General features: G+C 42.1%; 4 protein-coding genes and 1 long non-coding RNA gene across 11 annotated transcripts; all 5 read left to right on the top strand.

Annotated features, from left to right (window-relative positions):
* Positions 1-1,772: 1,772 nt before the first annotated feature.
* LOC106574519 (zinc finger protein 708) lies at positions 1,773-8,831 on the top strand. 2 transcript variants are annotated; one of them, XM_014150445.2, is made up of 5 exons: positions 1,773-2,178; positions 4,294-4,522; positions 4,706-4,812; positions 4,910-4,997; positions 6,750-8,831. In XM_014150445.2, the coding sequence occupies exons 1-5, from the start codon at positions 2,029-2,031 to the stop codon at positions 8,330-8,332; spliced, it is 2,157 nt and encodes a 718-aa protein (XP_014005920.2). In that variant the 5' UTR covers positions 1,773-2,028; the 3' UTR covers positions 8,333-8,831. The 2 variants fall into 2 exon arrangements, with proteins under 2 accessions (XP_014005920.2, XP_014005919.2); XM_014150444.2 differs by having other exon boundaries at positions 4,288-4,522.
* A 13,438-nt stretch (positions 8,832-22,269) lies between these two features.
* Positions 22,270-32,288, top strand: LOC106574521 (obg-like ATPase 1). Of its 2 annotated transcripts, XM_014150447.2 has the most exons (12): positions 22,270-22,423; positions 22,511-22,595; positions 23,287-23,384; positions 27,551-27,694; positions 27,847-27,974; positions 28,232-28,407; positions 28,659-28,739; positions 28,846-28,943; positions 29,276-29,416; positions 29,507-29,603; positions 29,696-29,818; positions 31,423-32,288. In XM_014150447.2, the coding sequence occupies exons 3-12, from the start codon at positions 23,287-23,289 to the stop codon at positions 31,528-31,530; spliced, it is 1,194 nt and encodes a 397-aa protein (XP_014005922.1). In that variant the 5' UTR covers positions 22,270-22,423; positions 22,511-22,595; the 3' UTR covers positions 31,531-32,288. The 2 variants fall into 2 exon arrangements, with proteins under 2 accessions (XP_014005922.1, XP_014005921.1); XM_014150446.2 differs by having other exon boundaries at positions 22,296-22,595.
* Positions 32,289-33,325: 1,037 nt separating this feature from the next.
* LOC106574522 (transcription factor Sp3) lies at positions 33,326-41,114 on the top strand. Of its 3 annotated transcripts, none has more exons than XM_014150451.2 (9): positions 33,326-33,489; positions 33,755-33,852; positions 35,324-35,557; positions 36,783-37,349; positions 37,612-37,773; positions 37,865-38,066; positions 38,229-38,418; positions 38,636-38,832; positions 38,945-41,114. In XM_014150451.2, the coding sequence occupies exons 2-9, from the start codon at positions 33,784-33,786 to the stop codon at positions 39,199-39,201; spliced, it is 1,878 nt and encodes a 625-aa protein (XP_014005926.1). In that variant the 5' UTR covers positions 33,326-33,489; positions 33,755-33,783; the 3' UTR covers positions 39,202-41,114. The 3 variants fall into 3 exon arrangements, with proteins under 3 accessions (XP_014005926.1, XP_014005923.1, XP_045553654.1); XM_014150448.2 differs by having other exon boundaries at positions 37,579-37,773; XM_045697698.1 differs by lacking the exon at positions 33,755-33,852 and having other exon boundaries at positions 37,579-37,773.
* Positions 41,115-41,213: 99 nt separating this feature from the next.
* On the top strand, positions 41,214-59,803 carry LOC106574523 (uncharacterized). Of its 2 annotated transcripts, XR_006759813.1 has the most exons (4): positions 41,214-41,311; positions 57,195-57,463; positions 57,538-57,825; positions 58,969-59,803. It is a non-coding gene; the product is annotated as an uncharacterized lncRNA (long non-coding RNA). The 2 variants fall into 2 exon arrangements; XR_001321560.2 differs by lacking the exon at positions 58,969-59,803 and having other exon boundaries at positions 57,538-58,147.
* A 2,202-nt stretch (positions 59,804-62,005) lies between these two features.
* On the top strand, positions 62,006-69,467 carry tra2b (transformer 2 beta homolog (Drosophila)). Of its 2 annotated transcripts, XM_045696630.1 has the most exons (9): positions 62,006-62,195; positions 65,865-66,174; positions 66,812-66,957; positions 67,455-67,614; positions 67,722-67,910; positions 68,054-68,169; positions 68,272-68,451; positions 68,545-68,618; positions 68,729-69,467. In XM_045696630.1, the coding sequence occupies exons 4-9, from the start codon at positions 67,582-67,584 to the stop codon at positions 68,737-68,739; spliced, it is 603 nt and encodes a 200-aa protein (XP_045552586.1). In that variant the 5' UTR covers positions 62,006-62,195; positions 65,865-66,174; positions 66,812-66,957; positions 67,455-67,581; the 3' UTR covers positions 68,740-69,467.
* The last annotated feature ends 1,299 nt before the right edge of the window (positions 69,468-70,766 follow it).

The following is a 70,766-nucleotide window of genomic DNA, read 5'->3' as shown; positions in this document are numbered from 1 at the left end:
AGCTCTTTGGCCATGCACACCAGCAGTGGGTTTGGCCTTCAAAAGAACAATGCATATGCAGAAAATACTTTATCCCTACTGTAAATATGGTGGTGGATCTTTGATGTTATGGAGCTATTTTTGCCTCCACTGGTCCTGGGGCCCTTGTTAAGGTTACCAAGTACCAGGACATTTTAGCCAAAAACCTGGTTACCTCTGCCAGGAGGCTGAAACCTGCCCGAAAGTGTATCTTCCTTCCAGCAAGACAAAAAAAAACTAGGCAAGTCAGTTAAGAACACATTTTTATTTACAATGACGGCCTACCCCAGCCAAACCCAGACAACACTGGGCCAATTGTGCACCACCCTATGGGACTCCCAATCATGGCTGGATGTGATACAGCCTGGATTTGAACCAGGGACTGTAGTAATGCCTCTTGCACTGAGATGCAGTGCCTTAGACCGCTGCACCACTCGAGAGGCAAAATACAAATACCCCAAGCACACATCAAAATCCACAAAGAAATTGTTAATTGACCACAAAATCTCCGTAATTGAACACCATTGAAAACGTATGGTTTGAATTGAAGAGGGCAGTCCATAAGCTCAGACAAAGGATATGGAAAGATTCTGTATGGAGGAATTTATTAATTTTTATTTTACCTTTATTTAACTAGGCAAGTCAGTTAAGAACCAATTCTTATTTTCAATGACGGCCTAGGAACAGTGGGTTAACTGCCTTGATTTTGATTTGTTCAGGGGCAGAACAACAGATTTGTATCTTGTCAGCTTGGGGATTCAATCTTGCAACCTTTCGGTTACTAGTCCAACGCTCTAACCACTAGGCTAAATTAAACTGCCATTTTCATCCTCATGCTAGGCTAGCTAATGCTAGAGCAGCCCATTCGATTAGAAACAGCTGCAAAATTATTCTACATGACTGAGATTAGCCTATTGCAGGACTTTGACTGTGAAATCCCCTTCCCAGTCGGTCTATTGTGTGTTTTGGACATTCATATTGTACTGCCTAGCTACCTATGGATTGTGCACCCATGACATGGGGTATCAACCTACTCAATGACACCTACAGAACACAACTATGTGGAGTTTACACATGATCTGGATTGGCACTTGTGGTTTTTAGCTAACATTACACAAATCAAAGCAGTGGAGCATGTAGTGAAGCAAAACTTTTGTGGTCAAAACCATTTATCTTGGTTCAACAGGGAAGCGGGTTTGCAAAATGCTATCATATCACGCAATTATACTATTTATAATATATTTTTTATACAGACTAGCTAAAAAATAAGTGAACATTTGAAAATGATCCAATGGATTATGAAACCTTTTTGGTAAAAAAAAAAGTGGAGGTGCAAAAACATACGTTTGCACCCTTTATTTTTATTTGCTTCATGGCTCAGGCGGACAACTGAACACAAGGCTGTTTGGCTAAAGCTACGACGCTAATATTTGTGTAAACGTTACATAGTTGTTTACTCTCGTCAATGAGAGTAGGCTGGTACCCCATTTCATGTGTATACAATCCATAGGCTAGGCTGTACAGTGCATATAAGTATGCCCCCAATGCAATTCTGAATTAAAATACACCCACAGTGCGATTTAAATTTATTAAAATGAATCAATAATAGTCTTTCGATGAATTTATATGACAACATTCCAACCTTGTTAAGCATTATCTAGTCCAATTGTGGCATGTTTTCACAATTTCTTATCATTTTCAATGGAGGGCTTTTATTTTGAAGGCGAACCGCCGATTCCATTATTGTTGCTCACGCTAATGTTGTTCACAACACACACGTTGTTATCATGGCCACGTCAGAGAGCAGTCCTACAAAACGCTAAAGCTTAAACAACTTTACACAGGACAAATTATACCGTGTTTATCCGTTGAATCCACACAGAAGACGGTTATTTGTTAAGGCTTAACGACAAAAGGTCGCGCGACGATTGTGTACGATTATAGCTAGTAGCTAACGTTAGCTAGGTTACGAAGCCAAATATCTGCATAAAGTTACTTAACAGGGACAACATGTCTAGTCTTAACAGTCGCAATATTTTTGAGACAGAAACGACATCGATTATGGCTTTTATCGTTGAGACGGCAGTAGCAGAAATTAGCCAACTGTTTTTGGACAACGACTCAATCGTGGCGCCAATACAAAGTAACCTGGGAAAAAAGGTGAGCAACAATGTTACAAAGATTGTCATTGTTTAATAAGCAAGCGTTAGTTTGGATCTTGTGGGTCATTAGACCAAGACCATGGCAAAATATCATCATCCTTTTTATAACCGGGGTTACAATTTCTCCAAACGTAAAACGTTTTGCGACTGAAACTAGTTTTATTGGACAAATTCAGGTTAGTCCCGCCCAATAATATATTATAGTGTGTGCTGTTTTGACGTCACCGTCCGCCATTATGATACAGTATTTCAATGTAATGTTTCAAGGACAAATATACATTAATTGAACTATTTACTTAGTGGGGAGTGCAACATAATAACTATTTTAAAAAACGAATGTTTTATATTTTCAATTTTTATTGAGAAATGATTGGCTTCTCTTCAGAAGTATGTATTACAGTGTCTGTAATGAAGAGAAAAAAACGTATTTGAAAACATGTACATCACCTCTCAACAGGACAAAGCAACACGGTGTTGATGACTATAATGTAAAGCTGGAGAAGTTAATGCATGATCCCATAATGTTTTCAATATTACTAACCAATTTAAGTTAAATCTGATGTAAAGTTACTCCCCCATTAAGCCAGTACAAAGAAATTGCAATAGTCAAGATTAATAAATGTATCTTAGTACAATAAACATAGGAGTGGGTTCACTCAGACTGTTAAAAATTCTGGGTTCAGTGGTGGCCTTTTTGTATATGTCATGTAGTACTAGGTGGCTGCTAATGTAAACTACATTCATTGTCAATGCACAATATTTGCTCAACAGTTGTGAAAGGACTATTACAAAATCCATAAGAACAGCAGTTAAATTGTACACATGTATCACCACTTCATCCATGCTTAATAACATCAAAACAATGGGTTATCATTTTGTAAGCCAGCTAGCATAAGTAGACATTTGCGTACATGCGTTGCTGTGGTTGCACAGTACCACAAGCTGTCAAAATAGACCAAAAAGTACATTTTCTACACAAATAATTTAGATACTACTTATGAAATGTCTTCCCACATCCCTTGAATTGGTGCTGGCTATATCCATATCCACACATCGTGGCATTGTTGACAAATTGGATATTTTAATGTGGGGATATTGTTTTTCCCTGATTCACTTCAAACGCTCTTATTGGCCAAGACATAGCATCAGCTATCCAGGGTTTAAATACGTAATTGGTCGCGTTTCGTACTATTTCCTTCTGTTGGCTGCCAATTAGTTTGTTTGATCTCTAGTAAATACACCCTAGGGAGGTATTCATTGGTCGCAGACCATAGCAAAACATTTGGCCTGTTGCAAACGGAAACCGTTTACTCTAGGAGCCAAACCGAAGCAAATATAACCAAACGGGGATGGACCTACCCAAATTTGATCAATCGAAACTGTTGTTTTCGTTCCAAGACTGTTGGTGGTAAACCATTTCCATTGCAAACCGTTTGTTGCTACGGTCTGCGACTAATGAATACCCCCCTTGGCATTACCTGGCCAGACCAATGGGTCAGCCATCAACCTAGCCATAACATTACGTTTAGAAGGAATTCTCTCCTAGTTGTAACGAACATACAGTACCAGTCAAACGTTTGGACACACCTACTCATTCCAGGGTTTATCTTTATTTGTACTATTTTATACATTGTAGGATAATAGTAAATAAATCAAAACTATGAAATAACACATTTTTTAATTAACCATTATTTAACTAGGCCAGTCAGTTAAGAACAAATTCTTATTTACAATGATGGCCTACCCCGGTCAAACCCTAACCCGGACGACGCTGGGCCGATTGTGCGCCACCCTATGGGACTCCCAATCATGGTCGGTTGTGATACAGCCCAGGATCGAACCAGGGTCTGTAGTGACGAACAGTGCACAATAAAGTATTAAATCCAGTTGTTAGTTGCTAACCCCTCCCAAAATAAAAAATGTATTACATGTTATGTTCTCGCTTTGCACATGCACCTGTCTGTTTCACACATGTTTGTCGTATTTAAAGTCTAGTATCTGGGCCAGTGAAGTATAACTGGCTAAGGAAAGTAGCAAAATAAAAATAAAATACAAATTGGGAGTAACTTTGTTAGCTTCATTCTAATATACTTCAATCTCTCTCTAGAAACAGGTTGGCACCATTATGCACCTGATGACAAAGGAGGCTGTTCGTAAAATCTGTAGACTATTTCTAGAGGTCTCTGCGGCTTTACAAAATGAAAATGAGAAACTGAAGATGAAGGTGGAGCAGATGGATAAAGATCTGAAGGTGATGGTTGAGAAGGGTGAGAAGCGAGAAGAACCGAAAAGACCAACCCATATTCTGCACAATGGAAAGATCTTTAAAATTAAGCCAGTTGGTGAGTGTGGGCCCAGCAACTCATCGCTGTCTATTGAATTTAGCAAAGGAAAGCTGTTTGTATGGTTTGCTTGTACTGATAGTTTGTCTTCCACCTGTTTGTAAAGAGATGTGATGCACAACTAGCACAATGTTGTTCAACGCAAAGGAAATGTTGTCAAGTTTTATCTGCTTGTTATTTAAGATCTCCCAATGATGCCTGTTAACAATGTGAAGACGAACACAGTGGCCTCAGCATTGCTCAGCATTGGAGATGTCAGTCAAGTAAACACTGTCATCATACGGGAAGAGGTATGTTCTTGTAACTTATGTTCATCGTCTGTGTATGATTTTAGCAAATCTGACAAATGTTTGTTTATATTAAAATAATGACTTTCCTCCATTCCAGACTACTGCGAGAAATACAGGCTCTAGCACTGACACTGTGAAGGAGAGGAGTGAGGTGAAATCAGGAACTAAAACGTCAGTCATTGAAGGTAATATCCCAAAGAAACATGGGTTCAGTCCTAAATGGCACCCCAGGGCTTGACATTCAGGTATTTGTCAGTGCCAACTGAAAGCTAATGGCCCGGGTCAAGATCTTACAGGAAAGCAGATGATGCACGCATAATTTAAATAGCAGGTGATTTTATTTTTCATTTGCGGGCTGAGCTTATTATAACCTACCCTCCATACCCAAACAATTACATTTGAACTTGACAATGTCATATTTACATTGATCGTTTGAAGGGGAAAAATAAAACCTTGGCACAATCTAAATTTAAAAAAAGGGGTGTTATTCTTAATTATATTTAACAGTCAGCAGGCTACAGTTGTAGGGCCCTGTAAAATCCTACATTTTTGTCATTCAGTTTTCCAGGTTTTGTTTTCAGGTTTCTGAGGGGTTTTTTCTTCATGTTTTCACTCTCAAAATCACACTTTGTTTGGGGGGGGGACAACAACCAAATTGGGTGTTCCAAGTACACAACTATGCTTAAACCACAACAATAGACCACTTTTGAGGTCTGGGATTTATTTTTTATTTGATCTTTTATTGTGGGAGGGTGTAGTTTCCCTTTAATTCAATTGTGCACCCTGGCAAGAGACCTTTGTGTTTGGCTAGCGGTGTTTCTGTAGCCTACTGTATAATGTATAGTGTGCATCACAGGAGGTTGGTGGCACCTTAATTGGGGAGGACTGGCTTGTGGTAATGGCTGGAGTGGAATGATATCAAATACATGGTTTTCATGTGTTTGATGCCATTTCATTCACTCCTTTCTGGCCATGATTATGAGCCGTTCCTCTGCTCACCAGCCTCCTGCGGTGTGCATGTGATTGCAAAGTTTGCTAAACAAATGCCCACCTGATTGATACAAATCATCATGATATCATTCTGCCATGTAGCCCTACTTTGTAGTCAACATTTAATTGGGAAGGTATTTTGGGAAAGCCTTTAAAAGACAGTTTCGGCATGCTAACTGGCAAAAGAACATACAGGCATTACTTCTTCAGAAAGTTCCAGGAAATACAAATAGCTGATGCATTCTTTTCTATTCATGAATTATGAGAAACTAGTGCAATTAAACACATTTTTGAATAAATTCAATACAATAAAAAAAATAAAAATAATAATTCTGTCCACTTCGGACCATTCAATCAAGACTTCAGACCAAACTTTTTTTAAATACCAGGTTTGCATATCCACTGATTCTTGCCTTCACATTCACTGGTAAGCTAGACATCATAACTTGAAATGTATTTTCTACTGCTTTCCTGTGCCTACCGCTCTTCTGTGAGCTGCTTCGCACTGCTCCACAACCAGTTGTTTGAAAGCTGCACGCTCTCGCTGCCCGGTGATATTCCGCTCAAAGTAGGCAGTGTGTGGCACAGTGTGCTAAATAATCTACATGATGAACTAACAGCTTCAGGAATTTGACTCTTTTTCATATTTTTGTATTTATTATCAATTAGCCTAGATTGAAAATTATTGGCATTATATCATATTTTTTCCACTGGCCCAAGCGGGCAAGTGACATAGATAATTGACTGGCCCGGAGGGTTTCCAAAACCTCCCGGGACCAGTGGGCAGCCCTGTAAGTCGAGCCCTTCACCCTATTTACTATATAGGGGTGCCATTTGGGACACAGCCATACAGTTGTTGCTGGTACAATTTTGTGTTGTATTGAAAGATGGCTGTCAAACCAGTCATTTACTGTAGCATAATGCCTGTATATTCCTTTCATCTGTAGGTGCTGCAGAGGCTTACAGTAAACCGACAGAGACTTCTTCTCTTCTCTCTGTGGGAGACTCACGTGAACTGAATACAAAGCCCTCATTTAGAGTCACTGAATCCAAGGGTGAACCTATGAGAGCTGTTGTTCCAGACGAAACAGGCAGCGGGAGAGGCAGTCATGCAAAAGAAACAAGCAGCTGTACTGCTAATGGCACAGAATCCACAGAAAACAGCCACGGAATACAGCAGAGCATTTCCAAGCTGAGGAAACCCTTCAAGTGTGACATATGTGAGAAGACCTTCCACGCGAACTGTCTGTTGAAACGCCATATAGCAGTTCACAATAAACCGAAGGGGCCCTTTAAGTGTGACATTTGTGCGAAAACCTTCCGTCTGAACTGTATGCTGACTCAACACATGCAAACTCACTCAAAAGAGAAACCTTTCAGTTGCAAAGTTTGCGGAAAGAAATTCCGTAGTAAGACAAATCTGAAATCACATGAGTTTGTTCATGCAGAGGTGAAACCGTTCACTTGCCTCACTTGTGGACGAGGTTTCGCATCAAAGTACATGCTTGACGTACACCAGCGAGTTCACACAGGTGAAAAACCATACAGCTGTACTACGTGTGGAAAGAATTTCAGTATATCTCAAAACCTGAAAACGCATATTAGATCTGTACATACAGAACGTACAGAACGCCCACACCCATGCTCCCAGTGTGACAAGACCTTTTGGCGTCCTGTCGAATTGCAGGAGCACCAGGTAGTTCACACAGGGGAGAAGCCATTTAGATGTGAAATATGTGAATCTACTTTCAGCTTTAAGGAGAACCTTACGAGACACCATCGAATTCACACGAAGAAGAGGCCGCACACATGTGAGGCGTGTGGAAAGACATTCATTCAGTCCACCAACTTAAAAGCTCACATGCTAGTTCATGGGGCATTAAAGCCATTTATGTGTGACGTTTGTGGAAAGACTTACCTTTACAATTATCAACTGAGAATTCACAAGCTATCACACGTGGCTGATGGAGAGGGGCACTCAAGAACCAGAAAGAACAAGGCCAACCAACAAAAACAAACTGACCAACCAAAACCCTTCAGCTGTGAGATATGTTTGAAGGGCTTCAGCTCCATTGGTTCTCTGAAAACTCATGGAAGAATTCACACAGGAGAAAACATATACACTTGTTCCACATGCGGAAAGACTTTTCTCCATAAAGTTACTTTTGACTATCACCAGAAATTACACACTGGAGAGAAGCCCAACGCTTGTGGTTGTTGTGGAAAGAGATTTATTACAAAACAATCTCTTAAGATACATGAGTTGATCCATACAGGTGAAAAACCACACAAGTGCAGTGATTGTGGGAAGACTTTCGGATTTATCGGTAATCTCAAAAGGCATGAGCGAGTCCACACGGGAGAGAAGCCTTTCAGCTGTGATGTCTGTGGGACACAATTCAGACAAGCCAATCATGTCAAAACCCACATGCAAGTGCACACAGGAGTCAGGCCATACTCCTGCAAGAAATGTGGAAAAGGCTTTTCTGATTCAAGACACTTCAAAAAGCACAACTGCGTCAGTAGCTAACGCAAATCTTCTGATTGCACTTTCAGAAGTAAGAAATGAGGATTACATGCCATGATGTTGCGATCTCAATAACTTGGATATCTAATAACTTGAGTCAAATGTGTATGAGTCTGAATACTGAAAGACATTGGGTTTTGTTGTGTGGATTTCCCAAAAGATTCCATAATCTTGGCATGTAAATGATTTCTTTACTGTGATGAACACATCCCTAATATTAATTGTCCAGTGAGACTTTTATTCTAATAGACAAGTCCATATATTAACTACACTTTTTGTTCTTTGAAATAGCCTTAACTATTAGGTTGGATGGCCTTATGGGATTCTTTAGGTGCAGGGGAGGATTAACAAATACCATTTATGCAGGGTAGAAACTAGGAGGGTGATGAGATGACAACAAAGAAAACTGCAGTCATTTGAAATAAACTTTACTGTTGATACAAGATATTTCAAGGATTTGACAAAAATAAACCTAGAATAAAGACAATATTACAATATTGTATTTTGTTGTAGTCCTTTCTTATTGAGTGTGACTGTGCCTTCCATACTGTAGTACAGAGGTCAAGTCTCCTCTCCAGAGTGTTGCTTCTTCTGGTGGCGTTTCTGTCCTTCATTTGGGAGAAGCTTTGTCCACATTCTGATCAGTGGTACGGTTTCTCTCCAGTGTGCATTCTCATGTGTATTATGAGAGTTCTTTTGGAAAAATATTTTTCCACAGCAGGACCACTGGAAAGGTCTCTCTTTATTATGCACCCTTCTCAAATGACTCATCACATGAACGAGAAAAAGTATTTCCACATTCCGAGCAAGGATAGGCTGCTCTTTCACCAGAGAGTTTGAACTTGTGTGCTTGCTTGTGACACTTAAATGTTTTTTCAAGAGCAAAACTCTTCCCGCAATCAATGCAGTAGTACGGTTTCTCTACAGTGTGTATTCGCTGGTGCTCTTCCAACTGTCGCAAATTTGTAAAACCCTCCCCACAGTCAGTGCAGAGGAATGGTATTTTTCCACTTCCAGTGTGTATTTTTTGGTGTCTTTCAAACTTTGCCTTTTTTAAGAAACACTTTCCACAGTCAGAACAGTGGAGTGCCAGTTCTATGGAATGTACTGGAAGGTGTGATCTTAGTTTTGCCATGTCCGGAAATCTTATCACACCTTGAACAGCTGTAACGTTTCTTTTCCTTGTGTGTTAGTTGATGTTGTTTAAGCCTCTTCTTTCCTGCAAAGCTTTTGTCACAATTAGAGCAGTTGTAAGGCTTTTCTCCTGTGTGTGTTTCCTGATGTCTTTTAAGATGATATCCGTGAGTAAAACTCTTATTGCAGTCGGAACAGTGGTGACACTTTTCCCTTGGTGAGATCTTCTGTGTGTTTTTGCTGGTGCTTTTTCAAAGACCATAACAGTTTGAATCTCTTCCCACAGTCGGGGCAAAGGTATGGCCTTTCTTGACTATGTACTTCCATGTATATTTTTAGTTCTTCCGGTTCAGAAAAACTTTCATCACAGTAAGGACAGTCACCCTCTTTCTTATGTGTCCTCTAGTGACTTTTCAGAAGATCCGAGCGGGTAAAACTTTTCCCACAATCAGGGCAGCGAAAATGTTTCTCTCCCGTATGTGTTCGCTGGTTTATCCGCTTTAGAAAAACTTTTACCACTATAAGAGTACTCAAGAACCCCCAAAGTATGTTTTTGTTGGTGCATTTCAAATGCCTTTAACAACTGGAATCTCTTCCCACAATCTGGACAAAGGTATGGCTTTTCTCCAGCATGTACATACATGTGTGTGTTCAGATCCTCTGGTTTGGAGAAATGTTCTTCACAATGATTGCAGTGAAAGTATTTCCCTTTCATATGCTTTCGCTGGTGGTGTATTTTCAGATCATACAACTGAGAATAACTTTTGCCACAATCAGAGCAGCGATGAGGCTTCTCTCCCATATGTGTTCATTGGTGTCTTTTAAGATGAAAAACTTGTGTAAAGCTCTTCCCAAAGTTGGAGCAGGGATGACGCCCCTCACCTCCATTAGAACTCACAATAGGGTCATCGGAAGTATCATGATGAGGCTTCTCTCTGTTCTCCTGAGTTGTTTGGGGCAGTTGTCTTTCTGGGTGCTGATTTTTCCCAAGTTCAGGCACACTGTCTACATTTGCTGCACTGCTGGTAGCTTTGAAGGTATTCTCCAGCTGGTGTTTTTCAAGCTTCTCCAATATGACAAAGTTGTCCACACATTTAGTGGAGTGAAAATTATGTTTGTCTTTCATGTATATTTTTTGGTGTGACTTGAGATAATCTAATCGAGCAAAACTTCTGTTGCAATCAGAGCAGTTGTGAGGCTTCTCTCCACTATGTGTTCGCTGGTGTCTTGTAAGATCCCTCACTTTTTGAAAACTCCTACCACAGTAGGTGCAGTATTGAGGCTTCTCTCCTCCAGGACTGAAATCCTCAATGAAGTCATCAGTATCTAGGGGCTCCTCTTCATTCTCCTGCGTTGTTGTGGTCTTTCTGAGTTTTGATTCTTCTTCTCTGATAGGCACTGAGAAATTACTTTTTGCTATGTGACAGGACACTGTTTATATTTGCAGTGTTGCTGGAAACTTTGAAGGAATGCTCTGGCAGGTCCTGTTGCTTTTTCACAAGTTTAATTTGACGAATGCGTGTGACAGCTTTATCCAGTGTTAGTTCTGGGTCCGTTTGTAATTGCTTGGACAGTCTTCTGTCACGTAAGCCCATGACTAGTCTGTCTCTTATCATCTCACTGAGCAGTGCTCCATAACCGCAATGTTGTGACAAACAATGAAGTGCAGTGATTAAAAATCATCAGCTGTCTCTCCTGCTTCCTGTTGGCTTTGGTTGAATTTAGTTCGGTCTAATATTACATTCCTCCTAACTGCCAAATGTCCATCTTGCTGCTCATTATTAGAACTGTGGAAGTGTTCCCGCTCGATCAGGTTGTCATCTTGCAGGTCTTCTAGGGTGTCCATCTTCTCTGCCTGGAAATACATTTAAAATAGCATAATTACTAGTAGGCCTATAGTCTCTGTTCTCTAAAACAATTTTGCAATAGATAATATAGCCTACTTTTCATTACGGTTCAAGTCCAAATTAGAATAGATAGCATATACAATAAATAGCTAAACAAATAACTTAAATACTACTGTAAAGATGTGAAGACCCTAAGTCTAATAATTTGAAATACCTAGCAGTATCAACATGATAATGATGATTTGTCATTAGGTCTAAAGATCACCATGATATACAGTGAGGCAAAAAAGTATTTAGTCAGCCACCAATTGTGCAAGTTCTCCCACTTAAAAAGATGAGAGAGGCCTGTAATTTTCATCATAGGTACACTTCAACTATGACAGACAAAATGAGAAATAAAAATCCAGAAAATCACATTGTAGGATTTTTAATGAATTTATTTGCAAACTATGGTGGAAAATAAGTATTTGGTCAATAACAAAAGTTTCTCAATACTTTGTTATATACCCTTTGTTGGCAATGACACAGGTCAAACGTTTTCTGTAAGTCTTCACAAGGTTTTCACATACTGTTGCTGGTATTTTGGCCCATTCCTCCATGCAGATCTCCTCTAGAGCAGTGATGTTTTGGGGCTGTCGCTGGGCAACACGGACTTTCAACTCCCTCCAAAGATCTTCTATGGGGTTGAGATCTGGAGACTGGCTAGGCCACTCCAGGACCTTGAAATGCTTCTTACGAAGCCACTCCTTCGTTGCCCGGGCGGTGTGTTTGGGATCATTGTCATGCTGAAAGACCCAGCCACATTTCATCTTTAATGCCCTTGCTGATGGAAGGAGGTTTTCACTCAATCTCACGATACATGGCCCCATTCATTCTTTCCTTTACACGGATCAGTCGTCCTGGTCCCTTTGCAGAAAAACAGCCCCAAAGCATGATGTTTCCACCCCCATGCTTCACAGTAGGTATGGTGTTCTTTGGATGCAACTCAGCATTCTTTGTCCTCCAAACACGACGAGTTGAGTTTTTACCAAAAAGTTATATTTTGGTTTCATCTGACCATATGACATTCTCCCAATCCTCTTCTGGATCATCCAAATGCTCTCTAGCAAACTTCAGACAGGCCTGGACATGTACTGGCTTAAGCAGGGGGACACGTCTGGCACTGCAGGATTTGAGTCCCTGGCGGCGTAGTGTGTTACTGATGGTAGGCTTTGTTACTTTGGTCCCAGCTCTCTGCAGGTCATTCACTAGGTCCCCCGTGTGCTTCTGGGATTTTTGCTCACCGTTCTTGTGATCATTTTGACCCCACGGGGTGAGATCTTGCGTGGAGCCCCAGATCGAGGGAGATTATCAGTGGTCTTGTATGTCTTCCATTTCCTAATAATTGCTCCCACAGTTGATTTTCTTCAAACCAAGCAGCTTACCTATTGCAGATTCAGTCTTCCCAGCCTGGTGCAGGTCTACAATTTTGTTTCTGGTGTCCTTTGACAGCTCTTTGGTCTTGGCCATAGTGGAGTTTGGAGTGTGACTGTTTGAGGTTGTGGACAGGTGTCTTTTATACTGATAACAAGTTCAAACAGGTGCCATTAATACAGGTAACGAGTGGAGGACAGAGGTGCCTCTTAAAGAAGTTGTTACAGGTCCGTAAGAGCCAGAAATCTTGCTTGTTTGTAGGTGACCAAATACTTATTTTCCACCATAATTTGCAAATAAATTCATAAAAAATCCTACAATGTGATTTTCTGGATTTTTATTTCTCATTTTGTGTGTCATAGTTGACGTGTACCTATGATATAAATTACAGGCCTCTCTCAACTTTTTAAGTGGGAGAACTTGCACAATTGGTGGCTGACTAAATACTTTTTTGCCCCACTGTAGCATATTGATTGCATAGGCTAGTGATCTAGGCTAGAGAAGGTTCATTGACAGTAGTGGACATTTTCATGTAAAAAGCCCCATGATCACTAGCACGTGAAAATCATGGGAGCACATCAAATTTGGTGCCAATGAACGATGTTTTTTTTTAGTTAGGCTATATATACATTTTTTGACCATTTCTCCATCCTAAAATTTGGAATAAGCCAAGGCTTTGATTTCTGGTCAAACAGAAGAAAAAGGGGTCTTTAGAAAACAACATCTAGGCGAACAAGTCTTAAAAGGTATTAGAAATACAGTACCAGTCAAAAGTTTGGACACACTCATTCAAGGGTTTTTCTTTATTTTTACTATTGTCTACATTGTAGAATAATAGTGAAGACATAAAAACTATGAAATAACACATGGAATCATGTCGTAACAAAAATAGTGTAAAACAAATCAAAATATATTTGAGATTCTTCAAAGTAGCCACCCTTTGCCTTGATGACAGCTTTGCACACTCTTGGCATTCTCTCAATCAGCTTCACCTGGAATGCTTTTCCAACAGTCTTGAAGGAGTTCCCACAAATGCTGAGCACTTGTTGGCTGCTTTTCCTTCACTCTGCAGTCCAACTCATCCCAAACCATCTCAATTGGTTGAGGTCGGGTGATTGTAGAGGCCAAGTCATCTGATGCAGCCCTCCATCATTCTCCTTCTTGGTCAAATAGCCCTTACACAGCCTGGGGTCATTGTCCTGTTGAAAAACAAATGATAGTCCCACTATGCACAAACCAGATGGGATGGGGTATTGCTGTTGTAGCCATGCTGGTTAAGTGTGCCTTGAATTCTAAATAAATCACACAGTGTAACTAGCAAAGTACCATCACACCACCTCCTCCATGCTTTACGGTTGGAACCACACATGCTGAGATCATCCGTTCACCTACTCTGCATCTCACAAAGACACGGCAGTTGGAACCAAAACTTTCCAATTTGGACTCATCAGACCAAAGGACAGATTTCCACCAATCTAATGTCCATTGCTTGTGTTTCTTGGCCCAAACAAGTGTCTTCTTATTGGTGTCCTTTTAGTAGTGGTTTCTTTGCAGCAATTCAACCATGAAGGCCTGATTTCATGCAGTCTCCTATGAAAAGTTGTTGAGATGTGTCTGTTACTTGAACTCTGAAGCATTTATTTGGGCTGCAATTTCTGAGGCTGTTAACTCTAATGAACTTGTCCTCTGCAGCAGAGGTAAATCTGGATCTTCCTTTCCTGTGGTGGTCCTCATGAGAGCCAGTTTCATCATAATGCTTGATGGTTTTTGTGACTGCCCCTGAAGAAGCTTTCAAAGTTTTTGACATTTTCCGGATATACTGACCGTCATATTTTTAAAGTAATGATGGACTATCGTTTCTCTTTGCTTATTTGAGCTGTTCTTGCCATAATATGGACATGGTCTTTTAACAAATAGGGCTATCTTCTGTATAACACCCCTACCTTGTCACAACACAACTGATTGACACAGGTGTGGTACTGTACATCCAAACAATAATGTTAAAGTAAAGACCCCTGCCAACTAATATCAACATTTAGACTTGCAGAAACTATTTCCCTTCTGTAAGTTTAAGAAATATTGCCTAGTGTCTTGGCATTCTGTTACCAAAAACCCACCTTTTTAAAAATTTTTTTTTTTTACAATTTATTAAGTAATTTAAAGTGCATCATTCTGTTGCCAAATCGGTAAAAGAATGACCAAAAAAATCTGTAACAGAATGACTGCAACTGAAATAGCTACAATGGGAATTCATAGTAGTCACAAACTGTCCTCTCTTCTGCTGGCATACTGTTATGTTCAGCTCATAACTGTTTACTTTCTCTTTCTGTCACCTGGTGGTCAAAGCAAGAGTGTCAGAATCTGGACAACCCCTCCCTCTCTCTTCTCTCTCCAGTTAATGTCACCGCTCCCAGTTCTTAATGACACCTACTCATGAGCCCCCTCTTTCAATTGACTGTAACCAGCCCTCTCACCCACTGAGCACCTACCAACACCGGACATCCATGGACATTTGAAAAGTAGTTGAAATTTGGTCAGTCTAAATCTGAACCAATCATAGACTTCTGTTTCACAAGTTTGGACAGCACAGTACAGTAAATAAAAGTAGAGTATAGGACAGTACAGTATGGTGCTCTACAATAATTAAGTACAGTAGCGTACACTAGAGTAGAGTACATTTAAAATGTACTGTATTTTACTCTTCTGTGCTATACTTTGATGTACAAACTTGTGAAACATAGATGTCTATGATTGGTACAGATTTTTCTTAAAGCACTTTATAAAATACAATTGATTGATTTGGTTTGGACCTACCAAATGTCCTTTTGTTTGCGAGCTCATTAGAATAATAGCCAGTCTGTAAAATAATACCCAAACATGCAAAGGAGGATATTACATTTGTCTACCTTTGTGTCTATTCAGCATTTCTGTATAGTACAGATCAGGGACAGGGAGCCATGATATCATTATGTTACTGGGTGTTAATCCACTTCACTTACTGTTGTTCAAATACCAAAATAGATTTTTTTCAAACTCAAGGTGTTATATCATTGCTGACACGTATTCTTTCTGCAGACATCTTTGAATCTTTGGAGTAGATATTTCAGTTTTTGGAAAATGTTGTTACATAAGAAAAACGCTGGGAGATTTTACCATTTTGTTACCAACATTTACATCTGCACTGTTCTTCGAGTAAATGTGCTTTTGTACATTTTTTGTGTAAATTATTTAAAGTAGGCCTTGTGCATAGAGCTGTGTGGTTTGTTTAACTTTGCAGTCAACAGTTATTGTTTGGTATACTTTTAAAGTGAAAAATAGGATCTCCGCGTCACAGTCTGTTACCATAGAATTGACAGACTACTCTTCATCTCGGTTCTCCTGCATTGGTTGGGGTAGTCCTGTGTCTTTTTCAAGTTCCGCCATTTTCTCTGACGTATTTTGAATGACAACAGAAGGGGTTCGGGTAAAACCAGAGGCTGCAAACCACCGAAGTCTGCTATGCTAATCTATACAAAATAGTTTTTGCTGGTAGTCATTTAAGCTTTTGGTTAGATTTGCATTCAAAGTGAAATAAAATAAAAAAAACATATCTCACAAGATCATTGCTGCTGCACGTGTATCCACTGTCGTGTTAGCTAATCCTTTCTCCACGTGTGTGTCGTGAACAACATTAGCGTCATCTGCGGTTCGCTGTCAAAATATCAGTCCCTCATTGAAACCGATGCAAACTGATAAACATTTTGAAAACATGCCACAATTGGACTACATAATGCTAAACAAGGTTGAAATGTTATATAAATTCTCTAAACACATTTAATTGGTAATTAAAATGAGGTGAAATTGCTGTATTCGATGTATTTGAATTCAGAATTGCTTTGGGGGCATACATATATGCACTGTGCCCCCTAAGGTATGTAATGGGCACCCATGAAATGGGGTATCAGCCAACTCAGTGATCACCCCACAGTCAAAGCTTTGCAATAAAAGATAAGAGGCTAATATTTGTGTAAACTCATAGTTATGGCCGTAACGGGAGTAAATGTAAGAGTTTCGCTGAGCAAATCCAAATTTTGTCAGTAACAAATGTATTTTGATAACGCTTTCAGAGCTGTCTATGGGAGTGAACGTTATTTATAATTAGAATTTCATGGAAAATGGCTGGCTCTCCCTTCGGAAAAATATATTTTACCTAAACCCTCCCCATACCCCAAATAATAATTAAAAACGAAGTGGATAGCAGAGAACATGTCTACCGTTTACCCTCACTTCTTGGACAGACCAGAGCCTTAGTTAGATATGCAGTTTTAGAAACTGTTCTTCATCCTGTAAGCATTATATGGCAACGCAGGAATACTGAAGGTTGTGTGTTTGCAGACTAACGTGGACGAGAGTAGGTGTGGAATTAATCTATCGTCGTATTTGCTGGGCCGAGTAAAAACAATGCCTTTTATAAACATTTCATGCAATTGTACTTCATTTTACATATTATCAGAATCCTATTTTAATACCACACAAATTGCAGAAATGTCAAGGTAAGAATGGACAGAAAGATGGACATATGTATTCATCGTATCATGTTTTTCCAATGCCGAATCAGTATGTGTTTGCAATTAAACTGTCCCTGTTTGCAAATAATTCAATCTGAGACGTCATTAGGAATCTGAGCATGGTACTTTCAAAAGTTAGGTCTACTCTGTCCAGGGTGGAAAGGTAGTCCTATCTACGCAGAAAAATGTAAACTTTGACTGCTGGCTACTCTTCTTCCGTGGCTTAACCCAACGAGATAAGGGCCCAAGTGTTTCATTAAAGCTCTCTGGGTTCAAACATCTTCTATTGTACAGAAAGCGAATAGCTTAATCAATTGATTACTCCCCAAGCAAAGTATTTTTTTGTGACTATAGAAGGCTGTAACTCAGCCTCTGAATGTCTCTGATACACAACAGATGCATCGGAGTCACGTCTTTCCTGTGTAAACTTGATTCTAGCATAAAGCATTAAGGACCAAAGTGCTCTTACAGATCACTGTATATAATCGGATCCGTTGTATTTTCTTAAATCTTAAGCGAACAAGGGGTAGGCCTGTGCTTTATGATATTTTTATTAATACAAGGTAGGCCAATGGTATACCCCCTCAATTCGAGTCTTGGTTTTAATTTAGCCTACCTCTGTGTCAGTGGGCTGTTATTTAAAGGGAGCATGGTGGGTGGAGGAATTGACCTACAAGTCTATGGATATAGCAGCCTATAGCCTAATTTCGTCTGTCAAACAGGTAAGCCTACCTCTTATTTCTTAAAGCCCTCTTGTTATTAGTAAAGTCTAATTAAAATTAAGACTGTTAAGGATCCTCCCCTTTTATTTTCAATTTTCGCCTGAAATGACATACCCAAATCTAGCTCTAGACCTGAAGCAAGGATATATTCTTGATACCATTTGAAAGGAAACACTTTGAAGTTTGTGGAAATGTGAAATTAATGTAGTAGAATAACACATTAGATCAGGTAAAAGATAATACAAAGAAAAAAAACATGCCTTTTTTTTGGTTTATACCATCATCTTTGAAATGCAAGAGAAAGGCCATAATGTATTATTCCAGCCCAAGCGCAATTTCGATTTTGGCCACTAGAAGGCAGCAGGGTATGTGCAAAGTTTTTTAGTCTGATCCAATGAACCATTGTATTTCTGTTCAAAATGTTGTATCAAGACTGCCCAAATGTGCATAATTGTTTTATTAATACATTGTCAAGTTCATAAGTGTGCGCTCTCCTCAAACAATAGCATGGTATTCTTTCACTGTAATAGCTACTGTAAATTGGACAGTGCAGTAAGATTAACAATAATTTAAGCTTTCTGCCAATATCAGATATGTATATGTCCTGGGAAATGTTCTTGTTACTTACAACCTCATGCTAATCACATTAGCCTACGTTAGCTCAACCGTCCCGCGGGGATCCCACCGATCCTGTAGAGGTTAAATTAATTATGCCCACTTGAATTTGCCTACTTTCAGCACCATGAACTGTCCATTTCCAATTGATTGTGCTGTGGCTGCTGCTTCAAATTTCAGCACCACAATGCAAGTTAATCAAATCTGGCTTATTGTGAGGTCAATAACTCTGAAATACAAGATGAGCAAGAAACACAGTTTTTAATAAAATAAAATAAATTATAGTAAATTCATGCTATCAACCTCCGGTCCTCCTGATCTTTGCTCTCTCCTTCTCAAACTGAACAGAACTTAGGCTTATTTTCGGGAAGAAGCCTTTGACTCTCCTCCTAAACTGCCACCGTAGGCCTACACAACACAGCTATTGTCTAGGCAGCACCCAAAAAGTTTTTGATCAGCAAGAGCTGAGCAGGCCGGGGCTCAGGGTTGGAATATCCATTTCAGTGTGTAATGCAGCCTAGTTTTTTATTTACACCATCAATACATAGCCTAATAGGCAACTCATTCCAAAACACTGAGAAATATGAAAATGTCATCCATTACAAATTACATGACCATCCCCTGGACTAGATTTAAAAAATAAATATATGCTAAACCTTCCCCTTGACTGAAGAAAAGCATGACCCTTCCCATTTTCCTCCAGGTACCAATTATGTACATTTCGATCCATCCCAAATGTGAGTTTGAATCAGAGCTTCCTGGGCCTTGGATAGGAGACAAGTCATACTCGGTCGCCATCTCAGATACTGATTCAGCTGTACTGGCTAATTTTGCAATTTTAAAGTTTAAAACAAGCTTCCTTATATTTGTGTTTATTTTTATTTAAACAGTGCATGGATGTTAACTTTTATCTCATCTGAGGTTAAGATAAAATACTGAGAAGGTTTAAATACAAGGTATTGTATTAGCTAGTATGAATATTTGAAATACAGAGGATGTATTTTCAGTACTTTCTGGTCTTTTACAGCATCTGGCTGTATTTTTCAGGTTTTGAAGATTTTAAATTCACCCAGGCTCAAATGTTATGGTCCCAAAGAACGTCTGGAAGGCGGCCATGCAATCAGGCAAACAGTTTCTCTGCGATTGCAAGAATGCTGCAGTTGGGTGCTTTTGATGTTGAATCATTGTTGCTTTTCAACAATTGTTGCTTTTTAACAATGTGAAAGGTATGTACAGATATTGCATAGACCGTTGAATTACAATTACTGGAAGGGACCTAGGCCCTTAACTATGGCTATAAAAGGGGCACAGCTTAGGGGGTGAGGGGAGAGATTTCTCAGGCTCAATATAATTTTGTCTCCAAGTTCGAAGAAAATCATTGAGCCATTTTTGGGGTTGTCTTCATCTCAAAATGCACATTCAAGGATAACAGGTGTTGTGAAAAGAGAATACTTGCTGTTCACCCAAACCAACACTGTTTCGAATGGGAATGTCTGTTTTACTAATTTGAATTATACTGAAAAAATATATAAATGCAACATGTAAAGTGTTGGTCCCATGCTTCATGAGCTGAAATAAAATATCCCAAAAATGTTCCATATGGAAAAAAAAGGGTTTCTCTCATTTTGTTCACAAATTTGTTTACATCCCTGTTAGTGAGCATTTCTCCTTTGCCAAAAGAATCCATCCACCTGACATGTGTGGCATATAAATAAGCTGATTTTAATCAGCATGATCATTACACAGGTGCACCTTGTGCTGGGGGCAATAAAAGGCCACTCTAAAATGTGCAGTTTTGTCACACAACACAATGCCACAGATGTCTCAAGTTTTGAGGGAACGTGTAATTGTCATGCTGACTGCAGAAATGTCCACCAGAGCTGTTGCCAGATAATTGAATGTTAATTTCTCTATCATAAGCTGCCTCCAATGTTGTTTTAGAGAATTTGGCAGAACCTCCAACAGGCCTCACAAACGTAGACCATGTGTATGGCGTTGTGTGGGTGAGCGGTTTGCTGATGTCAAAGTTGTGAATAGAGTGCACCATGGTGGCGGTGGGGTTATGGTATGAGCAGGCATAAGCTATGGACAACAAACACAATTTCACTTTATCAATGGCAATTTGAATACACAGAGATATCCTGACGGGATTCTGAGGCCCATTGTCGTGCCATTCATCACCATCACCTCATGTTTCAGCATGATAATGCACGGCCCCTTGTCCCAAGGATCTATCTGTACACAATTCCTGGAAGCTGAAAATGTCCCAGTTCTTCCATGGTCTGCATACTCAGCAGACATGTCACCAAGTGTGCATGTTTGGGATGCTCTGGATCTACGTGTACAACAGCATGTTCAAGTTCCCGCCAATATCCAGCAACTTCGCAAAGAAATTGAAGTGGAGTGGGACAACATTCCACAGGCCACAATCAACAGCCAGATCAAATCTATGCAAAGGAAATGTGTCACACTGCATGAGCGTGACACCAGTCACACCAGACTGGTTTTCTGATCCCCCACCCCTGCCTTTTTTTTTTAAGGTATCTGTGACCAACATATGCATATCTGTATTCCCAGTCGTGAAGTCAATAGATTAGGGCACAATTCATTTATTTCAATTGACTGATTTTCTTATATGAACTGTAACTCAGTAGAATATTTGAAATTGTTGCATGTTGCATTTATATTTTTGTTCAGTATAGTAAACTTGAAGACAAAAAGGGAAACATTATGTAAAATGCGAACCTGGTATTCCAACTGTTTTTAGGCTACTAAAGCCCAGAATTTACCGTGCGCAACGGAGTTTTGATAAAACAGTGGAGATCGAAAATGTCGATCTGATAGTCACACGCTGCTATTTATCGTTGACCAGCAGATGTCCCTGATGTTCATTGTGAACAGATAATGAAGCTCCGATGAATGAACCGTTTTTAGGCGCCGAAACCTTCAGAAAGCCTTGTCAGAGAGAAGTTTATTTTCCCTTTTGTAATGTAACTATTTGCACATCGTTACAACACTGAACACAGCCATAATATGACATTTGAAAGGTCTATATTCCTTTTAAACTTTTGTGACTGTTTTTACTGTTCATTTTGTATTGTTTATTTCACTTTTGTTTATCTATTTCACTTGCTTTGGCAATGTAAACATATGTTTCCTATGCCAATAAGCCATTAGAATTTAATTGAAAATGATATTAGAGAAAGGAAGATATAGGAATGCCATTGGTCAATGCATGAGGGAACGTGTAACGCCCCACCCAGCAGACTGTTGACCAATCGCGTTCACGTTGTCATGCTACGTCACCCAATGTTGGGTTTCTGAGCTAGCGTCATTCACTCCCATTTCCCCATCTCCTCAAAGGGATCAACTCAATTCAAAGGGCTTTATTGGCATGGGAACATGTTTACGATGCCAAAGCAAGTGTAACAGGTTAGGTATATCTGGCCTCGTTTAGGTGTCAATGAAGGAAACCGCTCGGGCTGATCTTCTTCGTTGGGGTTTAACGGCTGTTGGCATCCAATATTATATTGCATTACCGCCACCGCGCGGGCTGATCGATGTTGAATCAATTACGTCATACTGCAAACGTGTTGACGTTTCTCTCCGTTTTTCGCTTGACGTGTTATTGGTTTTCGTCCATTGAGAATGCGGAGACGCAAAACACTTCCGATATGCTGTCTATTTTCTAGGGTTTCCACTATATAGCACAGCCACAAAGTCAAAATTGTCCATATCGTAAAAAAATTGTGAAAACAAAAAATATATTTTGGGTTTTAATTTAAGTTTATGCATAAGGTTAATCACACTGCTGAGGTTAGTTTGAAAATCACATTTTAATTAAGTTAAATTAATGGGTTTTTAACTTTGTGGCTGTTTTAACTAGTGACGACCCTTTTCTAGTTTCGCTAGCTGTGGAGCAGTGTGAACAAATTTCCGAACAGATCTATTTTCGTAGATAGCCGCCCAAAAAGAGACCGAAATCAAGGTAATATAAACATATAGCTCGTTAAATACATGCTTGTTTGGTTATATATTCGACCTTGCGAAAATGGTTCGTTGTATTTTAATAAACAGCAACGTTACTTGACATAGCTAGCTAGTTGGCTAGGTAAGTTAGCATGCTGACAAGCAGAATGAATGGGACTTAGGGCCATTCCGTACTAGCAAGCTAGCTTCTCCACATGTGTTTTAGCCTGTTTGCTAGTTAGCTATCTATGCAGTTGGTTAGCTGCGCCAACTGGCACGTCTGTCTTTTCAAATTAGGTTGTCGTTTGTGTCAACTTGAGTAGCTAGTTAGGTGTTGAGCCAGCGATATGAAACCGGGAAGTTATCCAAGATAAATGACTATTAACTAGGTAGCTATGTGACATGTCATCGCAGGGTATAGATTGCTGTCTGTATTATTTGCCAGCAGTATTCCAGACGCAACTACACAGGTTGGGGTCTAGTTCAAGGCAATGTGTGTCATTGCGAACCCAGCCTTGAATGTTATGCGAACCCAGCCTTGCTAATGTGCTAAGCCATTGTAATAAGTACAAAAACTAGTGACAGGTCGATGTCAGAGTAAAAGAGAACAGTAGCTAGTTAATATTAAGCATGCCCCATAATTTAGTTGTTTGGTTCAAGAGTTGTGAATTGTTTAATTTCTGTTGCTAAATGTTTTGTTGCTGTTGCAGATGCCTCCAAAGAAGGGAGAAGGACCAAAACAACCACCACTGATTGGACGTTTCGGGACTTCTTTGAAGATTGGGATTGTGGGATTGCCGAATGTTGGGTATGGACATGACGACAATTTAGTAGTTGCCCATGGTTGTAAACTAGGGTTTGGAGAATCATTAGCATGATTGACACTATAGGGCCAACTAGGGTTGCATATTTTGGGGAATATTCAGAGGAGGAAACTACGTGGGAACATATGGGAATTAATGGAAATATATGCAAATTAATATTAATACCATTTAAATGTAGATGTTTTTTGCATTGGATATATTTACCATATCATATGGAGACAGAAACATAAATATTTTACCTTCTCATAAGTAGATATCGTCACTTAATGCCTAGGTTTACCTCCACTGTACTCACATCCTACCATACCTTTGTCTGTACATTATGCCTTGAATCTATTCTTCCACGCCCAGAAATCTGCTCCTTTTACTCTCTGTTCCGAACGCACTAGACGACCAGTTCTTATAGCCTTTAGCCGTACCCTCATCCTACTCCTCCTCTGTTCCCCTTTTGATGTAGAGGTTAATTCAGTCCCTGCAGCTCCCAGCACCAATCCCATTCCCCAGGCGCTCTCATTTGTTGACTTGTGTAACCGTAAAAGCCTTGGTTTCATGCATGTTAACATCAGAAGCCACCTCCCTAAGTTTGTTTTATTCACTGCTTTAGCACACTCCGCCAACCATGATGTCCTAGCCGTGTCTGAATCCTGGTTTAGGAAGGCTACCAAAAATTCTGAAATTTCCATCCCCAACTACAACATTTTCTGACAAGATAGACCTGCCAAAGGGGGCGGAGTTGCAATCTACTGCAGAGATTGCCTTCAGAGTTCTGTCATACTATCCAGGTCTGTGCCCAAACAATTCGAGCTTCTACTTTTAAAAATCCACCTTTCCAGAAATAAGTTTCTCACCGTTGTCGCTTGTTATAGACCCCCCTCAGCCCCCAGCTGTGCCCTGGACACCAAATGTGAATTGATTCGGAGTTCATACTGTTAGGTGACCTAAACTGGGATATGCTTAACACCCTGGCCATCCTACAATCTAAGTTAGATGCCCTTAATCTCACACAAATTATCAAGGAACCTACCAGGTACAACCCTAAATCCGTAACCATGGGCACCCTCATAGATATCATCCTGACCAACTTCCACATCTGACCACATCTATCATATGGTGTCCAGGGCACAGCTGGGGGCTGAAGGGGGTCTACTTGCACATCATCATCTGCACATCTATCACTCCATTGTTAATGCTAAATTGTAATTATGTCGCCTCTAGGGCAATAAATAGGCCATAATCGTCTACATTTGCACACACTGTACATATATTTTTCTATTGTGTTATTGACTGTATGTTTGTTTGTTTTTGTGGTTTTTGTCGCACTGCTTTGCTTTCTTGGCCAGGTCGCAGTTGTAAATGAGAACTTGTTCTCAACCGGCCTACATGGTTAAATAAAGGTAAAATTTAAAAAAAATACTTAATTGCAAATGATTAAATCCTTCCAATAGAAATAAAAACAAAAAACTATTTAGTTACGAATTGAACTTTAATTAAATGAGGTGACTCTTCACATGGGACGATTTCGCTGAACAACAAAAGGAAGGGAATATTGAATGATCCCCAATGGTTCGTCGCATCTCCCAAAAACATTTTCAACATGTGATAGTCTAGAAACTAAAGCTTTGGTTGTCTTCCTCCCAGGCTTCCCTGGACCTCCTCAATGTCCACCTCTTGAACATTAGACTCTGAGTCCTCATCTTCACTGTCACTTTCCAACCTTGTTGAGGATGGCTTGTTGTCAGGCTCAAAAAGCCTCAAATTTGCCTGGATGGCCACCAATTTTTCAACCCTTGTATCGGTCAGCCTGTTGCGTGCTTTGGTGTGTGTGTTCCCAAACAAGGACCAGTTGCACTCTGAGGCGGCTGATGTTGGTGGGATTGAGGATGATGATGATAGAGGCAACAGGGGAAAGAGCCTCTACAAAGTCCCTTCCACCAGGTGGCTGATGAGATATGTTGGCACGACTGCCATATTACATTTTCATCCCAAAGCCCTTGCTTGGAAGTGTACTTCGCCAGACTGCCAAGAACCTTGCTCTCATCCAGACCAAGGTGGCAAGGCACGGTAGTGATGACACCATAGGCCTCGTTTATCTCTGCACCAGACAGGATGCTCTTGCCAGCATACTTGGCAGAAGTCTTCACACTTTTTGATGTATTTCAGAACTGCAGTTTCCTCTGCTTGGAGCAACAGTGAAGTGGGCAGGGCAGTACAGATTTATTCTCTTACATCTGCATGCAGAGTCTGAACATCAGACAGGATGGCATTGTCTCCTTCAATCTGTGCAATGGCTACTGCTATAGGTTTCAGGCTGCTTACCACTCTCTCCCAAAATACATCATCCAGGAGGATCCTCTTGATGGGGCTGTCCATATCGGCAGACTGATATTGACATTTCTTGGAGAGACTCCTTCCCCTCTAGGAGACTGTCAAACATGATGACGACACCACCTCAACGGGTGTTGCTGGGCAGCTTCAATGTGGTGCTCTTATTCTCACTTTGCTTGGTGAGGTAGATTGCTGCTATAACTTCATGACCCTTCACATACCTAACCATTTCCTTGGCTCTCTTGTAGAGTCTATCCATTGTTTTCAGTGCCATGATGTTCTTGAGGAGCAGATTCAATGCATGAGCAGCACAGCCAAAGGGTGTGATGTGAGGGTAGGACTCCTCCACTTTAGACCAAGCAGCCTTCATGTTCGTAGCATTGTCTGTCACCAGTGCAAATACCTTCTGTGGTCCAAGGTCATTGATGACTGCCTTCATCTCATCTGCAATGTAGAGACCGGTGTGGCTGTTGTCCCTTGTGTCTGTACTCTTGTAGAATACTGGTTGAGGGGTGGAAATGATGTTAATTATTCCTTGCCCACGAACATTCGACCACCCATCAGAGATGATTGCAATACAGTCTGCTTTCTCTATGATTTGCTTGACCTTCACTTGAACTCTGTTGAACTCTGCATCTAGCAAGTGAGTAGATAAAGCATGTCTGGTTGGAGGGGTGTATGCTGGGCGAAGAACATTCAGAAATCTCTCAGATGTGAACCAGTTGCATACACAGCTCGAGCAAGACATTCATCAGCATTTCTCTGACTACGTACCTCCATTGAGTCAAAAACACTTCTGATTCCAGGAGGACCATGAGCTCTTGCTATTAATAAGGTGTCTGATTCATCATTTTCACCTCGAATAGAAGTAGAGGGACTTTTGTCAGAGGTTGCTTGTTGTGAGCGCTGAGGGAACTTTATGCACTTGGCATCTTTGTTGCATTCTTCTTAACATATGATTTAGCACAGTGTTTGCAAATGTACACAGCTTTTCCTTCTACGTTAGCTGCAGTGAAATGTCTCCACACATCAGATAGTGTCCGTGGCATTTTGCTGTAAAGATTAGAAAATAAATAGTTTAAAAAAACATACAGTTCCATGTACAGATAAATAGTTAAGCAGTTAGATTAAGCAACTCCTTTGTAAGATAAATGTTTTAAAGTTAAACATGTATGGAAACTGGTGAATTAACACTCCTCAGTTAGCAGGCTCAAACAAGCTAAAACCCACATGGTAGCAAAAACGAACTAGCAGAAATTGTTAGAAATGATTTAAACACACTTTGCTGTAGGCTACTATTTACTAGTTAACAAAAAATCATGTATGTCATATAAAACATATTCACCCCACACAGTATTGTAATCAAAACTTACCAAAAAGCATGTAGTCCTTGGCTCAGACAGTGTAGTAGTGTGGGCTCAATAGCATCTCATAAGTGTGCAAGATCTTGAGAATCAGCTGTACATGTGATGGAAGAATGCACTGTGCATGCAGAGGGTTGGAATTCCATTGAATTTGCGATAGTTTAACCAAAATATGCCACAAGACCTATAATTGCCCTATGTGTATCCCACAAAAAGGGTTCACTGTTATAAGCTAACTTTGTTTGATGAATTTAAGCAAAATTCCCGGGCTTAAGTTTCCATGGAAAGTTTCTGACCCTTTGCAACCCTAGGGCCAACCCAACCTGTACTGTGCTGGCTGCATGTCAGTACAGTGCAAATCAGACAACAGTATCTGCTTTGGTTGTTCAGAAGACCTTACCATGCAGATGTCTTGGGCTGTAGAATAGTGACAAACTTTGTCTTGTCATTTTTGTCTACAGGAAGTCAACATTCTTCAATGTGCTGACCAAGAGCCAGGCCGCAGCAGAGAATTTTCCCTTCTGCACTATCGACCCCAACGAGAGCAGAGTACCCATCCCTGACGAACGCTATGACTACCTCTGTACCTTCCACAAGCCCCTCAGGTAGGGTTGTGTTTGTGAGCAGAGTGCACATTCATGTAGAACGTTACAACTACTTCTGCACCTTCCACAAGCCTTGGCAATGTGTGTATGAGTAAACGCTCTGTACATCAAGTTTGTGTGTGTGTGTGTAACTTCTCTTTCTCATTGGACAGTAAAGTCCCAGCATTTCTGAATGTGGTGGACATAGCTGGGCTGGTGAAAGGAGCTCACGCTGGACAAGGACTGGGCAACGCCTTCCTTTCTCACATTAGTGCCTGCGACGGCATCTTTCACATGACACGTGAGTTTAACACACACTCGCAGAAACACACACTTAAACGCTCACTGTAATCCTGGTGTACATTTGTAATGCCAAATCCGCATTAAAACCGCAAGCATGTGGAGTTTCCATTCTAATCAATGGGGCACTCACACCTACTCGATGCTAGCACAGTTCAGATGTGCATGAACAATATACTCAATTCCTATTTTAGCAGCTTTGTGACATCTAGCACCATTGCATAACCTGGACATAATTGTGTGTTTCTGTGTGTGTAGGTGCGTTTGAGGATGAGGACATCATCCATGTGGAGGGTAATGTGGACCCAGTGAGGGACATTGAGATAATCCATGAGGAGCTACGGCTGAAGGATGAGGAGTCTCTTGGACCAATCATAGATAAGTTGGAGAAGACCGCCGTCAGAGGAGGAGACAAGAAACTCAAACCTGAATACGTGAGTAGTGTGTGTGTGTGTGGGGTGGTTAATGAGTGCCCTATTGGGTCTGAGACTGAGGTCCGAAGCTGTGTGTGTGTGATTCAAGCGCTTGAAACACTTTTCCATGTCCTCTCATAGATTGTTTGAGACCCACAGGCGTGCCTAGGGAGAAGGGGCCACGGATAAAATCAGAATTCAGCATTTGTTTACTCATGTTCTCTCCTTTCATTCCCTTCTCTCGTTCCCTTCTTCCCTCATCCCTTGCTCAGGACATCATGTTGAAGGTAAAGAACTGGATTTCGGAGGAGAAGAAACATGTCCGCTTCTACAATGACTGGAATGAGAAGGAGGTACGACTATGTGTGTGTGCTCACAAAAGAGAGGGAGCAGAGTACCATTAGTTGCAAGGGCCTGTATACCAGCACACACATATAACCCAGTGTGTTGTGTATGCAGATCGATGTGCTGAACAAATACCTGTTCCTCACGTCCAAACCCATGATCTACCTGGTCAACCTCTCAGAGAAGGACTACATCAGGAAAAAGAACAAGTGGTCAGTGGGTTCTCTTTCTTAATTCCTTATTTCCTGTCTTTCTGAATCTTATGTTATTTGGGTTGTGATGCCTGGCAACCATTATCTGAGGAGCTGAAATGCTACTTGTTGAGGGTCTGAACTTTGCTTGCAGTAGGGGTTTATTTTGTGATTGTGGCATTTTGTGCAAAATAAACACAGACAGTTTTGTATGCTCCAAAAACCCTGATCATGTTTGGTTTATTAAAGAGCAACTTCAATCAAAAATCAACTTTGTTATTCTAATATAGAGGATTTTTTTCTCTATGTATATACATAGGATTGTTTTCTCTTAAATATACATTCTTTCCCAGGCTGATTAAGATTAAGGAGTGGGTCGATGCCCATGACCCAGGAGCTATGGTCATACCAGTGAGTGGAGGACTTGAGGCCAAACTACAGGACATGACCGACGAGGAGAAGGACAAATACTGTGAGGAGGCAAAGACTCAGAGGTACACACACGGACAGATCAAACACGCAATGAACACATTTTATGATATTGCAAACAGTTACCTTAATAACTGTGCGTGTGTGTATTGCAGTGTACTAACTAAGATCATTAAGACGGGTTATGCAGCTCTGCAGTTGGAATATTTCTTCACAGCAGGACCAGACGAGGTTAGAGCGTGGACTGTCAGGGTAAGAGACACACCGTTTGGTTATCTCTCTCTCCCACAATGAGGTGCGGGTGTGACTATCAAAGCGTTATGTATTACTCCTCTGTACTACAGAAAGGCAGCAAGGCGCCCCAGGCGGCAGGGAAGATCCACACTGACTTTGAGAAAGGATTCATCATGGCAGAGGTCATGAAGTTCCAGGACTTCAAAGAAGAGGGCACTGAGAATGCTGTCAAGGTGTGTGTGTACTTGTGTGAGGCTGAGAGAAAGATTTACTGTGTCATAGGTGTAGATGGCATGCCATAAGTACTTGTCAAAAGTATTTTGTCTGATCTTATCTGGATAAGACCATCTGATAAAGATGGCTCTGTACTGGATGATCTCTGTTTTGCGAGCTCTGACCCAACTTTGCTACTTTGTGACTATTGGCGTTTATTTTTCCTTTATTTTCACAGTGTATCCATTATCATTTCTTATAACCAACAATAACATCATATCAGCAGTTACTTATCCTAATCCAGCTTCAACTTTGACTCATCTGCCGTGGGCTCTTTCTGTAATTCCACCCCAATTTTCCGGGTACCCAAGGGGAAACGTTGGCTTTACAGAGGGGGAATCCTGGTGAGATTAAGGCGAAGGGAAAACCGGCCACCATTTCCCTCCATTCTCTTTGCCAGTAATAAAATGAATGAGATTTTGATTGTGGATTTGCTACCAACGAGTCTCTTGTAACTGCAATATTCTCTACTTTTCTGAAACATTGCTTTTGGACATGGCTATCCAACTCAATGAATTCTCCATTCATCGAGTAGATAGGACAGTAGATTCATGGAAATTGAGAGGGTGAGGAGTGTGCCTCTATATCAACAACAACATGGTATTCTGACTCGAGCGCAAGCACGCCCCCATCCACATCGACAGGGCTGCAGTGTAGTGGGTCGAGCTTCAAGTTCCAAATTACTAAGGACTTAATGGTCCACACACGCGCAGTCATGAAGAAGCCCCCCCCCCCAGGAGGTTGGACAAGTTTGGCATGGGCCCTCAAATCCTCAAAGATTTACAGCTGCACCATTGATAGCATCTTAACTGGCTGTATCACTGGTAGGTATGGCAACAACACCACCCTCGATCCTATGGCTCTACGGGGGTGCGGACAGCCCAGTACATCACTGGGGCTGAGCTCCCTGCCATCCAGGACCTCTATATCAGATGGTGTGAAAGGAAGGCCCGGTAAATCTTTTGACTCCAACCACCCAAGCCATAGACTGTTCTCTCTGCTTCCGCATGGCAAGTGGTACCGGTGCATCAAGTCTGACACCTACAGGCTCCTGAACAGCTTCTATCCCCAAGCCATAAGACTGCTAAATAGCTAACAAAATGGCTACACAGACTGAGTTGACCCTTGTATTTTTTTCTATACACACTCACGCACACTGACACTCCAACACACACAACATTTATACTGACTACACACACACACACTCACATACAATCTTAATTTATGCTGCTGCTACTCTGTTTATCATATATCCTGATGCCTAGTCACCTTACCCATATACATATCTACCTCTATCGCTCCAGTATCCCTGCACATTGTAAATATGGTATTGGAACTGATCCTGTATATAGCTTCTTACTTTTTTGTGTTCTTCTTATTTTTATTTGTGTGTGTTTGTTCTACCTTGTTATTTTTTAGTACTACATTGATATTGATCACTGCATTGTTGGGTTTAGAGTTTGCAAGAAAGGCATTTCACTGTACTTGTGCACGTGACATTAACTTGAAACTTGCTAAATGACTTTGTATAGTCAAAGTTTTTCTGGTTTGATTTGTCCCATAGGCTGCTGGGAAGTACAGGCAGCTGGGCAGGAACTACATCGTGGAGGATGGAGACATTATATTTTTCAAATTCAACACACCCAATGCACCCAAGGCAGCGAAGAAGTGATGGGACCAACGCGACCAGTACAATAACACAGGGTTCTTGTGTTATTCCTGTCTCATTTTGTCCTCGAGGGCAGCAGTGTCTGCTGATTTTCTCCCCTCTCCCTGATATTATGAATGTGAGGATAGAATTAGGATGATTGATTAATTCTATGTATGGTAGGATGAAAATCAAGTGCACACTGCAACCATTGAGGTCAGTACCAGGTCCTGAAGTGTTTCCTGGTCAGTTTATTTGGTCAGGAAAAACTCCTAGCCCTAGTCAGGACTGATTGGAACAAGGAGGGACCATTATTATTATTTTAAGTAAAGTAGGCATCTCTGACCGTGCCTGACCAGAAACCACTGACGTGACTTCCGTATTTGCCCCACAATACAAAATCTGCCCTGGTGCCTTTTTTTTGTTTTGGCTTGGGACCCTGATTATCACACCTACCCATACACTATTATATGAAATGTATATCTTTGCCCACCTCACAAGACATTGCTGCAACATTGTGAATAAGAGGAAGATATAAATCAGTCTTCTGACACCCCTGGCCATGTTCATATTTGTGGAGGTGAATGTTGCTTTCATTTGTTCTGGTTCCGAAAGGAAAACATCAACAAGCTAGCTAGCTACTAAGCTAAACAATGGAAGGTGCACAATCCATGGCTACAAAGCTAGCTGGCTAACTAGCTACCTACTCTGTAAGTTAGCTTGATGTGCTAGAAATGAATAGAAACAAGTTACTAAAATAAATGTTTTATCTTCTGAATCAATTTGTTTATCCTGTCTTGAATGTAGAAGTTTTAGCATTTTTGGGAGGGAGATCACACACTATCTCAGACTTTGTCAGTGGATCAGGTTGTCTCCATGGTAACCAGACACTTTCTGCCATACAGTACATGCCTTCAAGCTACCATAAAACCCCTTTAAGTATACCCTTACCTAAGGAAAACGTTTGAGGGACTCTATGCAACACTCCAATTCCCTTAGGTAAGGGGAAATTATAAGATGTTTTGTGCAACTGGGCCCGGGCCTGACACAAGCATTTTCATGGAAACGCATGTACTGCAACCACAATATGGGTCAACAATACACTCAATAAAACAAGACAACAGATTCAGTTTGTGTTCAAATGTGTCTTAATTGATGGGTGTTCAGGTGCGTGTTGAACCAGGGTGTGTGTTGTACTTTGAAGTGGATGGGGATGCTTGTAACAGGCTGGGGGAACATGTTGATACTGCAAAATAGATGACATGCACAGTGACAGGTTCTGTGCATACGAGTCTGCGTCTTGGTTCATGCAAAAAATATTCCTTGTTGCAATGACTATTTCCCAGCACATACTCTTGGACATTTTCAGCAAAACTGAAGCAGTTCCTTACAAAAAGCAGAGGCAATGAGCAACATCTGGCTGGCAGCCTCACAGAATGTAGCCAAGATGTTCACGATCACGGCACTTAAAAATAACGGCGCTTAGTTGCAATGTTAGCCAGCTAACCTAGTAGTGTAACAAGGTGAATATGCGGATAGATTAATACGAAAAATATTGTAACTTAAACGGTGTTGCAATTACATTTTGGCCATTTTCCCAACACTTCCTGCTCTAATTTCAACCATAGATTCCAGATATTTGAGGTTCTTTAAAAACAAACAGGAAACCGATATCCCATGAAATTCACGGACATATCGCTTGGCCATAGAAGTCTCACCAAACCCCAGCGCTAACCAATCAATTTTGAGAAGAACGGCGGGACTTCCTGTTACGTTCTTGTTAGCGCCCCCCCTTTTTGTGTTTCCCTCACTTGTCAATCAAAATAGAAAAAAATCGACCCGAATTCAACGATCAACACAAGCCCGCCTTTGATAAAAGATAATCATGTTCGGAGTTTAGTTGATCAGATAATCTTTCGATTATTACCATTCACGACATGACTGGTACATAACATTTAACCCATCGAAGCATACAACCAACCGGTGAGTTTGTACGTTACAACCGATAGCAAAGCAGGCTAGCTACGGCTTTTAATCTTTTGCAGGAGACCTATGCTAGGTAGTTAGCTAGTTAACAAAAGTAAACATTCAATCTGTGTCGAAATCCGCCTTGAAACATTGTCGCAAAGTTAGGGTTTGCCGTTTATTCTTCATCGACTGAAGTTTGTTGTCTCTTTGCAGCATTTTAGGAGCGGCAAGCTGTGAGAAATGTAGTGTTTTGCTCAATTTTCCTATCTCTCCATGCTAGCGCCAGAGCAACGTTTGAAACAAGAGGAAATGGCTACCGCGGACGTGGAAGGCAGTCAAAGCGAATTCCTACAGCACGGCGGAGCCTCGGAAAACCGGGTACCCCAACATTTTCTATCTCGTATTTCGACTCATCCGAGCTACTACTGTGTGATGTTATTAGCTAGCTAGAAGTTCACACGTTTTAAATGTTGCAGGGGGTGTAAAGCTAGTATACTTCCGCCGCTGTGTTCCCCGCTATAACGGCCACCCACTTTACCCCTCTAGAACCCGCCCATAGTGGGTAGGACACAGCCCGTCACTTGGTCAGGTCGCCGATATTTAGCTCGTCTACCTGGGGCTAAAGGGGTACAGTGGGGAAAGGAGGGGTGAGTGGGGAAACCGAACAGGGAACGTGGGAATCTGTGCACCGGACTACAAAATATCTCCCCCACGCCCATGTTGTAGCGATTACGTATTTTGTCTAGCCACTCTAGCTCTATTCGTTGGATGGTAGAAGGGACTCTTAGATGTTTTTTGTCTAGTTGTGGTGACTAGCTCTCGAAAACCCTTCTCCCTATGTAGACTGTTTGGCTCCATGTGAATTACAATTCCGAAGCTGTGTTTTAACATTTAGAAACGCCAATCATTGCTTTCAAAGTGGTTTTCAAAACATATGCTAATATCCGCCTTATCTTTAATATCAGCGGGAAATTGTCTTTCAAATAAAAAATATAGTAACTGTAGCAGTTTTGCACAGATCGACAAGCTGTGTGCCTCCAGTTGATGAACTACACTTCATCTCCAGTCATGCATACACACGTGTTCGTGGCCGCCAATGTCTCTTCTGTCTTTGTAAACAAGCGATGTAACATGGAGATATGGCCGTGTGAGAACACAAATCCTATAAAAGGTGTGTAGTAATTTAACCTTTTGTTTTTTTTAAATAAATAAAAAAGTATTCCTGATATGAAAAAACGTACCGCAAGCGATGCGTGTTAATGTTTAGACTATCGTCGGAGCTCTTATTAACAAAACTTTCCTGTCGGAATATACTGTACTCGTCAATAGGCGCTGAATTGGGTAGGTGCGTTACATGCTTGACGAAGTTTGGATCCTTTCTTATCAAACCACTTAGCTAAGCCATATAGCGGATTCAGAAATATTTAGGTTCATGGTTGATTTCTAATTTTTCCCTTATTAAGTGAAATGTCTTGATACTACTGTATTATTACTAGTCCAATGTTGCAGATACCTATAATATAGGATTGGATATCTATTTTAACAAGATCCACAATAATTGTCTTGTCTGCTGACACTCTATTGTGATATCAAACCATACTGCATGTCATTTTGCCCTATTCACAGCATGGAGTCTACACCCTGATATCTGTCTCGGTACCTCTAGCTCTCCTCAGATAGTACAGAAATGTCATTTCCAAATCAATATTTTTGCTTCATGTTCTTTGTGAACTACAATGCAACAGCATAAGACTTATGACCAATGCCGTCTGTAACTAGATCAACTTTTTGCATTCCACAACAGTGAATCTGAGTAATAATTTATGAATGTGTGTCTTCTCTCTATCAGACCACAGACATGACCGCCATCCAGCTAACAGGTTCAGACCGTTGGGAGTTGTTAACCCCGGTCTCTACTGGGAAGGATGCGCAGCAGGGAGTCGTCCACATTCCTAACTCTGGCATGATGACCTCTAACGGCCAGTATGTTCTCCCTATCGGGAACATGGACAGTCAGCCCATCTACGTCACAGCATCTGGAAACGACGGCTCAGCCAACGGAGTATCCAGCATACAATACCAGGTAGTGTACTGTACACACACATGCATATACACTACATGGCCAAAAGTATGTGGTCATACCTTCAAATTAGTGAATTTGGCTATTTCAGCCACACCCGTTGCTGACAGGTGTATAAAATCGAGCACACAGCCATGTAATCTCCATAGACAAACATTGGCAGTAGAATGGCCCGTACTGATGAGCTCAGTGACTTTCAACGTGGCACCGTCATAGCATCCTATCTTTCCAACAAGTCAGTTCGTCAAATTTCTGCCCTGCTAGAGTTGCCCCAGTCAACTGTAAAAATCGTCTGTCCTCGGTTGCAACACTCACTACCGAGTTCCAAACTACCTTTGGAAGCAACGTCGGCACCGAGCAGCCGCACACATGCATAAGATCACCATGCGCAATGCCAAGCGTCTGCTGGAGTGGTGTAAAGCTCGCCGCCGTTGGACCTTGGAGCAATGGAAACGGGTTCTCTGGAGTGATGAATCACGCTTCACCATCTGGCAGTCCGACGGACGAATCGGGGTTTGACTGATGCCAGGAGAGCGCTACCTGCCGAATACATAGTGCCAACTGTAAAGTTTGGAGGAGGAATAATGGTCTGGGGCTGTTTTTCATGGTTCGGACTAGGCCCCTTAGTTCCAGTGAAGGGAAATCAACGCTGCAGCATATGATGACATTCTAGACAATTCTGTGCTTCCAGCTTTGTGGTAAGTTTGGGGAAGGCCCTTTCCTGTTTCAGCATGACAAAGCCCCCGTGCACAAAGCGAGGTCCATACAGAAATGGTTTGTCGAGATTGGTGTGGAAGAACTTGACTGGCCTGCACAGAGCTCTGACCTCAACCGCCCACGAAAATCTTTGGGATGAATTGGAACGCCGACTGCGAGCCAGGCCTAATCGCCTAACATCAGTGCCCGAACTCACTAATGCTCTTATGGCTGAAACTGCAGCAAAGTTACAACATCTAGTAGAAAGCCTTCCCAGAAGAGTGGAGGCTGTTGTAGCAGCAAGGGGGAACCCACTCCATATTAATGCCCATGATTTTGGAATGAGATGTTTGACGAGCAGGTATCCACATACCTTTGGCCATATAGTGTGTGTATCTACACACACACGCACTTGCACACACGCACCTCTGTTAGCGGAATGTCCAGTACCAGGTCGATTATCATGTTAGCCCTTACACACACTATTCTCTACACACAAATGCTGAACTCTCTCTTCCATGTCATCCCTCAGATCCACAACTCAGATGGAACTCTGGCAGGCTTCTCTGCGCAGGGATTGGACGATGGCTCGGGCCAAATCCAGCTCATCCAGGACGGTAGCCACGGCAATATCGGAATCAGCATCGCCACGACGACAACCTCTGACCTCCTAACACAGGCTGGGCATATGCAGCAGATTCAGGGCGTGTCATTGGCCGGGGGCACAACCTATAGCGGCGCGGTTCCCATGGGGCTGTCGGGGGGTAACATAACTTTCCTCCCTATCAACAGCATAGACCTCGAATCACTAGGGCTTGCTGGCGCTCAGACGGTTCCCATAGCAACAACAACCGACGGTCAGCTGATCATGGGCTCCCAAGCGCTGGAGGGGCAGGAAGGTGCAGCCAAACAGCTAGCGACCCTAGTTAGTGAAGCTAACGGTAACCCAGACCTCTATGTGCCAACAACCTCATCATCCCAGCTGCCCGAGACCATCGACGGGACGGGGGTTCTGACCCAAGCTACTGCGGTGTCTGCCGGGGTTTCAGACCCATCCTCAGAGAACTACAACTCCCACAACCACCTGCAGCAAATACAGGTCAGTCATATGACATAGAATTCCCTAGGCTTTATTCCCAGCGCCCTATACCACATATAACAGTCATATTACAGTGAGCCATGATCCAGGAAAAAAGTTCCTAGTCTTGTTTAACTTGTCTTCAGCAGATCATATTGCTATGTACGTTGCTGTAGGTCCTCCTCGGGACACTGTCCTAAGAGCATGGCTGAAGAAAATACCATGACTGAATTAAGTCTGTTTCATCCAGGTGTCCACCTCTAATGCCTCGTCCCTCTCCCAGCCCATCCTACAGCTGTCGGGAGACAACCAGGGTGCCCAGGGACAGGATCTATCCCAGTCTGGGCAGACGCTCCAGAGTGTCCAGCTAGTCAACCCAGGAACCTTCCTCATCCAGGCCCAGACAGTCACTGCTTCAGGACAGATACAGTGGCAGACCTTCCAGGTAGGTTGTGTGGGTGTGTTTATCTGTTTGACTACCGTACGTAGGTGTGTGGGATCATACATGTGTAACTCTTTCTAACGCTCTCTCTCAGGTCCAAGGGGTCCAGTCTCTGCAGGGCCTCCAGCTCCCTCAGGCCCAGGGGGGCCAGCAACTGACTCTAGCCCCAGTCCAGGGCCTCTCTATGGGTCAGGGAGGATCCATCACCCTGCCTAACCTCCAGACTGTTACAGTCAACTCTATAGGACAGCCAGGGATTCAATACACACAGGGAGAGGAGGCTGGCAGTCCTGCCGGTAAGAACATGCATATGTATACACACACACACACACACACACACACACACACACACACACACACACATACAAACTCTCCATCTTTCTATTTCTTTCTTACTTTGACTCTCTCTCTCTCACACACACACACACACATACACACACAACTATCTCTCCCCACAGACATCCAGATAAAGGAGGAGCCAGACTCTGAAGAGTGGCAGCTGAGTGGTGACTCCACCCTCAACCCTAGTGACCTCAACAACCTGCGTGTCCAGATGGATGACGAAGACATGGACATGTCCACCGGGGACGGCAAGAGGTTGAGGAGAGTCGCCTGCACCTGTCCCAACTGTAAAGAGGCTGGAGGGAGGTGGGTTGGAAAGACACACACACACACACACAATATATTAACACAAATGTATATAAAAAGGGTGGATCCTAGCTTTTAGCTGTGGGTTAATGTGGTCGAACCGCATTCTATACTCAGTAGGGTCAGTTTCTACCACGACAATTGAAATTCAAATGACTGCAAGAAGTTGACTTTGTGTGTGACCCCCAACCCTCTCTCTTGTCACCCCTTCCCCCAGAGGGTCGAGTCTTGGTAAGAAGAAGCAGCATATCTGTCACATCGTGGGCTGTGGGAAGGTGTACGGTAAGACTTCTCACCTCAGGGCTCACCTCAGATGGCACAGCGGAGAACGGCCCTTCGTCTGCAACTGGATGTTCTGTGGCAAGCGGTTTACCAGGAGTGACGAGCTACAGAGACACAGACGGACACACACGGGTAGGAATACACACTAACGCCATCTTCACTACATAACACAACCTTAACCCTCACCACACTTATTCTTTCATCACTCTCTACCTCTTTTTCTCCCTTTCATTTCTCTTTCCAGGAGAGAAGAAGTTTGTGTGCGCACAGTGTTCAAAGAGGTTCATGCGTAGCGACCATCTGGCCAAACATATAAAGACTCACCAGAACAAAAAAGGTGTGGCTTCCTCCTCATTGTCCCCACCCCCCAGCGACACCATCATCACCGCAGACGGAACCACCCTCATCCTTCAATCAGCTGCTGGTGCCCATGACCTCCTAGGCAATCAGGAGATCCCGCTGCAGCTGGTCACCGTGGCGCCCGGTGAGGTCATGGAATGAGGGCGTGGCTTATAGACTGGCCAATAAACAGGGACCGTATGGGCTTTTCTCCCCCCTTTTTTTTTTTTATATATGAATATATATATACGTAAATATATATGACAAATATATATATATATTTTAAGTAAGAGTTATCATGACTTTATGTTTTTTATTTGCAGTCTTTTTATAGGCAGGCAAACCAATGACATTCAATGTTGTCACTATGTACACACAAACAATGACGCACACACACTCTCGCAAACATGAATACTCACTACGAAATGCCTTATTTTGTATCATACTGTTGTATAAAATGCTGGAGATGCATGTGTTTTTTTAAGCTTTTGCAGATCATGTAATTGTGTTAGGATGCAAGGAATAGGAAAGGTGTAGTAGCCCTCTCTCTAGAGCGATTGATTGATTAATTGACTATATTGAATCATCAATCGCTTTCTCTAGAGAGTGTGGGTGTCTATTGAGAGACTACATGTGGCTTCATTAACTCTTCACCTGAAGCGACAAGAATAACACCCTTTTAAGACCTTGTGAACGCTGTCATAGCCATGATATAACACTTTCTTCTTTTTTTTATTATAAAACACTATGACAGTTTATAACAACCAATATCTGCATAATGTCAGACCTTTGTAATGTAGAGTTGGGCTTGCACACTGATTCTCCAACACACCTTTTATTTGTTAACAATGTTCTGATCAATTAATGTTTGGATTGATTGAAACTTTGCTAACCGATAAAGTTATGTCTGTGTGTGGACACTGTTTTTTTCTTCTCCATGTAGATTTTTTTCCCCAGCCCTGTACCCAATGAAAGTGATGTGACCTCATGCTATTAAAGCTTGTGACATGCCCTGTAGTTTCAGGTGAAGTGTTATTAGTGGTTGGATTGATTTGATGATAAAAGTTGGCCTTACATGCTGATCTAGGGTCAGTTTAGCATTTACCCCCCCCCCTTAATGTTTGAGGTTAGGATTTGGAGAGGGTAAGCTGATCCTAGATCTGTGCCTGAAGGAAACTTTGACCCACAACAGAATGTTTGAGTCATCAGTCTAGCCAACACGAGCACACTTGCAGTGCTTGCTCAAGTCAAATGTGTCTTCAGTTAATTCGTTTTTTTAAAGTTATTTTTTTCTCACTTGTGTTGTATAGTCACATTTTATATTCTTTTTCTATGACTAGCTTAGTCTGGGACTTGTCAGAAGGAAGCATCTCAGATTGTTTTTTACCCATGGAATTAAAATGAGTTCAAGGACACAGGTCTGAAAATCAACTTGATTTCTCAATTACCCACCCAAAATGGTGGCAACATTTTGAACTTGCCATTTTTGCATTTCTGGAACAGTTGAGGTTCACTGACCAGTGCATTGAACATTTCAAATGGTACATCAAATATGGCCGCCGGAGCACGCACCCACTGCAAGACATTTAGTGGAGTCCAATTTTCTACCTTTCTCCCAAAGTGTGTACTCGTTCACTCACCCTCATGGATTTACATGGAATTTATTGGGAGTGGATTATGGTGGAAACTTCCTCCAGACATTTTTCTACCAATCCAATCTGGGTGAAGGGTTGAATCTAAATTGCAATATTCAGTTCTACTCATTCTAATTCTGTAATGTTCCCACTGCTCTCTTGCTAGTTGTTACTCATTGTAAAGGAAACAATCATGCCATTATTATTTCTAAATGTTATTGTAATCTTTCCTGTCCGTATGTGCATGTCTTAGCGTCCACTTACCTGTATATTATCTTCTATTCACATTGTTTATAGAAGCCATTTTCTTTAGATAAATCATTTTGTTGTATCAAAAGCTTTTTAATTTTATTTTTTATTTTTGTGTCAAATTTGAATGTTACTTTTTGTAAAACCTTTTTTCAAATGGATCGTAATTAAAGTCTGAATCCTTCCAACGTGCGTGCCTGTGTGTCATACTAGTTATTGTATGATAACAGCAAAGATTATTCCTCTGGTTACAGCAATCTTTGGTTGCAGTACTTCTGAAAACAGTAGGTGGCAGCAAAGCCATATGCGTGGCAGGATTACATCAATTGACATCCACGAAGAAGAACGGTTTGTTTTCAACAATGGTTTTTACGAGGAAGAAACTGCAGGTTTGTTGTAATAATTATGTTCTGGTGTCTTTAGCTGTTGGTTGCATTATGTTCTTGATAGGAAATTTAAATAAGAGGCAAAGACGGTGAATTTAGAAAACTGAAACATCTGTCACTTCATCTCAATAGTAAGAATCCTAGCCATGTATACGACTAAACAACATTTTTTATGACTAACCCAAGATAGACCAGAGCCTGTCGTTTCCAATGGTAGCAAATTAATCATAGTGGGCAGAACAAGCAAGAAGGGGGCAGAGCCAAGAACGAGCTAGTATGCTAAATGTTGTCGCATATATTTGCATATTTCCGTTAGAGAACGCCTACTCTGAAGTGCGCGTGTGCAATAACTCAATTTGCCTTTGTTCTAAACAACGCCATTTGTTTTTAAGTAGGCAAAGGGCAAAGTCTACAAAAACTCCACTCTGTTAGAGATTATAGTTTTGGAAACAGAAAACTGTATTGAGATCAATTACATAATTGGCAGAATGTCGGTCAAAATCCGTTTTGCTCCATCTGCTGCCACTGCTGGCATTTGGGCTTCACTTTTATACATCCGGTGAAATATCTGTCTCATTGTTCTGTCTGTGACTCAACAACAGATGGAAGGGGTTTAGTTATCATAATATTTGACTAAAGTAAAAAAAAAAAAAAAATTGCTAGCTAGTAGTAGTGTAGTCATATTTTTTACCCGAGTTGGTGAAAACTGGGCTGAAAATCGCTCAGTTCGCATTTCGATAGTCTAGGTAGACGATAGTTCAGATCTAGCACCCATGCACTATCGGTCTCTCGACTCCGACTTTTGCTCGACTCTCAAAACACTGAAACAGATTGTATTTATTTTATTTAACCTTTATTTAACTCGGCAAGTCAGTTAAGAACAAATTATTATTTACAATGACAGCCTACCGTTAGATACGTACATACCGCTCCATTATTAGAGTCCTACTAGAAAGACAACGTTTGCGTTCTAGAGGACTGACATGAGTATGATGCTGATCAACTAAACCTATAAAAGGCTTATTTTGTTTGAAAATAGGTGATGTGTGCTGTGTTCAGATTTGACGGATCCCATGTGATGATGCGGCGCACTCTACAGATGTTTTAAACGTGTTTATTTTAACTATGCAAGTTATTATTTACAATGACGGCCAAACCCTGACAACGTTGCGCAGCTCTATGGGACTCCCAATCACGGTCGGTTGTGATACAGCCTGGATCCGAACCAGGGTGTCTGTAGCACTGAGATGCAGTGGATTAGACCGCTGCGCCACTCGAGAGCCTCACGCCTATTATTTGCCATGTTATAGTCCTATTTGGATGGGTATTACTAGAACCGTTGGTTTTGTCATCATTATCCAAACATGTGCTTTGTTCCAGTGGTCAATTCACACATGATTAGTTTCTCCAAACTGCTCCATGTAATTCTAATTTATTTATATATTTTTAGTTAAATTGGTTTATGATCGAAGCCTGGATGTTTTTATCGTGGTCGTGGATATAATTCAACGCCACGTCTAGACGATAATAGGCTACACTGATAACTCGTGCTCGGTTGCCAGATGTATGCCTATAGGTGTCCCCATAGTGTGTTATGTAGCACTATACAGGATCGCTCCAATAATGTTATCTTTCCACGCGGCAGGATACATTCCGTAGCTGCCGCCGCACTACTTCCACCTCTTCCCTTTATCGGCTCAATCCAGAGCGGATTCGCTTTCTAAAACCTCTGAGTGTATACACGCAAGTTTGAAGCAGCAAACTAACCTCTCCATCAGGGTGCTCTGTTGTCACCCCATTCGGTTTGGTTTGTGCCATCTCGTTTGGGGTTCTTGTTTTTATTACTTGTGACAATGTACCAACCTGGGCGATACTCTGGTCTACCAGTATTGCGGCGTTGAGGGTTTGTCTTAATTGTTTGTTACTTATCTGTACACCGGAACCCTCACGGTTTTAGCCTTCGGGTTCGGGGACCGCGTCTACCACGCCAGATCGGGAGACTGTATGTTTCACTACTGTGGGCTTGCAGTTCTCCCTGAGAGTGAGCTAGGTGTTGCGAGGCGCACCACCTTTCGTCAAAGATTTTTATAACTAAACCAAGATGGACCACAGCCTGTCGTTTCAAATGGCAACATATGAGCCACGGTGGGCAGATCCAAGCACGAGCTAGCGAAATCCTATTGGCACGTTCTACCCTAATTTGCATATATTCCCTTAGGGAACGACTATGAAGTGTGCGTGTGTAATAACTAATTTCGCCTTTACACTCCTGAACAACGCGATTTTTAGAAACTTTTGCAAAGGGTAAAGTGTACAAATCTTAGTCCACTCTGTTCATAACATTGTCTACTTTTGGGGACAGAAAACTGTATTGAGATCAAATGTTTCATCGATGAGAAATTTTGCAGAATGTTGGCCAAAATCCATATTCTCCCACTGCACGCCAATGGACTTCCTCTCACAACCATATCAAGCGGATGCTTCACATTTATACAATTCAATTGAAATCTCATTGTTCTGTGGTTTCATCTCTCACAGGGCGCAGCCATCTTGCCTAAACTCTTGTGTGTTCAACGGGGAACGAGCTATGCAAAGTAGCTAGTTTAACGAGAGGGGACCATTGCATGACAAAGCATATTCCCTTAAATCCTGCCAATTTGAACTCCCACGCATATAACGAGATAAGCTATAAACATGACGTGAGTTAGATTCGACCCACACGTATAAAGCAATAAATAAGTTATATACGTGTGTGAGGTAGAATGCCCTTCACCGTCAGGCAGTTAACACTTGGCTTAATAATACTGAACAAAAATATAAACGCGACATGTACAGTGTTGGTCCCATGTTTCATGTGCTGAAATAAAATATACCAGGAATTTTCCATATGCACAAAAAGCTAATTTCTCCCAAATGTTGTGTCCCTGTTAGTGAACATTTCTTCTGGGATCTTTTATATCAGCTCATAAAACATGGGACCAACACTTTACTTGTGTTTATATTTTTGTCCAATGTAGTTTCCCATGGAAACACATCTCAGCTCTATTACACTGAGGGGTTCAGTTTGTAGCTGTGTTTACTATAGTTCTGTTGCACTACTTTACAGTACATACAGTAACTATCCCTTAATTTGACACTGACAGCTCTATTACACTACTGTGTAGCTGGGTTTACTATAGTTTTTATGTTGCACTACTTACAGTAGGCTACATACAGTAACTATGCTAGTTTCCAGTGACTATCCTAGTTTCCCTTGGAAACTCATTTTTCAGCTATTACACTGCGGTCTTGCACAGTGTGTAGCTGAGGTTACTCGTTTTCTGTTGTACTTACAGTTAAGACAGTAACTATCCTAGTCTCCCCTTGAAACTCACATTACAGCTATATTACACTGCTTTTTTCACACAGTGCATAGCTGGTTTGGTGAATGATAGTTTCTGTTACTCTACTTTACAGTACATACAGTAACTATCCTAGCTAGTTTCACTTGGAAACTCAACTCAATTACACTGAGGGTTTCAGTATATATATGGGTTTCATATATTACACTGAGGGTTTCAGTATATAACTGGGTTTCAGTATATAGCTGCGTTTCCTATATTACACTGAGGGTTTCAGTATATAGCTAGGTTTCCTATATTACACTGAGGGTTTCAGTATATAACTGGGTTTCCTATATTACACTGATGGTTTCAGTATATAGATGGTTTTCCTATATTACACTGATGGTTTCAGTATATAACTGGGTTTCCTATATTACACTGATGGTTTCAGTATATAGATGGTTTTCCTATATTACACTGAGGGTTTCAGTATATAGCTGGGTTTCCTATATTACACTGATGGTTTCAGTATATAGCTGGGTTTCCTATATTACACTGAGGGTTAAGTATATAGCTGGGTTTCCTATAGTTCCTATCCTAGTTTCCCTTAGAAACTCCCATAACAGCTACATTACACTGCTGGTCTTACGCAGTGTGTAGCTGGGGTTGCCATATTCTATTGTTACACTGCAGGGGTAAACTCTACCCATCTCTTCTTCCCACAGAGAGAAACTACCATTTCCAGTATGGCTTTTTGCCTTGTGAAATGCGAGGTGTCCCTGCCCACAGGCAGCGGACTGCATCTAAGAAGGGTGGCACTCTGCAGTCATCCTGAGGTGCTTGCCGCTGGCATTTGCAGCTTCTCACAGGCCCAAAGGCCAAACTGAGAGAGGCAAGTGGAGTCCCCATGGGCACTGAATACAGTGATGGAAAGCTACGAACCCCAATTCCGATGCTGGCCACCGCTATTGTTCTGGCGCCTCAAATGTCTCAGGGTCTAGTGTTGACGCCCTGGTTGACTGATTGTTTCTGAATGAGTTCAGATGAAGGAGCATCAACCTACATCCTAACCCCTCATTCTGGCCAAGGGTTCTGTCTGACAGACACGTTAACCGGCCATTATAGTTGTCCACATACGCCCCTCTCGCTGTTGCGGATGAACTAGGGGCTTTCCCCAGTGTGTTGTGCCCGGCTAGGACAATGGACTCTTTTCACAGTCGCAGGCAATAAGAAAGCTTTATCAGTTTTTGTTTACTATGGTGAAAGTTCTGTGTTGGGGTCTATATGACTGGACTCTCACATTGGATGGTGGACACTGTTCCTGCAGCATTTCAGCTGGCCTTTGCCTTTTGCTGTGGTGGCACATTCTACTGGAGGAGTAACTGCCTGGACGATTGGATAGTCTGCCCCATCCAACGGACACAAGGACCCTCTTGAAGCACATTTGAGTTCTGGGAATTACCCTAAACAAGGAGAAGATTCACCTGACCCCCTCACGGAAGGTGATCTACCTCGGGATGTCCATAGACTCGACTCTCATGAGGGCACGTCTCCCTCTGGTGAGAGTAACAAAATCCTATCATACCTCAACCATTTCCAGGTTGGATGAGCCATGTCGGTGTTAGAGTGCCAACAGTTACTCGGCCTACTGACGGTGGCTTCACTGTTGGTTTTGCTGGGCATTCTCCACATTTAGGCCTAATTAAATTGAAACATTTGGTGATGTTCAACTTCAATTCACTGGCACTATGGAGAATAGCTTAACCATACTCATTGATATATATATATAATATATACGTTTGGTAAATTAACGAGGCATTGTGAGGTACAGATAACCAAGATTTAGCCTATGCGCACGGTTCTGACTGTCTGTCTGTCTGCCCCGATCCTCTCTGTCCGCCAGTGGCTCGCCAGCTCTTTCTCTTCACTATGAAAAACGCTAGTGTGTGTTTGGTCTCGGTCTGTTGCATGTAGAATAGCTCAGCCTACTCATTGATAGCCCCTACTTTAGTGAATTTACACAAGACATTGCCTACATGTTTTGATTACCGATGCACGGTTCTGACTCTCTGCCTGGTGGCCAACATGTCTAGTGCCTGGCTGGGCCCTTCCCATTTCTCTCTCTCTCTCTCCCTCGCTAGCTCACTCGTTATTTGTTGTGAAAGATGCGATAGTTTCTGTTCAAAAAGTAGACTGCGACAACTAGCTTCCTCCATTGGAAAAATAATGATTTTTAGGAGTTGAGGAGTCGATTCCAGCTGGAGTCAAAGCCTCACACCAGGAGTCTACGGGCAAGGAGTCGAGGAATCTATTATTTTGGAGTCGATTCCCCACCACTACCTAGGCTACCATTTCAGAGTGGAGCATGAAAATAGTATTTATTCTGTCAAACCATGCCCTGTGTGTTTTTGAACAAATATTATATTTCATATTAAGAAGTTGTGACCCCATGGAGTAGCTAGGGGTGTTGGGTTGACACTGACAGTCACAAAGTGTAGGGTCCTCAAATTCGAATCTGGACCTCAAAGCCAGTTCCACTGCTTCCCTCTAATCCGGACATCATAGGGTAAGATTTGAATACCCCTGGTCTAGAGGTTCAAGCCCTGTTCAACTCAAATCAATTTGTTTGTCACATGTGCCGAATACAACAGGTGTAGACCTAACAGTGAAACGCTTACTTACAAGCCCTTAACCAACAATGCAGTTCAAGAAATAGAGCTAAGACAATATTTACTAAATAAACTAAAGCGAGAATTTTTTTTCTAAAAGTAACACAATAAAATGACATAACACTAACGAGGCTATATACAGGGGGTACCGGTACCGAGTCAATATGGTTAGTCGAGGTAATTTGTAAAGTGACTAGCAGCGAGTAGCAGCAGTGTAAAAACAAAGGGGGGTCAATGTAAATAGTGGCCACCCTCTGTAGTGCCTTACGGTCAGATGTCGAGCAGTTGCCATACCAGGTGGTGATACAACCGCTCAGGATGCGTCTCGATGTTGCAGCTATAGAACTTTTTGAGGATCTTTTCAGTCTCCTGTGGGGGAAAAGGTGTTGTCATGCCCTCTTCACAACTGTCTTTGTGTGTTTGGACCATGATAGTTCGTTGGTGATGTGGAATCCAAGGAACTTGAAACTCTCGACACGCTCCACTTCAGCCACGTCGATGTTAATGGGGGCCTATTCTGCCTTCCTTTTCCTATAGTCCAAGATCAGCTCCTTTGTCTTGTTCACATTGAGGGATAGGTTGTTGTCCTGAGACCGAATGTGTTATTCAGGGACGCAAACACAAGCTGGAGTTTGAGATTGTGAAAACTAGTCAACATCCTCTCCTCTCAGGCTCTACATGCGCATGCCTGGGACTGATGCAGTTCATCTTACCAAATGACCTGCACATTGTGGAGCATGTCCAGCATGGACCCCTGTCCAAAGAACAACTACTCAGCAGATATGACGATGTATTCAACAGGCCCATTGAATCAGTGCCTGGGGAGGTACACTTTGAATTGGATGAGAGCGTCACTCCAGTCCAGTGTGCTCCTTGCAATGTGCCCATTGCAATGAAGTGGCTGTGAAGGCCCAGCTGGGCAAGTATGAGGCCGATGGCCACATGACATCTGTGACTGAACCAACTGACTGGATCAGCAATATGGTCATAGTGAAAAAAAACAGAGTAGCTGAGGGTCTGCATCGACCCAAATCATCTGAACCAAGTACTGAAACGATCCCACTACATAATGCCAACACTAGAGGATGTCCTCTACAAGCTTCCCAAGGCCAGGATTTTCACCTTGGTGGATGCCCGAGATGCATTCCTTCAATGCAAGCTGGACGAAGAAAGCAGCTTCATGACTACCTTCTGGACCCCATGGGGTCGGAAACGCTGGCTCAAGCTCCCGTTTGGTGTCTCAGTGGCGCCTGAGGTATACCAACGCAAGCAGCCCGAGTTACTGGCTGGGCTCAAGGGCATTGAACCCTTCGCCAATGATGTCCTGATTGTAGGCTGTGGTGACACAGACGAAGAAGCAGAACGCTCATGGCACTGATGGAGCGCTGCCGATCAGTTAAGCTTCGTCTTGGCCTGAAGAAGCTGCAGTTCAAGGTGAAAGACGTCCACTTCCATGGCCACATTCTCTCAGCCAAAGGTCTGAAGTCGGAACCAGACACGGTCACAACGATCCTCGACATGCCAAACCCGTCTGATGCAAAAGGAGTACAGCGTCTCATCGTCTTTGCAAACTATTTTGCAAAGTTCATGCCACACCTATCAGCAGTCTGTGAGCCTCTGCACCGGTTGCTGGACAAAGACACTCCATGGCACTGGCTACCCAAACACGAGGCCGCAGTGGAGATGAAATCTCTGGCTTCGTCCATGCCAGTGTTGTGCTACTACGACGTCACGAAGCCTGTCACAATCCAGAACGACTCCAGCCAAAGGGGACTTGGATGCTGCCTTATGCAGCCCATTGCGTTTGCTTCGAGAGCGCTCACCCCCACCGAACAAAACTATGCACAAATTGAGAAAGAGTGCCTCAGCATCGTCTTCTCCTGCCAGCGCTTACATCACTACTTATATGGTCGAGAGCTGGTCACCGCTGAAACTGACCACAAACCACCCATTGCCATATTCAGTAAACCTCTCCTCAACGCACCCTTGTGGCTTCAAAGCATGCTCCTGACTCTGCAAATCTACTGCCTGAAGGTCATCTACAAGCCAGGACCAGAGATATAAATCAGCGACACACTGAGCAGGGCAACAGCACAATGTACAGGCAGAGGCACTGCCTATCAGCGGCATGCCATCTGTTCGCTACAGCAGGAACAACAAGATGTTCAACAGATCAATCAGGCAGACTACTTAAACGTCACAGATCAATGCCTAGCCCAGATCAGGCAACACACTGACAAGGACGAACACTTACAGTCACTAAAGTCCATGGCTCTCGCAGGTTGGCCGTACCTGAAAGAGGAGACACCTTTCACAGTGAGAGAATACTGGACCTTTAGAGATGAGATCAGTGTGCAGAATTGTGTCTTGTTCAGAGGTCAGAAGGTCATTATTCCCAAATCACTACATCCAGAGATGCTTACACTCCAGTCACGTTGGAGGTGACGCATGCTACCGCCAGGCTCGTGAAACATTATACTGGCCAAACATGCAAGCAGAAATTAAAGACTTTGTCAGCAGCTGTACCACATGCAACTAGTACGCTCATGAACAGCAAAAATAAACCATGATGTCACACAAACTGCCCACAAGGGCCTGGCAAATCATCAGCATGGACTTATTCAGCCACAAATAAAAGGACTATCTTCTAATTGTTGATCACTACTCTGACTTTTGGGAAATTGAATTGCTCCCTGACTTGTCTGCAGACACGGTTATAAAGCACTCCAAGGCGTAGTTTGCAAGGCAAGGTCAGCCTGACAAGGTCATCACGGACAATGGCCCCCAATTCACTGCACAGTTCAAGCGTTTCGCCTCAGAATGGGAGTTTGATCACGTGACCTCCTCTCCAAGACACCCAAAAGCAAATGGCAAGGCAGAGTCAGCTGTCTAGATTGCAAAAATACTGTTAAGCAGGGCCTTACGTGACAGCAACGACCCACGGAAAGCGATCTTACAGTGGTGGAACACACCCACCGAATACATGGACAGCAGCCCAGCACAACGCCTTCTGTCCAGACGTCTGAAGACTACCATCCCCGTAGCTAACAAGCTACTTGAGCCCTGCATCATGGTTGGGGTCACGGACAAACTGCGTCACAGAAAGCAGCTCGTTAAGTGCTTCTACGACCGGACTGCTTGAGACCTACCAGAGCTGGAGGTGGGTGAAACGATAAGGATGAAACCGCTGCCGGGAGACCACACAGAACTTTGGAGGCTGGGCACGTGCCTACAGAGTTGCACCACGTTCTTACTTGGTGGATGTTGGTGGCTCCCTCTATCGCAATCGGGTGGATCTGCACGTGGCAGAGCAGACAAACCAGAACACACCATACACTCACCTAGATGAGCTGGATCACAGTCCAGGCCTAACGGTAAGGGGGCGCAGAATTGAGACATGAGCCAACTGAAGGTGAGGCTTCTACCCCACCAAGCTCTTCAGCTCATGGCCCTAATCCCACCCCTGTCAGAGCCAATACTTACTCACGGGTGGGTCGGCTGTGCAAGCCACCGGACAGGCTTACTCTGTAAGCAAAAGACTGTTAACTTGAAATTAAATTAAAAAATAGGAAGATGACAACTGAGGTAAAAAATTAAATGTCATGCTTTTTCAATTGTTATGACTTGACTGTTAAGAACTTAATGTTATGTCGTTATGTTTGCACTTTCTATTGAAAAGGATGATGTTACGGAGTCTAGTTGATAGATAATCGACTAGCCGGACTGTTCCCCGGACTCCACATGTAGGGATTTGTACAATGCTTCAACAAGGTTATTGAACTTGACAATGGTGTCTGTCTTTATTCCTTTATCCAACATATCATACTGAAACAATGTCTGGTGAGTATGCAGGCCATGGAAGAACTGTGACATTTTCATCTTCCAGGAATTGTGTACAGGTCCTTGTGACATGGGACCGTGCATTATCATGCTGAAACATGGGGTGATGGCGGTGGATGAATCCCACGACAATGGGCCTCAGGATCTCTTCATGGTATCTCTCTTTGCATTCAAATTACCATCGATAAAATACAATTGTGTTCGTTGTCCATAGCTTATGCCCATACCATAACCCCACCGCCACCATGGGGCACTCTGTTCATAACGTTGACATCAGCAAATCGCACGCCCATACGCCACCATACACGCTGTCTGCCATCTGCCCGGTACAATTGAAACTGTGATTAATCCGTGAAGAGCACACTTCTCCAGTGTGCCAGTGGCCATTGAAGGTGGGCATTTCAAATCAAATCAAATTTTATTAGTCACATGCTTAGCCCCTAACCAACAATGCAGTTAAAACAAAATACAGATAAGAATAACAAATAAAAGTAACAAGTAATTAAAGAGCAGCAGTGAAATAACAAAAGTGATACTATATACAGGGGGCTACCGGTACAGGGTCAATGTGCGGGGGCACCGGTTAGTTGAGGTAATATGTACATTTGTCCACTGAAGTCGGTTACGATGACGAACGGCAGTCAGGTAAAGACCCTGGTGAGGACGACGAGCATCAGATGAACTTCCCTGAGACGGTTTCTGACAGTTTGTGCAGAAATTCTTTGGTTATACAAACCCAGTTTCATCAGCTGTCCAGGTGGCTGGTATCAGACGATTCTGCAGGTGAAGAAGCCGGATGTGTAGGTTTTGGGCTAACCTGGTTACACGTAGTCTGCGGTTGTGCGGCCGGTTGAACAATGTTGGTAGAGAAATTAACATTAAATTCTCTGGCAACAGCTCTGGTGTACATTCCTGCAGTCAGCATGCCAATTGCACAATCCCTCAATCTGTGGGATTGTCTTGTGTGCACATTTTAGAATGGCCTTTTATTGTCCCCAGCACAAGGTGCACCTGTGTAATGATCATGCTGTTTAATCAACGTCTTGACGTGCCACACCTGGTGGATTATCTTGGCAAAGGAGAAATGCAGGGATGTAAACACATTTGTGCCCAACATTTTAGAGAAATAAGCTTTTTGTGCATATGGAACATTTCTGGGATATTTTATTTCAGCTCATGAAACATGGGACCAATGCTTTATATGTTGTGTTTATATTTTTGTTCAGTGTAGATCAGAATTGGTTTGCACTGGCTTTACAAATTTACAAACAGCCAGCAACCAGACAATCCTAATGGTTTGTCCGTGCCTTAAGGGATACTTCGGGTTTTTGGCAGAAACCCTTTATCTACTTTCCCAGAGTCAGATTAACTCGTGGATACCATTTTATGTCTCTGCGTGCAGTTTGAAATAAGTTTCTAGCTAGCACAATGACTGGAAGTCTATGGTAACTGCTAGTATCCAATTTGTAAGTCGCTCTGGATAAGAGCGTCTGCTAAATTACTTAAATGTAAAATGTAAATGATAATAGTAACATAGACTTTCAGTCATTGTGCTAACACTAGTTAGCATTGGCTCACGAAACTACCTCTAACTTCCTTCATACTGGACAGAGACAAAAAAATGGTATCCATGAGTTCATCTGACTTTGGGGAAGTAGATAAGGGGCCTCATTGCCAAAATCCCGAAGTAAAATAAAATAGAGCCTGCATATCACCTTTAAGTGAGTACATGGATTTATTTGACATTTCTCAATGTAACAACTGACCATATACCTATACTGCCTTTCATCTTTCTAAATCCACCCTTCCAGTGGGATCACGATTATCCAGATTTTCGACATCAAAACTATACAAACAACTACCTTTCGAGTTTTGAAAAACGCTAAAACAACTTTGAAGTATGATTAAAGGTAAGATTGGATTACCAAAGCGAATCACTATCCAGAGAATCAGAATGTAATTGAACATTTATTCAAATCTGATTGCTGAAATCTGATTAGAAAATATTTTAAAAACTGGACCCAGGAGATTGACGTGACATGACCAGGAAAATCCCTTGAGCCTAGTTCAGGAATATGTTTGAAGTCAGTTGTCATGTTCCAACTACTGGCCTTTGAACCCAACAAATACAGTTGAAGTTAGAAGTTTACATACACCTTAGCCAAATACATTTAAACTTAGTTTTAATCCTAGTAAAAATGCCCTGTCTTAGGTAAGTTAGGATTGTCACTTTATTTTAAGAATGTGAAATGTCAGAATAATAGTAGAGAGATTTATTTCAGCTTTTATTTCTTTCATCACATTCCCAGTGGGTCAGAAGTTTACATACACTCAATTAGTATTTGGTAGCATTGCCTTTAAATTGTTTAACTTGGGTCAAACGTTTCAGGTAGCCTTCCACAAGCTTCCCAGAATAAGTTGGGTGAATTTTGGCCCATTCCCCCTGACAGAGCTGGTGTAACTGAGTCAGGCTTGTAGGCCTCCTTGCTCAGACACACTTTTTCAGTTCTGCCCACACATTTTCTATGGGATTGAGGTCAGGGCTTTGTGATGGACATTCCAATACCTTGACTTTGTTGTCCTTAAGCCATTTTGCCACAACTTTGGAAGTATGCTTGGGGTCATTGTCCATTTGGAAGACCCATTTGCGACCAAGCTTTAACTTCCTGACTGATGTCTTGAGATGTTGCTTCAATATATCCACATAATTTTCTTTCCTCATGATGCCATCTATTTTGTGAAGTGCACCAGTCCCTCCTGCAGCAAAGCACCCCCACAACATGAAGCTGCCACCCCCGTGCTTCACGGTTGGGATGGTGTTCTTCGGCTTGCAAGCCTCCCTCTTTTTCCTCCAAACATAACAATGGTCATTATGGCCAAGCAGTTCTATTTTTGTTTCATCAGACCAGAGGACATTTCTCCAAAAGTACAATTTTTGTCCCCATGTGCAGTTGCAAACCAATGTCTGGCTTTTTTATGGCGGTTTTGGAGCAGTGGCTTCTTCCTTGCTGAGCGGCCTTTCAGGTTATGTCGATATAGGACTCGTTTTACTGTGGATATAGATACTTTTGTACCAGTTTCCTCCAGCATCTTCACAAGGTCCTTTGCTGTTGTTCTGGGATTGATTTGCACTTCTTGCACCAAAGTACGTTCATCTCAAGGAGACAGAACGCGTCTCCTTCCTGAGCGGTAAGACGGCTGCGTGGTCCCATGGTGTTTATACTTGCATACTATTGTTTGTACAGATGAACGTGGTACCTTCAGGTATTTGGAAATTGCTCCCAAGGATGAACCAGACTTGTGGAGGTCTACAATTTGTTTTCTGAGGTCTTGGCTGATTTCTTTTGATTTTCCCATGATGTCAAGCTAAGAGGCACTGAGTTTGAAGGTAGGCCTTGAAATACATCCACAGGTACACCTCCAATTGACTCAAATTATGTCAATTAGACTATCAGAAGCTTCTAAAGCCATGACATCATTTTCTGGAATTTTCCAAGCTGTTTAAAGGCACAGTCAACTTCTGACCCACTGGAACTGTGATACAGTGAATTATAAGTGAAATAATCTGTCTGTAAACAATTGTTGGCAAAATTACTTGTGTCATGCACAAAGTAGATGTCCTAATTGACTTGCCAAAACTATAGTTTGTTAACAAGAAATTTGTGGAGTGGTTGAAAAATTAGTTTAAATGACTCCAACCTAACATATAACCCAAACCGGCTGCGCGCATGCGCTATCGTGCATACATTTATTTTGTCCCCCTACACCAAACGCGATCACGACATGCAGGTTAAAATATCAAAACAAACTCTGAAGCAATGACATTAATTTGGGGACAGGTCGAAATGCATTAAACATGTATGGCAATTTAGCTAGTTAGCTTGCACTTGCTAGCTAATTTGTCCTATTTAGCTAGCTTGCTGTTGCTAGCTAATTTGTCCTGGGATATAAACATTGAGTTGTTACTTTACCTGAAATGCACAAGGTCCTCTACTCCGACAATTAATCCATACATAAAACGGCCAACCGAATCATTTCTGGTCATCTCTCCTACTTCCAGGCTTTTTCATTTTTGAAATTATATGGTTATTGGCATCTACACTTTCATAGTATTACCACGACAACCAGCAACAATTAGTCTTTCAATCACCCACGTGGGTATAACCAATGAGGAGATGGCACGTGGGTACCTGCTTCTATAAACCAATGAGGAGATGGGAGAGGCAGGACTTGCAGTGCGATCCGCATCAGAAATAGAAAGGAGTTCTATTTTAGCCCTTGGCAATGCAGACGCTCGTTGGCGCGCGCGAGCAGTGTGGGTGCAATAATTGAATAACATGGATTTCTAAATGTATTTTGCAACGCTCGCGCATGCAACGTGTCCGGTCTGGTCAGCATGTAAGTGTATGTAAACTTCCGACTTCAACTGTATCTCAGTATTAAAAGTTGTCTGTTATTGTGTCTTAACCTTTTACACTTGTGGGAATTGGCCTATATGGATAGGGCTAAATGTAAATGTTTCATACAGAAGAAATATGCAAAGCATGGTAGCAATTGGAATGGAACAGTTTGGAGAATATGGGAAAGTTATTAGACCAAAGTTGAGGACACAACAGTTCCCCTGACACAAGACTGAACCCAAACATTACACTGTTGATTTTGTGCATTTGTCATTCACTGTACTTTTCGCCGCATTTGTTGATAACATAATCTGAAAATATTCTGGAGACATTCAGTAATATGATAAGAATATTTCTGGAAAATGTGTGGTAGGTGCAACATAAGACAAAACATTACAAGGATTTGAGTAAGAGGACCAAGTGGCCACACACCTCTCCAAAGTGTGCACAGTTCCCAAGTAATTTCAATGCACTTTTATGACTGGAAGAGTCTTTTTTTTCCCAATTGTGTGATGTTGTCTACCCAAAAATCGCTCATTATAAATCAAATCTGGGTCAGGTAGAAAGCTTGTTCTATTGCCTACATGTTATAAAGTTATAAAATATGATCTTACAGTGTTAGGCTTTCACAGGGCAATTCAGATAAATGTTGGTGCAGATAGAAAGGAGTCATGAGTGCGTTCAGGTGCGTGTTCTGAAGCCAATTTTCTTCACAATAGACAAACAGGCTCATTCTGTTCAGAACAACCCAGGGTATGATGCCATGTCATTCTTGTAACTGTACATCAAGCATAGTGATCATAAACATTGACACTATATATGACATGAGTTTTTTGATATGGAAATGCGAAGTGCACATTTGGACGTTTGGATGTTTGGTTTGCTTCTATCACATAAAATCGGTATTTTCTATAATATTGAACATCTCATCTTTCAAAATATAGACTCTTAATTTACAGCATTTCCCTCACTCCGATAACAAGAAATGTGCAAAAGTTGCCCAATTAGCAGGAGGGTTGGTGGCAACTTCTTGTCGTGTGCGGTGCTGAAGTTCAGAACGGCTGTCAGTCAAAACCCATACAGCGCTGTGAAACACAGAGCCTGAGCTCTGACGTCATGTCACGTCCTGACCAGCAGAGGGAGTAATTGTATTAGTTTTGGTCAGGACGTGGCAGAGGATTTGTGTTTTGTATGTAATTCTACATTCTGTCTATTTAGTTTTTCCATGTTTAGGTTTGGGTGTTGGACTCTCAATTGGAGGCAGGTGTTTCTAGTTGCCTCTGATTGAGAGTCCTATATATAGGTGTGTGTTTGGTTTGGGTTTTTGTGGGTAGTTGTATTTGCACTGCTGTTTGTTTAGCCTGCAAATCTGTTAGCTGTCGTTCTGTTTCTTGTTTTTTCCAGTTACTCACTTTAAATAATAATATTAAAGTATGAGTATTCAGGTACCCGCTGCGCCTTGGTCTCTCTCTCACGACACCCCTTACACGTCATTTATAGCATGTTACTGTACAACTACTGCGTTACATTTTCAACCCGTATACAGGTACGAGCGTAAAGGGTTACTAAATTACAGTGGGAGCACATCAAAGTTATGAACGGGTATTCATCATTTCTTTGTATTTGACCTTCTGTCATGTTCTATCTAAAACAGGACGTCATCAGAGGGCAAGGATATCATCAACCAGAGGATAGGGCAGCTCCTGGCTATTATCCTCAAGACTAATGTGTCTGCATGTAACTTTGTCCAGTCCTTTCTGGGATAGGAGATTTGGAGACAGGGCTGTTCTAAAAGCACGTTTAAAACCCACTACAGCCTGGGGTGACTAGTTCCATGTTGCCAGAACTGCAGCAGACTACTGTTTGCATCGGAGCCACAGCCATTCCCCCATGTCCAACTGCCACAGGCACATCGGCAACAGGGTACGTGTACACACACACACACACACACACTAAATGTTATGAGTGTAGTTGATGTGATGATGTGTGTGTTCCAGGGTGCGGAGAACAGAATGGAATCAGACAGAGGAAGGAGACGAGAAGTTTCCTCCACCACTGAACCATCAAACACAGACCAGACTCCAACCCCTGGCCCTGAGACCTCCAGTCCACAACCCCCTCAGCCAGACACAGACCAGACTCCAACCCCTGAGACCTCCAGTCCACAACCCCCTCAGCCAGACACAGACCCCACCCCCGGGACCTCCTCTGACCAACCGAAGCCATGAGTGTCTTTTAAACAACATAAAAGCTTGCCTGTATAATGCAAAAATTAGCTATATGAGGTCAGAATTACCCGAAATGTTCCTAAGCTCTCATGAAATGTATAAAAGCCACATTCTGTTTTAATTCTGTAAAAACCATGAAAGCCAAAAGCCGAAACGCATTGGTTCCATTGTCCTCATGCACCTCAGTTGATAAGAGAGGTAGCGGAAGATATCCCTTCCCTAATCCCTTATGTGTCCATTCAGCAGAAAAGTCCCTAAGACATACAGTACCAGTCAAATATTTGGACACCTACCCATTCAAGGGTTTTTCTTTATTTTTACTATTTTTTACATTGTAGAATAGATATAAAAAAAACTATGAAATAACACAAATAGAATCATGTTGTAACCAAAAAAACTGTTAAACAAATCAAAATATATTTTAGATTTTAGATTATTGAAAGTTGCCTGCCTTTGCCTTGATGACAGCTTTTCACACTCTTGGCATTCTCTCAACCAGCTTCATGAGGAATGCTTTTCCAACCGTCTTGAAGGAGTTCCCACATATTCTGAGCACTTGTTGGCCACTTTTCCTTCACTCTGTGGTCCAACTCATCCCAAACTATCTCAATTGGGTTGAGGTTGGGTGATTGTAGAGGCCAGGTCATCTGATGCAGCACCATCACACTCCTCCTTGGTCAAATAGCCCTTACACAGCCTGGAGGTGTGTTTTGGGTCATTGTCCTGTTGAAAAACAAGTGATAGTCCCACAAACCAGATGGGATGGTGTATCGCTGCAGAATGCTTTGGTAGCAATGCGGTCAAGGTTACTACATTATTCCATGTGTTATTTCATAGTTTTGATGTCTTTACTATTATTCTACAATGTAGAAAATAGTAAAAAATAAAGAAAAACCCTTGAATGAGTAGGTATCCAAACTTTTACATGGTACTGTATGATGTTATGCATCTGACCAACCACAACGTGCAAAGACAGAGGCTACTACAGAGGACAGACGTCAGTGTTTAGTAATCCTCTAGTCCTCCAGATGTCTTTGAACATCTGCTTATAAGCTAAAAAATATGTCTTGCTCTCCTCCTCATGTGCAGGGCCCAGAGTTGTTCCTGCTGATTAGTAGTGCCCAGAGTCTTTCCTTGACCACATGACTTGACCAGGAAAAACGTCTGCCCATGTCTCACTGTTCCCCCATGTCTCCTCAGGACTTTGCTGGTCCTTTGGAAAACACCAGCTGAAGAACCAAAGCCTCCAAAAGGAAAGACAATAAAGAAACTTGCTCAAACATCCCAAAAAAGAACAAACAATGAACCATCTCAGAAGCGCGAAACACAACAGGCAAAGAAATCACACTGTAGTTGCAAGCCCAAGAAGAGGAGGATAAACAAAGCTGCCAAAATACAGACACAAACAAAGAATTGGCTCAAATACCAGCCACAAACAAAGATTTTCCTCAAACGCCAGACACAAAAAATAAGTATCTCAAATGCCCCAAATAAGGGAAGTGGACATGGAGGCTACTGAAACATGGGACGCAGCGGACATTCTGACCTACCAGATTCTGTGACATCCTATGGATTCTCTCTCGCTTACTTACACACACACACACACACACACACCAGTGCGCAGTACACAAAGACTCCTGTTTCAATATTTTTTTATCAGAAATTTTGCTGAAGAAATGGTTCCTCTTGATTTGTTGTTTTTCTTTTGTAAAGTTATGTTGGTGAAGAATGTTTCATAAAACAAAGTTAGATTTCAGAACCAAGAGTTGTCTACATTTGTTTTCTATTAAAAAAGTCTCTCAAACAGACATTGTTCTCTACTGGTTAAGACCATGGTCAGTTGTGGTACGTTGGTATCAGTTTTAAATGTATTCAAACGTATTTTCTTAGTTTGACTCCCTGGTAAATGCAACGACTTGGGACTGTTCAAAGTGCCTGCACTAATGCTGAACATGCAGAAAACCTGAACATTTTGATTATCAGGAGTTCACTTTACATTATTACATCCTGAGCATTGCCCTTGTCGTTTAATGAAGGGTCAATAATGTTAATCCAGCTGGAAAAACTAACATTTTGTTTAAAAACATTGTAAATATTTTTTTGTTGAATTATTTATTTTGTATAGTTTATCTCTGGATCAACACGTTTAGTGCTATCCAGGATCCTTGGGATGTCCCTACCAAAGATTATGGATATACTGACAAGATATACGTCTCTCTACCTTAACAATGTCGTTGTCCACAAAGCGGCACGGTGGGCTGTCTAGCTCCCGCCTTTATTTGGATTGGTGGAGACATCTCATTATTGTAATCTGTTTTTGAGTATTTGATGTGGGTTGATGACGTCAATCTCGGGTATTCAATGGCGGGTTACACTATGCTACTAGCCTTATAACATGAATATGCATAGCCATCTCCAATATAAAGTGTTTTTTCTAAAAGTTGCTGGGCTGTCACATGGCCTACTTATTTTTTTTCACCCTTATTTAACCAGGGAGGCAAGTTGAGAACAAGTTCTCATTTACAATTGTGACCTGGCCAAGATAAAGCAAAGCAGTTTGACACATACAACAACACAGAGTTACACATGGAGTAAAACAAACATACAGTCAATAATACAGTAGAAAAGATGTCTATATACAATGTGAGCAAATGAGGTGAGATAAGGGAGGTAAAGGCAAAAAAAGGCCATGGTGGCGAAGTACATGCAATATTGCAAGTAAAACACTGGAATGGTAGATTTGCAGTGGAAGAAAGTGCAAAGTAGAAATAGACACCTAGGTATTTGTAGTTGTCCACATATTCTAAGACAGAACCGTCCAGACTAGTGATGCTAGACGGGCGGGCAGGTGCAGGCAGCAATCGGTTGAAGAGCATGCATTTCGTTTTACTCGTATTTAAGAGCAGTTGGAGGCCACGGAAGGAGAGTTGTATGGCATTGAAGCTCGTCTGGAGGGTAGTTAACACAGTGTCCAAAGAAGGGCCAGAAGTATACAGAATGGTGTCGTCTGCGTAGAGGTGGATCAGAGACTCACCAGCAGCAAGAGCGACATCATTGATGTATACAGAGAAGAGAGTCGGCCCAAGAATTGAACCCTGTGGCACCCCATAGAGACTGCCAGAGGTCCAGACAACAGGCCCTCCGATTTGACACACTGAACTCTATCAGAGAAGTAGTTGGTGAACCAGGCGAGGCAATCATTTGAGAAATCAAGACTATTGAGTCTGCCGATGAGAATGTGGTGATTGACAGAGTCGAAAGCCTTGGCCAGGTCAATGAATACGGCTGCACAGTATTGTTTCTTATCGATGGCGGTTAAGATATCGTTTAGGACCTTGAGCATGGCTGAGGTGCACCCATGACCAGCTCTGAAACCAGATTGTATAGCAGAGAAGGTGTGGGGGGATTCGAAATGTTCGGTAATCTGTTTGTTGACTTGGCTTTCGAAGACCTTAGAAAGGCAGGGTAGGATAGATATAGGTCTGTAGCAGTTTGGGTCAAGAGTGTCCCCCCCTTTGAAGAGGGGGATGACCGCAGCTGCTTTCCAATCTTTGGGAATCTCAGACGATACGAAAGAGAGGTTGAACAGGCTAGTAATAGGGGTTGCAACAATTTCGGCAGATCATTTTAGAAAGAAAGGGTCCAGCTGATTTGTAGGGGTCCAGATTTTGCAGCTCTTTCAGAACATCAGCTGACTGGATTTGGGAGAAGGAGACATGGGGAAGGCTTGGGCGAGTTGCTGTGGGGGGTGCAGTGCTGTTGACCGGGGTAGGGGTAGCAGTAGCCAGGTGGAAAGCATGGCCAGCCGTAGAAAAATGCTTATTGAAATTCTCAATTATAGTGGCTTTATCGGTGGTGACAGAGTTTCCTATCCTCAGTGCAGTGTGCAGCTGGGAGGAGGTGCTCTTATTTTCCATGGACTTTACAGTGTCCCAGAACATTTTTGAGTTTGTGTTGCAGGAAGCAAATTTCTGCTTGAAAAAGCTAGCCTTGGCTTTTCTAACTGCCTGTGTATATTGGTTATCGGTACACTCGTAACAACTTAAACATTACCAAACGTCTATTCGATCAAATAGACCTCAGGTAGCAAATGAACCATTCATTCACCTCCATATAAAAACTCCTTGCTTGGTCGGCGAAACAACCTCCACCTGTTGGAGGGAGACCGTTTTTCCGCCAAATTGAGCCTCTCTTCCTATCTGGTTTAGACTTTCCCGTCTACTCACTGTGGTTGTTTAAGCGTCACATCCGCTTTTGACTTACTCATGCGTCAGTGAATGAGGCGCTAAAGAAACGGAGGCGAGTAGCAGTGTTTCGCTTCACTTGATAACATATTATTAGTTAACGAAATAAACCAGTTAATTTTATATCATTTAAGTTTCTATCGACAAGAAATGAGCGACAACGAAAAGGATTTTGGCGAGCGGGTGCGTATAATCAACCACGAACTACCGAAGATCTATTCTTGCCCTAAAATGAGCAGACTCAAAGACGCCATTATGCCCTAGCCTAGCTAGGCGGCTAACGCTAGTTAGTACAACCATGATGTAGTTAAGAGCATTGATTTGCATCGACTGTATTGATTTTGTACCGTTTAAATTTTCTAATTTAATGTCCATGTACTCATTTATGTTAACATTGGTGTCTTTTTATTCAGTGTATTTTGCAACTTAACGCTACCATATGTTAGTCCAATCAGGCCAAGTGGTTTGCAGCTGTTTTAACGTTAGCTAATTCACATCAAGTAACTACATTTTGAATTAACGAGTCTACTGAGACTGCTGGCGAGAAACAGTTACCTATGTACATTTACTCATCATTGCAGGTGAATGCAATATAACTAACTATAGATTAGTAGCTAACTAGCGAAGTGGTTTACGTCTCGTTCTCACGTACTGCTGCAGTCACTTAGCTAATTACAGATTGTACACCAAATAATGTGACATAACAAAAAATTGTGGATAAATGAAGATGGTTCACTCGTGCCGTTTACCATAAGGGGGGGAAAAAAGGCAGTTCCGGTCGACTTAACTGGGTGTCTCCCATAGACACCAATAGACGGGTTGGTTGTTTTGCGACAAAACTGACGCGTGCGCAATTATGGGGCGAAATAGAAGGGGTTGGCTTAATTTTAAGGCTGGTTTACAGTTGGTCTATCAACATGCATGTAGACAGTTGTTGCAGTGACATCATGAACATCCGATTGTTGTCTGACATCAAACTTGTTGTTATGAAAAAGTATAAACGCAAACATGACAGGCTTCATGACGACAAACACAAAAATGACAGGCTGCCACACAACAGCTGCCTGGTGGTCCAAAATATCATAACTGCTGTATTTTAACACCAATAAACCCACCTGTTTAAAAATGTAATACAGTATATTTCAATCTGGCATACCAGGCAAGTAAAAGTAACTTTCTAAACAATGTTTTTGTTAGTTTCTAGCTTGTTAGCTAGCTGGCTAGCCAGTTCAAATAACGACCATATCATAGCTGACAATGTCTTAAATAAAGCAATTGTTTATTCATTACTTAGGGTGTACACCCATAAAATTATCTTATTCGATGTTTATAAAAAAGAGATGCATCAATAGTCCAAACTGTTTATACCATATATAATTCACAAATTAGACTATTTAGAATGATTTAAAGTGAATAGAATGTCATTATGGCCATGGTTAAAAAGTGGTCGCTGCTCAATAAGAACGCCCTCACTGCGCTGCGGGCAGAATGGCGCTATCTTCAAACGTCAACGGACAAGGTAGCTAGCTAGTCGCTACAGGTTCCTGTGTGATAACATGGGTTTTTTCTAAAGGAAATCTGCGGAATACAAAACTAAATTGGGTCTATATATTTCTTAATCTAAGACTGTCTTCAGGGAAGGGAGATATTGAATTTCAATCTGTTGCAGTTTTAAAGTATTTCCCTTTAAATCGCCATAGAAACGGCCCCTCAATGTTGATTGACCCGGGGTTAGAGGGTCTGGTGTTGAAAATGACAAGGGTATCAAGTTTACTTTGATTGGTCCAAACCGCGGAGACACCTCTAAATGTTACCTCCCAATGCTGAAAAATGGAAGAGATACAACCAAGAGCTGGGCAGTTTATACTAGCAACTGTCGCAACAAACTAACGTTCTTATTTAATCAACACTATAATATTGTAGAGAACAATCTGATTAGTTGAATGTGATTCATAATGACATAGAAAACTACGTTTAGACATAAATTCAAGAGAGTTCTACTAAAGTAATCTGTATTTCAGTGAACACCCTACATTATTACAGGAAAATTAACAAGATCATTATTTATAAATGAATGGCAAGAAAATTACAGAAAATAGCTTATGGTTGTGAGTGTGACGAAATAAAAGCAGGTCATTCTTCCAGAGAATTTAAGAACTTGTGCACGGTCTGTCAGGTAACCATGACAACAGCAGCAATGGGGTCAAAGTTGAACTTTAATTATCTGTGTTTTTATATATATGATAGATTTTTTCCCACAGAAGTAGTGCGCTGGGCCTTTAGCAAGGGCAAATTGTATATTTCTAAAATATATATACAATATCTTCCCACTGCTATGTCCACGGAGTATAAATTAAGTGTCGTTTTGACTAGTGACACTTGTCGTATTCGAATTGTCTAAAGACATGTTGATAGACAAAGCATAAACCAGCCTATAGATTGTTGACAACATCTAAACTATATTTCGTCTCCACTGTTTATTGAAAACTAAATATATTTGCACAATGAGCACTTGTCTCTCATGCATCGTTACAGTTGTTGGTTAGCTAGGGAATTTTAGCCATATTAGCGTAGATGTGACATGAGTCAAAACAAGACATGGTAGCAATAACAACCTACGATTCCCCACATGACAGCATCTTTTTATTGTTGCTAGCCATCTGGCCAATGGCCATCCAGAATCTCAACAACACACAGACTTCTGCCCTGTTGAAGCATGTGCATACAAACCGCCATCATAGATTTTAACTGACCTCTTCTTGGCAATACTTTTTCCACCGACTTGAGAACGAAGAAAGTATCTTAAATGTCAGTTGCAGGTGGTTCTACAAAAAACACACATTCAGAAAAATTATAAATCTATGTTTTGTATGGAGTGAGATATGCTTCCAGCATGTGTGTAGTCCTTTGTTTTGGTCACACTATATAATGCGCTGTCATCTACTTCTATACATGGCCGCGTTGCATAGAAACTAGTAGTTTCTGCAAAGATGCTGGGAAATCCTAGATGTGCGGCAGCTAAGCTGGCGAGGAACCATCTTGCGCGATACAGAACATGGATTTATTATCTTTAGCGTTTTCGCTGGTTTTTGTAGAGCCGCCGGCAATTTGAAACAGACTTTTTAAAGGTACTTTCTTTGTTCTCGATTCAGTGAAAAAGTATCACCAAGAACAGGTTCGTTGAAAAACCTATGGCGGTGGTTTGTATAGGGCCTTTCTCTATTGCCCAGTAATGGACACCAACAGTCTTTGGTTATATCACATTATCCGGCATAAACTCTGTAGCTATTCATTAGTCAGTTACAATGTATCAAGCTCTTCAACATGGCACCACCCATGTGAGAGTACTGTCTTTTTTCTAAAGTTGTTAGTCCTATATTTAGTTGCACTGTAATGATCCTTCTGCAAAAGCCATTTTTGTTTTAAATCACACATAAACAAATGTTATACTGAATGGGGCGTTGAAAGAAGTAGCTAATTTACTTTTAACCCTTACTCAGATTTATTATAGCATTTCTTCAATCTTGGTCCAAGGGCTTGATAAACCAGATGTGCTAGTACTGGGCTGGAACAAAAGCCTGCACTCCTTGTGTGACCCTTGGACTAGGATTAAAGAACACCATGATTTTATAACTTTTCTAGTCTTCATTCATCATATTCTGATGTTGTGCATTTCAGAGAAATCAATATACATATTTCCTTAACATTGCTTTGATTTAATGCTTTTCAGGTGAGACAACTTATTTAGTCTGAATTGAGTGTTACGAGCCTGGTTTTTGCACATTTTGACCTCTGTAGCTCTTATTAAAAAAAACCAACCCTTTTTATCATCCTTGTCTGTTTTTCGTTAAGGTTGAGTTGGGAAGAAGCAAAATGGCGGAAGAAGTTTCAGATATGAAGTTTGAAGTTGTTAAAGGGCATATTTGATGAAGCTGATGGTGTTGATGCATGCTAATGTAAATGAAGCTGGCAGAAGCGAGCGGCCACGCTGTCCACTGGTAGAGTGATGTAATGGCAGAAATCAAATGGGAGGAAGGAAGTGGGGGAAGAGGAGAGAAAAATGAAGTCAGAAATGGTGTGAAACGGAAGAAAGAAGAAAAGAGATGGTTGTTTTGAAGTTATGAAGTTAAAGAAGTGATGAAGTTATGAGAGGTGTTCGGGGGTATGGTTAATTCCCTATAGCCTGCTATGTTATTTCTACAATCCTATTTCTCTCTCCCTCTCTCCTTCTGTTTTCTAAAGCAATGTTTCCCAAGCCATCCCTCAAGGACCCCCAGTCATTACACCTGTTTGTTCTGTTCCACCACTGGTACACCTGATTCAACAAAATCTCAAGCTCTTTCTCAAATTGAATCAGGTGTACTAAAATGGAAATGTGCAACAGTTGGTCTCCCTGAGGGATGGCGTGAGAAACACTTCTTAAGCATGCATGCCAACTGTTCTTCCATCTCAGACACATTACCTAGTCCTCAACATGCAAGGTTAAACTCTGCTACGCTGCCTAGAGTGTAAGAGAACAATCCGCTCATCATAGAACTGTGTTAAGGTTAAACTAGATTAACACCTACTTTAAGCCTATATGATTTCCTCTGGTCGCCTGTAACAGGCAGATCTAGTTAAAACAAATACCTGTCGTTAATGAAATGTTATGATTTTTTTTCTTAAACTACTGGAGCTGAAATATAAGAGGGGCCTGTAGCAGGTTTGAGCGAGGTTCCTTCTGTACCTCCTCTCTCTCTATCCTGACCATTTCTGTGTTTTGATTCTGACCTGTGTTTATGTGTATCTGGCCCGTTCAGGACTCGCGGTCCGCTTCCAGGAGTGTGAGCCCAAGGGGTTCTGGGAAGTCTGCCAGCCGCTCCCCGGCCCATTCCCCAGCCCGCTCCAAAGATGGCTCCAGACACTCCAGGTCTAAGTCCCACTCCCGATCCCGCTCCAAATCCAGGTAAGAACCCCAGCTCCAAGGAGGCTTTGGGTTTTGTGGTGACACTTTTAGGAGTTGCTGGGTAGCATAGTGTGTATTTTTGTTCAGGTCCACATAAAGAGCTTGCGTTGTTTTTGTGTTATGGCTTTATTCATGTTTTTGTTTCTAAACTCTTTAAATCAGGGACCATCAACTAGATTCTGCCGTGGGCTGATTTTTTCTTCTTTCTTGAGTGGATGGTCAGGGGGCCAGAACATAATTACAAATAATTTGTAGACTGCAAATTCACCACAAGAAGTCCAAACAGAGATGATACATTTCTATACGATCACGTATACCTCTCTATTATGCGTGGGAATACTTTGGAACAGATTTCCAAAAATAAAATCACTTGGTGCTGGGGTTTTTATAGTCTTATGTTCAATAAAAACTTGGGGGGGGGGGCAAATAAAATCAGCCACCAGTTAGAAACCCTGCTTTAAATGTTCTTAACATGTCCTTTATTTTATTTTCCCCAGGTCTCGTTCCCACAGAAGCTCCCGCAGGCATTATTCCCGCTCTCGCTCCCGTTCCCACCGCCGCCGATCCCGTAGCCGATCCCGAAGCGGGGAATACCGCCGCCGTCGGAGCCACAGCCACTCCCCCATGTCCAACCGCCGCAGGCACATTGGCAACCGGGTACATACACACACACACACACACACACACACACACCTCTGGAAACGAGACTCTCTTAGGCAAACCCCACACACAACCTCTATCCTTCAAACAATTCTCCTCTATAGGCCAACCCGGACCCGAACTGCTGCCTGGGTGTGTTTGGTCTGAGCCTGTACACTACAGAGAGAGATCTGAGAGACGTGTTCTCCAAGTACGGTCCCCTGGCTGACGTCAGCATCGTCTACGACCAGCAGTCACGTCGCTCCCGTGGCTTCGCCTTCGTCTACTTCGAAGTCCGAGAGGACGCCAATGGGGTAGGAAGGCAGGGAGGGAGGAAGGGGGATATTGCAGGGGAAGAACAGAGAAGAATCAGAACTTTTGAGTGAGCATGGTGTTGAAGGGGAGTACTCTTCTCTAAACATCTTTGTCCCACTCCTCCACCCTCCCTCTGTTTCAGGCTAAGGAGAGAGCTAATGGAATGGAGTTGGATGGACGGAGGATCAGGGTCGATTTCTCCATCACCAAACGACCACACACACCTACCCCTGGGATATACATGGGACGGCCCACATAGTGAGTGATCGTCTTTCTTAGACTCACGCATCTGGGATGGCCCACGTGATGCACACGCACGTTGTACATTCAGTGAATCCTCTAACAGTATGTGTTTTCCAGTGGTGGTGGCGGTGGCAGCAGCAGCAGCGGTGGAGGAGGAAGTGGCGGCTCAAGCTCATCTCGCCGTAGCTCGAAGGATTACGAGCGCGGCGGTGACCGCGGCGGTGACCGTGGTTACGACAGAGGCTATGACCGCGGCTACGATCGCTATGACGACCGAGAGTGCTACAGGTCCTACAGGTGAGACACCTGGCCTGGATGTTATAGTTAGTGGTTGCTAAGCAGGGCTGGGGCAGTTGGTTGGTGGATGCTTATTGTGTGTTGTCTCTCCAGACGCAGGTCTCCGTCCCCGTACTACAGCCGAGGGGCCTACCGGTCTCGCTCACGCTCGCGATCGTACTCCCCACGTAAGTCAACCAGACTTAGCACCGCTTAACATGGTTAACTTGACAGCTAATATACTAGTGACGCAGTGGTTGGGCCTCAATTTCTAAATGTCTCCCTCCTGTCTCCACAGGCCACTACTGAGCAGAGGGAGAAGAGGAGCAAGATGATACTTTTTGTGGGGTTAGGGCCAGGGGTGGGGTGCATATCTGGGGAAGTTAGGGAAATGGTAAAAGATGTAATTGTGAACTTGATAAACAGTCATATTTTTTGTTTATTTTAGTTAAATTTATTCAGTAGTTGGATTTCTGTACATGAGCTTCTTTCTGTCAGTCTTGCCCGTTGTCTTTAGAGAAGCTGTGGATTTGTTAATCCAGGGTTCTCCCCAGGATTTTTTAAGACGGTGGTGGTGCTGCTGCTGAGTACAGCAAACACCTGTACTTGCCATTTCCTGTCCTGTACTTGCCGAAATTTTGGTAGGGTTGTTTTTTACATAGTGGCACAGCCAGTCCACAAGGTGGCGCAGCGCCCCACTTACATTCTTTGGGGAGAACCATGTTTAATCCATCTGATGTGTGTTTTGTATCACCAGGCTCCTTTTTAATGGGTAGATGTGTTGAAGTACAGTGATATTTAGTGCACGATAGGCTCTAGGGGAGAGGGCTCAACCCCCAATCCTAACCTTAACCTTTAGGTTGATGAAAAATATCTCACCCTTTATCAGTGGTTAGGGGGTAACTTCTTCCTGCTGTATGTTCGGGAGAAGAGCCAAGAGCTAGAAGCTCTACCCTAGTTCCCGTGCTGTGTGTATGGGTGTACCATGATTTTAAGTCTGCAGTATTCCAAGCAATAATAAAACTGCATCTTTTCAAGTTTAGTCCGTCAATACTTTCTTCATGTCTCCTGTACTTGGTGTGTGGCAAACTGGTGAACATTATGTGAGGCTTTAGGAATTGGTGAACCTTACAACAGAGAAGGGTCTTGTTACAAACATAAACAATTAAAAGGCTAAGAAACATTTTTAGGGTGATGTTTTTTATATTTATGCACGTCCACAGGACCCCAGCAAAGGAAAAAGGGAGGTATTGAGATCATTGATCTTATTTTTCTTATTCAACAATGACCATGTTTGCATTGCATCCCATTATTATAAAAGTGGTGTGACATAGGCAGTTAACAACAACTGCTCCCCGGGCGCTGATGACGTGAAGGCAGCCACCAGCACCTCTGATTCAGAGGGTTCGGGTTAAATGCTGAAGACATTTTGGTTGAATGCATTCAGTTGTGAAACTGACTAGTTATCCTCTTCCTCGAGGAAGACCTGCATTTGTTCTAATGTAATTGATTGGATGAAAGTTTGCTCAATTGACGCTTACAGTGACTGGGTCCAGGATGTCTACAATATGTCTAAACTACTTAAACAGCAATAGTGGAGTTTAAGAGCTAATCGCTGTACAGATGTAGGTTCTTAATTTGATCACCCTGTTGCAGGAAATTTTAAACTTGGTGTATTTGAGGTTTAAAAAGGCTTCTGAAGTTTGTAATTTCCACTTTGAAATGTCAGACTTGATTTTCCCTCACGAAAAATGTATCAACCCCTACAAAAATGTCTAATTATAATTCACATTTCCTGTTACTGCAGGATTATTTTCCTGCTGTAGAAAACTGTCAAATTTAAATCCTTCATCTGTACTGACAGGGCCATTTAGAGTATACGACTTGAGTGCCAATTCCGTCAAGAACTGAGCTGCCCCCAGATGCAAAATGTGTACACCCAGAATCAGGTTGCCACGCAGGGGGTTACTGGTTTGAATCACGTTGCCGATTTCTTCCTAACAATCAGTGGGCAAAGCTAAGTGATTGGTGTATAGATGAGTGAAATCAAGACATCTCTCTGTGGAAGTAGGATGAAGGTGAATGGAGGACATAGGCCTTTCCATGTGGTAGGTCCCTGGTTCAAATCCTGGTGGGGAGGGTGTTCTAAGGCCTGGATTAAATTCATAGTGCAGCACACTGGACAGCCAACAATGCAGCTTTTACAGGCATTTCCCCCAATGTTTGCATAAATTAAATTCAGTGGAAACACTGCACATGTCGGCTCAATCATAAAATACCTTCAAGTCAACTTTGACTAGCTGCTCTACAGCGCTCATTTGGATTGAATCGCTGCG

Source organism: Salmo salar, chromosome ssa16 (genome assembly GCF_905237065.1).
Source record: "Salmo salar chromosome ssa16, Ssal_v3.1, whole genome shotgun sequence".
In the NCBI taxonomy this organism is placed as follows: Eukaryota; Metazoa; Chordata; class Actinopteri; order Salmoniformes; family Salmonidae; genus Salmo; species Salmo salar.
Note: the sequence above shows the minus strand (reverse complement) of the source record. Positions and strands in the feature narration are given on the sequence as shown.

What these genes read in the sequence shown, in the direction of transcription:
- LOC106574519 (XM_014150444.2), top strand. Translation starts at nt 2,029, where the DNA reads ATGTCTAGTCTTAACAGTCGCAATATTTTTGAGACAGAAACGACATCG. An exon ending in CTGTCATCATACGGGAAGAG is followed by an intron (nt 4,813 to 4,909) that starts GTATGTTCTTGT and finishes CCTCCATTCCAG; the next exon opens with ACTACTGCGAGAAATACAGG. An exon ending in TAAAACGTCAGTCATTGAAG is followed by an intron (nt 4,998 to 6,749) that starts GTAATATCCCAA and finishes TTTCATCTGTAG; the next exon opens with GTGCTGCAGAGGCTTACAGT.
- LOC106574521 (XM_014150447.2), top strand. Translation starts at nt 23,287, where the DNA reads ATGCCTCCAAAGAAGGGAGAAGGACCAAAACAACCACCACTGATTGGA. An exon ending in CGGCATCTTTCACATGACAC is followed by an intron (nt 27,975 to 28,231) that starts GTGAGTTTAACA and finishes CTGTGTGTGTAG; the next exon opens with GTGCGTTTGAGGATGAGGAC. An exon ending in ATCAGGAAAAAGAACAAGTG is followed by an intron (nt 28,944 to 29,275) that starts GTCAGTGGGTTC and finishes ATTCTTTCCCAG; the next exon opens with GCTGATTAAGATTAAGGAGT.
- LOC106574522 (XM_014150448.2), top strand. Translation starts at nt 33,784, where the DNA reads ATGGCTACCGCGGACGTGGAAGGCAGTCAAAGCGAATTCCTACAGCAC. An exon ending in ACCACCTGCAGCAAATACAG is followed by an intron (nt 37,350 to 37,578) that starts GTCAGTCATATG and finishes TGTTTCATCCAG; the next exon opens with GTGTCCACCTCTAATGCCTC. An exon ending in TACAGTGGCAGACCTTCCAG is followed by an intron (nt 37,774 to 37,864) that starts GTAGGTTGTGTG and finishes GCTCTCTCTCAG; the next exon opens with GTCCAAGGGGTCCAGTCTCT.
- tra2b (XM_045696630.1), top strand. Translation starts at nt 67,582, where the DNA reads ATGTCCAACCGCCGCAGGCACATTGGCAACCGG. An exon ending in GCAGGCACATTGGCAACCGG is followed by an intron (nt 67,615 to 67,721) that starts GTACATACACAC and finishes TCTCCTCTATAG; the next exon opens with GCCAACCCGGACCCGAACTG. An exon ending in TACATGGGACGGCCCACATA is followed by an intron (nt 68,170 to 68,271) that starts GTGAGTGATCGT and finishes TGTGTTTTCCAG; the next exon opens with TGGTGGTGGCGGTGGCAGCA.